The sequence below is a fragment of the Impatiens glandulifera genome, unplaced genomic scaffold, assembly GCF_907164915.1.
Source record: "Impatiens glandulifera unplaced genomic scaffold, dImpGla2.1, whole genome shotgun sequence".
Taxonomy (NCBI): domain Eukaryota; kingdom Viridiplantae; phylum Streptophyta; class Magnoliopsida; order Ericales; family Balsaminaceae; genus Impatiens; species Impatiens glandulifera.
The window spans coordinates 1-56,912 of NW_025918972.1; the positions used below are offsets into that span (position 1 = coordinate 1).

At 31.0% G+C, this 56,912-nt stretch overlaps 3 protein-coding genes across 4 annotated transcripts; all 3 read right to left on the bottom strand.

Moving 5' to 3' along the window:
- Positions 1-929: 929 nt before the first annotated feature.
- Positions 930-20,473, bottom strand: LOC124917238 (DExH-box ATP-dependent RNA helicase DExH14-like). The gene is made up of 33 exons (XM_047457707.1): positions 20,238-20,473; positions 19,982-20,043; positions 19,756-19,912; positions 18,466-18,919; positions 18,332-18,397; positions 17,378-17,482; positions 16,603-16,893; positions 15,884-16,000; positions 15,737-15,796; positions 15,044-15,115; positions 14,860-14,976; positions 14,624-14,785; positions 12,431-12,496; positions 11,718-11,870; positions 11,563-11,646; positions 11,251-11,325; positions 11,024-11,155; positions 10,875-10,940; positions 9,250-9,315; positions 9,006-9,128; positions 8,163-8,312; positions 6,846-7,058; positions 5,865-6,020; positions 5,557-5,781; positions 5,382-5,483; positions 5,211-5,291; positions 5,028-5,108; positions 3,143-3,346; positions 2,913-3,029; positions 2,704-2,826; positions 1,341-1,430; positions 1,141-1,266; positions 930-1,004 (listed from the first exon to the last, which is right to left on the bottom strand). Exons 1-33 carry the CDS (start codon positions 20,342-20,344, stop codon positions 936-938), a joined length of 4,272 nt encoding a protein of 1,423 aa, XP_047313663.1. The 5' UTR covers positions 20,345-20,473; the 3' UTR covers positions 930-935.
- Positions 20,474-28,481: 8,008 nt separating this feature from the next.
- LOC124917240 (nuclear transport factor 2-like) lies at positions 28,482-34,267 on the bottom strand. Of its 2 annotated transcripts, XM_047457710.1 has the most exons (9): positions 34,123-34,267; positions 33,146-33,325; positions 31,308-31,611; positions 30,997-31,217; positions 30,381-30,576; positions 30,126-30,256; positions 29,973-30,038; positions 29,277-29,340; positions 28,482-29,060 (listed from the first exon to the last, which is right to left on the bottom strand). In XM_047457710.1, exons 2-9 carry the CDS (start codon positions 33,323-33,325, stop codon positions 28,786-28,788), a joined length of 1,437 nt encoding a protein of 478 aa, XP_047313666.1. In that variant the 5' UTR covers positions 34,123-34,267; the 3' UTR covers positions 28,482-28,785. The 2 variants fall into 2 exon arrangements, with proteins under 2 accessions (XP_047313666.1, XP_047313667.1); XM_047457711.1 differs by lacking the exons at positions 29,973-30,038; positions 34,123-34,267 and having other exon boundaries at positions 33,146-33,335.
- Positions 34,268-39,503: 5,236 nt separating this feature from the next.
- LOC124917239 (transcription factor TCP13-like) lies at positions 39,504-40,807 on the bottom strand. The gene is made up of 2 exons (XM_047457709.1): positions 40,667-40,807; positions 39,504-40,574 (listed from the first exon to the last, which is right to left on the bottom strand). Exon 2 carries the CDS (start codon positions 40,549-40,551, stop codon positions 39,706-39,708), a length of 846 nt encoding a protein of 281 aa, XP_047313665.1. The 5' UTR covers positions 40,552-40,574; positions 40,667-40,807; the 3' UTR covers positions 39,504-39,705.
- Between the last annotated feature and the right edge of the window lie 16,105 nt (positions 40,808-56,912).

Here is a 56,912-nt window from a genome sequence, read left to right on the forward strand (position 1 = left end):
CTTATATCTGTTTCCACAGAAATTAATGTTTAATTGTGTGTTCAACTTTATTCATGGGTCATGCCTTTTTAAATACACAATAATCCTAGGATAGATATCATTTCCTAGAATAATGGGATATTTACTAATAGGATAATTACTCGATAACTTATAGAATCATGTCTCGTTATGTTGAATAATATTCTCTTAAGGAACAAAACAAGTTGAAATAACCAATCTCATGTCTTAAGTCAATTTAAATCTTGTTTCCACAGGTAGGAACCTAATTGTGTAAAGAAGAGTCTAAATGAATAGAAATGTTTTATGGGAAAAAAATAATAAGAAGGTAACCTCCACCAATGAATGAAGAAAAAGACAATGTACAAGCACCACAACCTAATAGGTGTTGCCTTTTCCCTTTTCTTCTTTTTCCTCACATTCTTTTACTTCCCATCTTTGTGCAACATTTGGGTGACAACTGGGACAGATTTGTGAGTACAATCACTTAGCTACTCGAACAAAAATATATTTCTTTCAAGCACAAGTACTAGAGATCACCAGAGCCCTTGGAGATCATCCAAGCAAGTATATTCAATCTTGAATACAAGTTTCAACTCTGCAGTTTCTTCCACAAGTGTCTTATGCAAGTTGTCCAACTACCGACATGAGGGGAGAGAGACGAGAACCCATTTTAATGAGAGGGAGATATATTAAGTGTAACTAGGTTGATGGAACTTTAACACCGTAAGTTCGATCTTAGATGGAATAATCTATTTGACCCAATTAGATATGTTCATGGGTGAATTGAGACAATTTAGATATCAGAAGTGATTTTAGTTATAAGTTCAAAGGGTTACTCTAAACATTTTCCATAACTAATTTATCCTAAATGAAGATGTCTAACATAAAAGAAAAAAAACTTTTTCTAATATCAAATCAAACAAATATATCTATGATCAAACCTCGAGAATGGGCCCACGATCAGCTCCAAGTAAGTGGATTTCATCCAAAATCATTAGTCCAACCTATATATTTGAACATCAAATCATACCAACAATTACATCAGATAGTTGCAGTAATGTATGTTTCATAATTGGAACAAAACAATATAGTATTCAAAGGTCTCATAACTAAAGAGAAAACATTATATGGATGAAAGACCTTCGTGACATAGCTTCTACTGTGCCAATTCCTGCTAATTCCATCCCATTTTTCAGGTGTTGAAATAATGATATCGGCTGACAAGAGAGCTGCTAAATCTGGAGTATAATCTCCAGTCATCTCAACCTAATAAAAACAATGTTACCACTAATAGCATATCTCAAAATAATGCATACACGTGGAAGTAAAATCTATCAAACCATCTTTTTTCCAAGTTGAGAAACAAGGCGCTTCTTCCAATCATTCATCCTTTCCCTGACAATAGCCTTTAGTGGAGCTATGTAGATAACCTGCAAAAATAAAGTCAAATAACATAAGGAGAGGAAACATTGCCTCAACAAAGACACTATGGACAAGGGAAAAAATAACATTAAACAAAATTGTAACATTTTGTAGCAGAAAACCCACCCACAACTTATACTTTTGGTGACTTCAAGAGTGCTCATAGCAATTATCCTATCATAGATGGGCTAATAAGTCTCAAAATTTCATGTGAACGTTGAAGCAATTAAACATGTAGTTTGGAGTTTCTTTATGTGAGCTTTAGTGGGTCTAATTTAGCTTAAGATTTTAGGTGAATTACTAAACATAGTATTAGAGCACTAGTGCCTATGTCAAATCCACAAACCAAAAAGGGTTAAAATCCAATCTAATTTGCTCAACCCAGCCTAATCCATAGTTAGTACAAAGAAGACTTACAAAACATAACTAGGCTAGATTATCCCTCTTTCTAAGAAAACCATTTAGTACCTTAGAGGTTACTCTAGTGAATTTGTCATGAAAAAGGGGAGTCTGCACAGGATGGGATTATTTAGATCTCATTGGAATCTAATTCCAACTCATTTGTATCTCGCTCCATATTATTATTTCTAATGAAAAGTTGACCTTATTCAAATAATAAAAACTGTAACATTAATATTCAGTAATATCAATATGATGCAAGTAATATTAACAACTTTAACATCAATATTTACTAATATCAATAAATGAATGTAAGTGAACACGTATACAAAATTTCCATCTAGATGATCTGGAATTGAGGTTTAACTTCATTTATTATTTTAGCTCAAGAAGAAAAATCTAGATAAAGGATTGCAGAAAGTAAGAGAGAATAAATTGTGGTGGTTTTATTCCATGGATAAAATACACAATACACATGCAATTCTATGATAGAGTTACTTCCTGGATTAATGGGATAGTTCGTTTAGGATAATTATCTTCTAACCACTTTTTCTTCTTCTGTTCTTTTTGTTTTTGTTTCTCTGCTCCCTTCAATCTGTAATTCTTTAAACGCATCTCGCGTTTTCTTTCTAATGAAAAGTTAGAATTTTTCAAAAATTAAGTAGATAACTATCCTCAACACTTGTCTACCTAAATAATAGTCGAATTATCCATTAATCCCAATATTCTATATCTGAATTTTCTTCTACAGAATTGATTAATTGTTAAGAACCTTATATATGAACAAATAGTAAGTTACAAACGCGACAACATGCCTTATTGTCCAAGGAGATGATTCATGCCCAAAGCTAAATGCAACAGATTTACAGATTCCAGATTTACCTTCATGTCAGGTTGTGTGTTAAATAGATGAAGCATTGCAAGTTCTGCAGATATTGTTTTACCACTTCCAGTTGGAGCACCCAACAGTACATTCTCATTGGTATGATACAGAACATGAAAAGCCTGTGCATCCAGTAAAAATATAGATTCAGAAAGTTCAATAGATTTTGAAACATTAGGACAAGAAACCAAACATTTAAACTGTTTACCTGTGTCTGGATAGGATTGAAATGTGAGAATCTGTACAAGGTTTCATACTTTTCGTTGCCAATTGCAGTTACTGGGAGAGGTTTCAAGTCGAGCAATTCTGTATGACTTGTTCGGCCCTGTATAAAGCAAACCCAGAATTGGGCAAGTACAATAGAGCAGATTGTCAGATGCCAAATGCAAACAATGCAAAAAAAATACACTTTTTGTTTGCAGAGGAAAGAAAGAGGACCTCAGGAAGTGTTAGCTTCTGAAATGATATTGTACATAGAGCCTCTGCATGCAACCAAGAATCAGAAACAGCACGAATGTAATATTGAGGAGGATGTGGTTCAAAAATCGGCACAGTGAATGAAATCTTCTGTGCTTCTCCCTTTGCCATCCGCTTTGTCAATGTGAAGAAATCTGAGTGGTAGATATGGTCGTTCTCAGAATCCTGTATAGGAATCTTCTTTAGAATTGCTTTGATGAATCAGAAAGAGGTATCTGACCAGATATTAGGAAGCTAAAGCTGTGATCAAGGATTGGCGTGTAACAATGAGAAAAGATACATTTTGACACAGAGATTAACTTAGATTCCACAGATATAACAACTTGAAACAGGGGTGCATTGCTGAACCATATTTCATCATCAAGCTTTGTGACCATATATTTTCTCTAAATCTACCATGGTAAGTTGGGAATTGGATTTCATGTTAAAATTCAGGAAGTTGTTAAATTCTATAAAGGGTGATAAATTTTATATTATTCCGTCCATATATTTTATGAGATGACTTAAAACCAATTTAGTGTCCCAATTAATAAGATTACTAAGTGCCATTTCTATACTTTAACACAATAACCTCAAAACTACCTTTCATATTCACAGGCCCATACATTTAATGTTTTAGCTTTTATTGTCTGACAATAATAATTTTAACAGATCCCTAAAACCTCACCCAGAAGACAAAGAGGGCTTATAAATGAGATTATACAATGAGCCTACATACATAGAAACTGGTAGTTTTTCAAAATATATGGCATTTTGACGACTCCATTGGAAAGTCATCGTTAAAATTGAAAGTGATTTTTATTTGGTATAAAAAGTGTGATATCATCCAATCACCTTTTTATGTATAAGAAGTATGATTGAATGAGGTCACACATCATTTGTTAAGGTATTTACTAGCTAGTTTGTGATTCATTTTTATATTCTGAAATTTCTCATCTTACCCTTACTAAATATATGATTTTATTTTGCAATTATAAGTTACAAATAATATTTATTTGTTTGTTAACATATAGTTCAACTTTATACATTATTTTTAGTGGAGGATGCTAGCATGACCCCCACAGCCATGATATTCACTTCAACTTAAGACATTTTAAGTGGGAATCGAACCCGTGATATTTGGTCTCTTAAGAGTCACTCTTGCCACTTCAGTTACCTTTAGTGGGTTATAGTTTAACTTTATACATATAATTCAAAATTAACACATAATTAAATAAAAATTAATACAATTAGTAATAAGCATATATAATTAGCACACGAGTTCTTGCATTTAAAAACCAAAAACATATAATTATGTAGAATGAAATGTCAATCAATTGGAACTCGTTGGTGAGTCTCTCAACTTAGATGTAAAAACATCTCTAATGATATCATTGGATGAAATAGTGAGCAATTAACATTTTTTTTGTTTTTATGTTACAAAATGACATTTTATTTATTTCTATTAACACATAAGTTCACACAATTACAAGTTAACACATAAGGTTATACAATTAAAATAAACAAATGTATTAAATATTATACAATTAACATATGAAAAGACAAAAACATATTATGATGATATAATTGGATGAATTTTCAATGAATTGGAACTCATTGTCTATGTCTCCAAAAAGGTACTACAGGTGATACAACCATGCACTGTGAGCTATTCTTCATACATGGAAGTAGCAGAAGGGGATTCATTGATCTTATTGGTATCTAACATTTTCTTTTGTTCTCTGATTATTAATTTTTTCCCATCCTTCACCCCTCTTCTTCTTTGTAATGTTCAAAACGCTTTTTACATTTTCTTTTGAATAAAAGTTGACCTTTTCAATAAAAAAGGATGAATTAAGCGGCTTACCTCTACTAAAATCCACCAATGAAGTGCACCACCATGAGATCGTTCCTTCCATATGAAATCTGGTGATATAAGCAAGTCCACCTGCATAGAGGTGAATTAAAATCGTGAATCGACTACCCAAAAATGTTTTTAATCTAGAGAAAGTGTACGACGGAAAAGAGAAGCTTTATCTAATGCAATTACCTTCAAGACAGTTCTGGTTATTGGACTAACTGTGGCAGACAACTGGATTGAAGGGAAGTATGCTAAATATTGCTTAACCATCTGCAATTATTCACAAAGTTCTAGATCATCCATAGATCCCAATATACAGAAAGCAACAACCATTAGATAGATCTAGTAGAAATAGCATACTCTTCCTCCAGGTGCATAACGTATCAAAGCTCCAATATCTTTCTCGTCCATGTCCCTAAGATGATCTAAATCTGCATCTCGCTCTTCAAGCTTTCTCAATATCTGGACCATAGAAACATCAGACAAGAACAAAACACAAACCAATAAGAAATGAACAGTAAGCAACTAAACCTACTTCACCAGAAATATCCATATGAAACTGTCTAAGAGGATGTTGGTGGGGCCATATTTGACGATCCACAGCCTTGCAATAATCTAATAGGAAAGAAGTCATCTCACACCATCCTCTGCGCAAGCAAATCTCAAATAATGCCCTCATTATTCTTGCCAAACTTGCACTTATGTATGACGCGTCAGACACCAACGAAAAAGAATCAATAGACCCATGAGAAATATAGACCTGCAAATTGTGTTACAGACAAATTGTGAAATATAATAGCTCCCATCTAAGAAACAACTTCAGATTTGACAAGTCAAGAATACCTGTATGAGAATTGAGATTTTCCCATGTTTATTTGCTGGCCCACCCTTAACTTCCAGAGGACAAAATGATCGGATCAACTTTTCTAGCTCATTTTGTTCTTCTTCTCGAACAACAATATTTTCAAATTCAGAAGAATGAGCAACCATTTCAATTACCTGATGGGAGGAACAAAAGAAGTACAAATGTAAGGGGGATAAGACACAAGGATCAAGGAGAAAAAGGATCCTTCATAAGAATAATGCCACTTTAACTGCAAGGTAAGTATCACGGATCGTCAATGTGTAACAAGCTAAATAAGAAAATATTGAGTACATCACCCGCAACTTTGTAAACCTAGAAAATATTCATTTAAAGTTTTATCACTATTTTCAAAATTCAATAGTCTCAAATCTTTTCACATCAGAAATATGTTCCACCTTCCATCTCGTTTTGTTCCTCATTTACACTTCTTTTCCTTGCCCTATTTTGTAAAACAATTAATGTTATACTATTACGTTTTCACCAAATTAACACTTTTCTATCAAATCAAAACATTTTCCATATAAATTTACAAAAACGTCTTCTCCACATAGTTTTTCACTTAAAAAAGGAGGGCATTTTGGTGAAGAAATATATTACCTATATTTCCATGCAAAAGCATAAATGTCAATCAGAATAGGGCTATGGGTGTAAGAACTATGAAATAGAGAATAAGAGTAGAAAGATAGGGATGTTCTATTAGCACAGTGCAAAGTGACCTAGGTGATTGAATTTCACCTCTTCACCCCTAGCATAAAAAAGGTAGAAAGGTAAACAAGCAGTGCCAAGATAAATATGACAGGGAGCACTACAATCCATTGACAGTCGCTCAAGTGTTGGATTAACATGTAAAATTAATGGGAAATTAGATTTGATTAAAAAAATGTAAAATTATATTAGAGAGTCAAAGTAGAAAAGTAAGCACAGCTCAAGGAATAGATAACAGGGAGCACTATGATCACCTCACTGTCGCTCATGTGACGCCTTAACATGTCATTATAAGTCTCAACACTGGAATACTGAATGTAGAAGTGACTGGCTATCCGACCAAGCTCAGTACAGTAGAAATTCCCGCTCTTCTCATCAAAACGCATCATTTTTGCTTTATCAAGTGCTCGTGCAGCCTCTGCCACAAAGGCTCTTTGTTTTATTGTCAAAGATGGATCTGCAACCACCTAAAAACAAGTATAAATTCTATGTCATATAGCCCTGTTAAGTTACTATGGTTGGCACTGCAAAATTAACTAGGTTTAGTGTAAAAATGCAAGTCAGCATTATAATGTTGTGAACTGATAGTGTTCGGCTATAGAAGTCCCAACACCATTATGCCATTACAGAAGCTCCTCCACTACTCCCACCCCCAAAAATAACACACAAAATTTTCCTTTCAAATTCTTTCCTTTTAAGTTTCAAAAGAAAATTAATATTTTAGACATTTCTGTGGATGGGTTATTCTAAGAAGACACATTTCAGTGAAAAATACCCTCCACCATACACACAGACAAACAGAAAAAAAAATAGCTTAATTTATTGAAATCCTTCAGAGGGGTTCATGAAAGAGTCACTGAAAATAGGAAGTCAATGACCTGTACCAGTGTTAAAGATGCACCACAATCTAGCAGGAAAATCTTACATAATTAGTTGATTTGATTGAACTAAGTAGTAGCATATCCAGTATATATATAGACAAGATATAAAAGAGAGTAAGTTTACCTAATGAATTCTGAATAATAGATTATTTTCAGAACAGGAAATGTCCAGTTATTGTAGTAAAATAGCATATACGAAAAAGAAAGAATTATGTTTATTTCTCTGTTTTTTTATGCTTTGTACAAGGAGGTACCTAGAAAATACATAGATACGTTCCTTGTATATTTATGGAAGGGATTACAATATAATCAAATTAATCACTGTTATAGTTTCATACTTGACAAGAAAAAAGGATATCACTGTTTAAATCCCTTAAACTAAACAAGATTTGAAAAGGTGATGAAAGTTTGTATACAAGTCCTTGATTTTCTCCTTGATACTCCTGAACATTCCCAATGAGAGGAACTCCCAAAAAACAAAATTGTTATGCATGATTGCATATGGCCAACTCCAGTTCAAATTGCAAACTACAATTAGGGTTTGGAAGTTTCTAAATCAAATAAATCAACTTGGAATTTGGACAGTTGGCATGTGTGACAGACAAAAGAAGGAAAGATGCTTTAAGTTGTATTGTGAGTGATTTCTAGGATAGATATCATAGTGCATTGACAGCTGGAAATAAAAAGTACCTCATCCCATCCAATACCATATGCTAAAGGATTTTTTTGCATCCTAATAAAAAGGTAGGTATATCCTAGCCAAGCACAGGCTTCCTTCATATTTGTCACAGTCCCTAGAACCACTTCAGCATTCAAATTGTCCCTCAGCGAACTGATGAACTGCAACAAAAATAAAGAAATTACAGGGACGAATAAACCACAAAAATACAATGGATAAAAATTGGATCCATGGATGACAAGGACCGCTCAAACTACTATTTAAGCAGATTGTACAAGAAACATATTAATTAGGACAGATATCAAACAATAAACTGATTATGAACATCATAATACTAAGACAACAAGCAAGGAATTAAATGAATATAATATTTTCTTCTTACTAAACAAACAAAGAGAGTTATCCTGAGAGGGCAAAGATATTAACAAAAACAAGCAAACAAACAGAATCAGCAAGACAAGCAAACTATCTGGATTCGTCAATAAGAAGAAATGGATAATACCATGGATATTAGGAAATAAACATTTATAAACTTAAGGATATCTAATAACTATAAGAATTTTGCAGATGTCTTGAACTATTTGATTTCTGGAGTTGGATCCTAAAACCATCAATTGGAAATAGAAACAAACCTCAATTATGTCAAATACAATTAACAATTGCAAACAGAAAATGTAAAGATATGTGGAAGATACCAACTTTTACTGATGGAAATATCTTAATATAACTGAAGATAATAAGAACCATGTATATTGACCGCACTAAAGCATATCACTCATTATTCAGTGAGTAGCAAGAAAACATTAGTCTAAGAAAATGAGTAATACTTTTTTTAGGAAATACTTTATAAATACCTGACTTTCAATGGGCAGTTGGCATGTCAAAAGCCGTAGATAGTAAGCTAATTTGTCATGAGTGGTGATTATAATGCCTTCACCACTTTTGTCGAATTGAGGTCTACCAGCACGTCCAAAGATCTGTAACAAATAAGATCACAAGTTTTCATAACTCTAAAAAATAATTTTGGAAAAAAATATTCAGAACCAAGTGGCTTGACACAGAAAATAAAGTAGACTCCAATAAGGTAGTCTTACTTACTTGCATCACATCAAGCATACCAAGATCTCGCCATCCACCAGCTTTTGGGTCATATAATTGAGTTCCCTGAAGTAATAGCATGCAGAAGAATTACAAAAAAAAATACATTCATAAAGCTTTTTTTGTCTCTCAAAAATAATGTTTCAGATAGGGATGTAAGCAATTCGATTGAGTCAGTATTTTCCCCGAAAATTTCATCACAACCATCGGCATCAGTTTCTTTAAAATCAACAACAGCCTTTTGGCGGCTGAACAACAGTTCGGTTTAGGCGGTTATAATGTAGGTTTGTCAGTAAGAACTAAGAACAGAGAAGAAAGATATCAAAAATAAAATTACTGATAATATTTTTCTCAATCTCATTAAATGAAAGTCTATCTCACTTCATTGTGGTTAAAATCATCACCAAAATCAAATGAGCCCGGAATCAATGCTTTCCAAAATCTTCAATTGTCGGTTCGCAGTTGAACGATGGTTCGAGTTCAGTTTGGTAGATTAAAGGCCAGTACGACTTAGTCGGTTGTTTGAGTGGTTCAAACTTTCACTCCAAGTTCCAGCAACCCTAAGTTATTGGTTGATACAATATGGTGCAACAACACTTGCTCTTACTGAGCAATTCGTTGGTGGTTGAATGTTTAACAAAATCCTGGCCAAGCCTTTGGTCATAGAATGGAAGACATGATTTTGAAGTTGTCAGAAAGAGTCTTTCAGATAAGTTGGCTGTCCAAAAAGGTAGAACCAGTGTACTTGTAAGATTGTGAAAATTACAGCAATGGAACCATCATTCATCCAGGATATTGGAAAAGATTTGAACAGACTGAGAACATGTGAGGTGGTTTTCTGAAGATCAATAATTGAATGGTAAGTTTAACGCATTTCTAATGGGTGGGAATCAAAGTGAAGCATTAGATTATTTGAGTCCCTCAAACTCGGCTCCAAATGCCAGAAAGGAGCGAGATATTTGTTTATATGATCTTGTTAGCATAACAGACTCCATCTATTAATTTCTTTGTAAGAGTTCCGAGGAGACAGCCAATCACCTTCTCTTGCATTGCCATATGGCAAAGGAAATGTGACAATCATTCAAAACCTCCATAATTTCCAATGGAAGATGCCATTAACTTTGGGGGAATGTTGGGAAAATTTGAATGAGAGGAGCACCCCTAACAATATTGGCACAAGCTAGAAGCTGATCGTTTTATGTGGTGGTCTATTTGGAAAAAAAGAACTGAAGAATCTTTTAAGGGAAAAAGCATGGCATTGCTATGATCAAAGGCTTCATTCTCCTTACACTCGCATCTATTAAGAAGAAAGGAAAATGCAACGGATGGAACTTCCTTGATTTTATTGGAATCTAATTTTTCTTTGATTATGTATCCTTTCTCTTCAGCTCGTTTTGTACTAATTGAATGCTTCTCGTGTTCATAAAAAATTCTCTTTAATGAAAAGTTTACCCTCTTTTAAAATACACAGACTCAGGTCACATGAGAGGTCTGTTTTTTCTGTTGTAGTGACTCAAAAACACAAAGCTGCTGCTTCTTATCAAAGTAAGGAAGTTAGCAATGTTATTATTCTGTAGCAAACAAAGATGCATATTTAAAACTAAATGGGCCAAGACTTAACATACCTTAATCACAACCGTGTGAGCAGGTAGATTGACTCCCCATGCTAAGGTTGCAGTGCAAACAAGTACCTGCAAATATAAAAGAACTTAAAAAAGGAAAAAAAAAAAAAAAATCAAAATGTCCAAATTATTCTTAAGATGAGAGGAACAACCTTCAACAGTCCATCAGAGAACAAGCGTTCAGTCAACCCTCTATCAGCTCGCAACATTCCAGCATGATGGATGCCAACACCGGACTCAAAAAGCTGAACAAGCTCTTTGTTTCTAGACTTCAAAACATCCCTCTTAAATGGACAAAAATGTAGTAGAAGAAATTATAGCGCATGACTAGGATACCAGAGTAAAAGGAATAGTAAAGTTCAAGGTACATAAATCTTGCCTTGATAAGTCCAAACTGTGGATGTGTTTCAGTGCTAAATAACGCAAAATCGCCATTTAACTTTGCATCATCAACCTAAGCAATGTGTCATGTATAAAATATGACAAAAAATCAAACTTGAATACTCCTCAATGGGCATGCCTGTATCACTCACTATTTCTAAAGGAAAATCAAAATTTACAGAGACAATAATATATGCATTGGCATTGTAAAACTAGATGGATTCATAAAATAAAAAGAATTTAAAAAAAATGATAATAGGATCCATAAACAACAAACAAAGAGCACTTTTAGAAGGACTTAAGTTGTTACCAGCTTATTAGCTGTCTTTCCTGTATCCTTCCTTGAATGAACAAAGACCATAACCTGATGCCCTTGGTGTAATGATTGAACAACCTGTGCCATAGAATCCTACTCAGAAAATTGCTATTGACATAGTTTTACAATAGCTAGTGTGTGAAGAAGACCTTCTTGTAGCATATGTCTGACAACAGAGCATTCCGTGCTTGAAAGTTATGCTCACTGATGCCAATATATTGTTGTGCAAGAGGCACAGGACGGTAGCTGGAATCAAAATAGAAAAGACCAGTGTCTGGGTTCACCCTCAGAAATTCTGCAACCTAAAAATATTTATAAGAATAACCACATAAATATTCCATTATCTTTAACATACAGGTATGGTAAATTGCACATCAACAGTTAATTATGCATATCCCTAGCAACTGTATAAAAGCCATATCACAATGCTTTACACTTTTGAATCCATGAATAGAAAGCATGAGAAGTACAAGTGATTCCTACAAATAATAAAATAAATGTATGACACATCACAAAAGCTTTTTGTTTAACAATATAATATAAGGGTAGGTAATACTTAGTTTCTTAAACTCTAGTTGGAGTTAAAAAACATTCCTTACATCCAGAGTTTTTGTTCTTCTAAATTTGTATTCTTTAACAACTCTTACAAGCATATAAACTTAACATTACTTTTAACTCTTCTATTTTTAACTCTAACGTTCATCTTCTTTCCAAATAAGTGGTAAACTTGGACTGTGTTTTCTATATTTCACTTTGACAACAAGGCTGAAATTTTTTAGCTATTATATTCCAGTTATTAATCCAGACAAACTTATTATAACTATTTCCAGAAAGAACTACATGAATACATGAGATGACTGACCTCCAAATAATTTGGCAGTGTAGCAGAAAGACCCACAATGCGGATCATTGACTGTGTGGATTCCACCTGCAGGAAAAATTAGAGGGGGGAATATTAATTGTTGTAGGCGGTAAAGCAACACCTCTACGATTGCCTAAGCTCAGACAATAACAATTAATTATAGCTAATTAAAACTTGATAACACCCATTAGAAACTATGAGTCTCATGCATCAGAAGAAGGGAACAAGTCATGAGCTGTCGAGATGGTTTCAACTTTCAACCATAAATGGTAATCACAATTTGACCAAAATCTTTGATTACCATTTGACCAAAATCTTCAAAGAAATTATGCACATTAAGGAGACAGCTTTAATGTATAGCAACTATAAATAAAACATATAGATTATTTGGAAATGGACAATTCTGCATTTTTCATCTAGATACGGATCCAAATCACATAACAGTTTGGAATAATTGTATGATATCTTTATCTAGTGAAGAAATCCTTTAGTTGTAAACATAAACTCTCATACCAAAGAGAAATTGTATTATTAAGAATACATTAACTTACTTAAGAGAGACAAAGATCATCTTCTTCTTTTAAAAAGGTCAACTTTTAATTAGAACAAAAAGGAATACAAGGAGCGTTTGAGCATTACAAAACGGGGGTGGGGAAGGGAGAAAAAAAACAAGGGTACAAAGCTAAATGCAAATAAGATCATAAAATTCTCATCCCGTGCAATACTCCTTTTCCAAATAAAAGCGAACGCATGAAGTAAAGTCTTTGATTCTTTCAACTCCAAAACTTTTCCCTTGGAATGTTCTTATGTTCTTTCTTTCCAAATCATCCATTACATGATAAGTGGGATAGGCTTCCAACAGAGATGTTATTCCTTGCTCCCCAACTAATTCATTATCCCAGAAGCCTATGACTTTAAGCGGCACATCCTAATGGAAACTAGGAATGTTCTGCAGCCCACATGTCTATGGCAAGATCACAGTGGAGGAGAGTGCGATCAATAGTTTCTTCACTCCTCTCACAGAGAGCACACCTACTATATAGGTGTGTCCCCTCCCTTTTAAGTTTGACAGTGGTCAATAGACTCAACACTCCCCCGTGAATTACTTCCCATGAGTAAAGAATAATATAATCAAATCCAATTACTTATGATTATCCTCAATCATATCATGGGCATATTATATTTTTAGATTTTTTTTTAAAAAGGTCAACTTTTCATTGAAAGAATAACGCAAGATGCGTTTAGTGAATTACAGATGGGAATGAGAAGAGAAACAAAAAAAAAAACAGAAGGAGAAAAATAAGAATAAATGCCAATAAGATTATATTTTTAGATTTGATTGAACAATACATGATAATAGTAAAATCAAAATGTTCCTTTCATAGGCTACAAGAGAAAATGTGAAGACAAAAACCCTTTAACCTAATAAACCCAGAACAAGAATTTTGTTTTTGTTAAGGTCAACTTTTATTGAAAAAACTTAGAATGCTCAGCACTCACAAAGTCCAAGTCCATGTCAGTAGAGTTAGATTTCATCAAGATTAGACATAAGAAACTCTTGATTGGTAGTGGCAATGGCTGAAGTAAACAAGGTGATACAACAATCGTTGATAATTTTGTCTCTAGGGTTGCTAGTAGGCATGCTAGATAGTCAAAAATCTCTAGCCTAGATTGATATTTCCACACAAACCCCAATCTAGACAGTAGATTTCAACCCAAACGAAGGAGTTCGAAAGAATTTGATTCAACTCAAAATAAATGGCTTAAAGGACAATTGCCGAACAAAGGGTCAATGTCGAGATTCTCGCAGGGAATGTCGTGGAGTGTGGTGGCGACTGCTTGATAGTCGGTGTTAAGAGTGTATGTGGATATGATGTCAAACTTAAGTGAGATGCCCATATCAGGTGTGACACCACTTGTTTTATTTCGGCTATGAATTTGTTACAATTTGGAATTTCCATGAGCTCATTAATAACAATATGTAAAGTACCCTCTTCACTCAAATAAGCTATATAAGTGACAGAAATACACATAAATACAATGTTATAGCTGAAAATTTATAAATGAAGTATGGTAATCATCAAGGCTTTAGGATTTCAATTTTTAAGCATTTAGTGTAATGATTTGGGAAAATATGAAATACTAGTACAGTTGCACATGATTTAATAACAAGTTTCTATATTGATACTTTACCTGTCGAAGAGTCCGAGCTACCAAGGCTTCAATTACAGGACCTCTATCATCATTGAGTAAATGTACTTCATCTATAATTAATAGCTTCACCAGCATCGAGAGTGACATATCGCTGCTTTTACGAGTTATCACATCCCATTTCTCAGGTGTTGTCACAATCATCTGACCACAAAGATTTGATGAAATATATTCTGCTCAAGCAATATGGAAAACAAGAATACAAGACAGGACCCAACCTGAGTTTCTTCAAGTTCACTCCTGGAAAGTTGCATGTCCCCTGTGAGCTCTTTGACTATCATATTCAGTGGGGATAAACGACGGCCAAAAGTAGATGTTACCTCTGCAGCTAATGCCTAGGTTGAAGAGTACAATATATTAGGTTTTCCAAGAGATGCACATATAAGATATAAATTGTCCTACCTTCATTGGAGCAACATAAACTATCTTGAAATCCTTTTTATGCAAGTAACCATCCTTGAAGTGCTGTCCAATCTATAAATTTGTTTCTCAAAAATAAATCAGATATTCATATGCCTTGCCAAACAGTTACGCGCTATAAATTTATAAAAGTGACATAAATGATGATGAAAATGCAAAGGAGACCCAGCATGGCATTATATATGCAACATGGTAAAGTGTAAGACTAAACCCTTTAATCAAACTGTATATACCCTTAAAATTAAACAAAAACTTAATCACACGTGTTCCTTCCAAATTCCCTTTTTTTAGGTTCATGACAAACTGAAAACCGTAATTACACTTCAAAATTTTACAAGCCACAATTAATCAAATTAAAACTAAAATGTGTTGCATAACAAGCTAAACAATAAGAATGTAATCTTTATTAATTAAACAACTTCTCAACTGTAAGAACAGATAAAAAAAACTACACATTCTTTTAAATGATAGTGACACATCAGGTTCTTAATCCAATGCACACCCATCACAGTGTGTGAGAGCTAATTTTTCTGAAAATACTACACATTTCCTACATATTTAAAAGGAGGCCACGAGCAGAAATATGAGTAGATGAGTTTGATTTTGTTTCTTTGTGCAGTAAGAACAGAAAATTCAGCTGAAGAGGTTAATAAGCGCTGAGGATTTTATTTATACCTCATGCAGCACTGCAATCATAGCTATATTTGTTTTACCAGCTCCTGTTGGAGCACAAACCTGCAAATCCAACAGATACACGACAAAACGACTAAAATTGGAATCTCACAGTAGGGAAAAAGCAATCTACAAAATTCAACCACTTACAAGTATATTCTCATTAGTGTGATATGTGGTATGAAATATTCTACTCTGGATACGGTTCAGGGACTTGTATCCCTCAAAAGCAGCTTGAGCAAAGTCATCTAACTCCGTTATCCCAATCTGGCGACATTTATAAGCAAAAGTATGGAAGATTATAACAAACGAAAAGATTGCATTAAACTTCTAACAGGGATTCAGAAGTAAATGATGAGAGTGCTAATTGAGATTGGGTTAGTACTGCATTTTCTGCTTTCAGGTATTTGCAAGAAAGAAAAATGGAAAATTGCAGCATTGCAAATCCTCCATATTACAGTGAGAAATGGATTCAGAAGCTAAACAACTGATGGGAAAATCTTGGAAGAACAGGAAGCATCACAGAAAATTTCTTTAAAACAGGCATGCAGTTTTATTATTTCAGTTCAGTTACAGGTATATCTTTAAAGTAGCATACTCCGATCAAATATATGACAAAATTGCATGTTAATAGAAGTTTTGAGAACAATCCAGGTGTGCACAAACCAAATATTTCATCCACAGTAGGAAGAAGAGCAAAAAACCTAGTTACATGTTGACACTGCATTAAGGAGCCTTCTTCATAGCAGTGACAGCCTTAATGTCTGTTGTTAAAAAATTGTCACCTCAGCTTGAATCTCAAATGTAGCAAACCAAGTTCAAAATAATAGCATTTGAGAGGAACAGATGTAGATAGACACAGGCCTTACCAATTTCTCCCCAGGTTTCATGGGTGCGGTTGGTAATGGAGGGATAATAACTTCTTCATAACCTTTGAAATGATTCCTAACTGTACCTTGTGGAAGGGCAGGTGCAGTCAACGCTTCACCAGCACCCACCAGATCATCAAATACGCCTTTATTATCACTTGCTTGAAGCAAAGAGCTAAAACTTATGGTGGACAAGTCTTCAACTCCATAATCTGTCCCCCGTCTATTACGTTTTTCCTCCTTGCGTCGAAGTTTATCAATTTGGCGTTCAGTTTCTGTTTGTACTGTTACCTAAAGAGCATAAAAAACCAACAGTTGTGTCATTCTCTATCATAATGATGTAGTAGAGCCTATTTGCTATTACATTTTATTATCCGATCATGATCCAGAAAAATCTAAGAATCACAATGATTTTATAATTAATTTGCATCATAATCTTAAGAGATAATTTGGATCTTGATCCAAAAAATAATATTTATACCAAATGATACCAAAAATCACACCATAATATGAATCATGATCCATAAAATTATTTGCATACCAAATGAAATCAAAAACCACATTATAATCTAGATCATGATCCAAAAATTAATCTGGATCATGATAAAAAAAAAACAATAATATACCAAACGGAAAAATAAAATCACTTTCAACTTTGGAGATTTTCCAATGTGATCATGATTGTGACAAAATACAAGTTTTCAAATAGGCTCAATAGATAACAAGAACTTGCATCTATACTTTTACGGATTCAAGTTGTTTCACAACAGCATACCTGAGTTGCATAACTAGGCAGGCGTGGTTGTGTATTTGTGGCAGTCTTATTTGATTTGAGTAATTGCAATCCACGATGTATGGCATCAACAAGTTCCTTTCTGTGCTGTAATAAGCAAGAAAATGGTGAAACTGGTCAGTTGAACTCTTATCATATGATAAATTGTGATAGAACAAGATCCCAATTGCCGATGGGCCACACAAAAGATGCAGTTTCAAAAGGGTGTATGATCTTTAATAGTAGTCTAAACAATAAACTCCCATAAGCTGTTGCAAATCACAGGTGTATATTTCTAAAACTTTGAAGGCTGCAAATCCTAGGATGAATTAAAATCTAGTCGATGACCATTTTCATGGAAGGACTCCAAAGTTAAAGGAATGTTAAGTTAAACATGACAACTAGAAAATGAACTGTGACACGGATAGATAAAAACTTATATAAGCCTTTTTGGTATGTTATCAGATTTTCAACTACAAAAGAATATGTTCGGAAAAAATCAACTAAAATTTGTTTGTACCTGAATCAAAAAGGTTTTGCAAAACAACACTTTTTACCTACATGTTTTCACCTAATAAAGTTTCATCTAACTCAATCACAGTTTTCATACCAAATGCAATCAAAATCACTTTCACCTTTTACTTTGACAATTTTCAGAAGTGAATGTGATTTTGATGGAAAATAGACATGCCGAAAAGGTCAGTCTTTATGGATGTAACTATGCCGATATATGTAAATACTATTATCTATATTATGTAAAGTAAGTCACATCCCAAAAATAAGGTTAAAAGGTCAAAGAATATAACATTAAAAAAATAAGCAACTTATGAACAATGATAATAACATATTTGTATAAAATAGGAACTGAGTTCATGTATCTTTTTTCCCAAGACATAACATTTAACCATCAAAATAAACCAGACATATAATGAGGATATAGTTCTTCATTTGTCTCACTGATATTAGGTCTTGAACTGTTTCAAAGGCACTATCCCCAACAAGATCCAATAAGTCACCAGCTATCTGCAAAACAGAAGTTTAAATGTAATGCATACTGATTAATTGTGTAAAGTAGACATAGACAGGATTACCTCATCACCAGGTTTCTCTGAATCGAGAACCCTACAAATGGCCATTGCTAGTTCATCTTGAGAAAGTTGGGATGTACTTTGTCTCACCATTTTGGCACAAGCATCTCTCAACCACCAGAGATCAAATTGCATACCTTTAGCACTTAATTCTTTCCCAGTTAAGTCACCATTATCACCCCATCCTTGTTGAAGGAGATATAAAGATGGCATGATTTCCTCTCCCACTAAGTCCACATCCTCAAAAGATGTGTCAACCACAAACCGACTAGGGGGTTGAAATGCAAGGTTAGCACCAAATTCTACATCCACATCAGCCCCAATTATCTTTTTCTCTGGACCAAGGAAGTCAAAACTAGCTGTAGGCTGCAAGTGATAAAGGCTCTGTGCTAGGGTGGCAATTTTAGTAATGACTGCATCTGAGGCAGCATACCCAAGCAGATTTTGCAATTCCAGCCTATATTAAAATGCAAAAACAGCAAATGTGGACTTAAGATTAGTGCTACACATAAATAACAAAATTGTCACTAATTAGTTATTCATAACACAAAATCTTTCAATCAAGGTAATATCTTTAAGTATCTCCAATAAGGCCTTATTTGAATTTGGGTTATTTAAATAACCCCATGGGTGATTCAATATTTAAATTTGGTTTATGAAAAAGTGGGTTATTTGGGTAAAAAGACTAAAAGGGTATTAATATATAAGTTATTTTTTTAAGAAATATAAGGTATTTTGGTGGATGATTTGATTGATGATTGGATGGATGAAAAGATGGTGGGTTATCGAGAGATTGATTATTCAAATAACCCAATCTGAACAAGGCCTAAGGTGCAAGAAAGAAGATAGCACGGATTTGAGCAATTTTAGCACAGACCAAACTCACCCGGACACAAAACAATCTCCTTAACCCACTAATGACTGGGGCATATTGTTTTGATTATTTGGGGGTAAGGGCATGCTTAATGTTTCTATCTTCAGAACTAAAAGTAATAATATTGCAACAAGATCAAGTACGGATTTTTTGCAAATGAAACCTGCCTACTGTAAATTTGTTAAGGAGGATTTATGTGCAAAAGGGATTAAAAATTTACCCATTTTATAGCTTAAACCTGAATACAAATTTTTCAGAAGTCTAGATTTAAGATTTTATAACATAAGAAAGGACTAGTTCAGTTAAGTTGTGCTTAAGCTGGATCCTGCTTTCTATTACAGAATTAAACTTACTGAACCTGACCATGAATTGCACAAAACTTGGTTACTAGAATGATTTACAAATAGCTTAATACTTACTTCTTCTCAACATACGTGATGTTACCCTCTGGCCTGGCGAAAAGACGGTAAGCTGTCAAAGCCAACTCATAGAACTCCTCAGACTCCACTTCTCCACCCATCAATTCAACGACAGCCCCAATAAACTGTCTGTAAGCTTGTCGCACTTCAATTGGCGCTGCGTACACAAAGATTAACAATGAGTATATCCAATTTTGATATATGCAAGCTTTAGCACTTCCTTTACCTTCATCCCATAGATGAACTATTCTTCGTGCCAATTTTGATCCATCATGAGAGTTTCCATTCCTAAACCCATAAACAGTAAAGATGAAATTAATGATTGAATTGATTTGATCATGTTTGGTTGCTTCTCCACAATGATTTTCTATGCTTTAAGAATTGCACCTATCAAAGATGATCAATTTTCTACCCACTAAACAAATTTTAATTCTCCTATATGGGTTGCAGTGTCTATAACTATTGGAGTAACATAGAAATACCTGGGGGGTTTGAGATTTTGGAAGATGGTTTTACGCTGGAGATAAGCCTGGTCGACATCGAATGGGTCTCTGAGGGAGTGTGCCAACCGAGGGAGCTGAAGTAACATCGCCAAAACCTCTGTAAACTTATCTGAAGAAAGAGTAATGGCGCCAAGTAGACGGGTCCTGTGTAAAAGAGGAGTCTTTATTTGGATCCCTGATTGAAGACGATCAGCAGAGGTGGGTTTCTCATTCCATATATATATATACTGTGGAATACTGAATGACTTGTTTCTGGGTTCTTGATTTTGATGTTAGAGAAAATAATAAATTATAGGCTCATAGTCTCTGAAGTATTTCAATTTAAGTCTTATACTTTTTCCTTGAACAAATTGAGACTTGATTTATTTATTTTTTATGGTAATAAGTATTTGGTTTGAAATATCTTCTTATAAATTATATTTTATTTGAAATATTTCCATGTATATTAACTTGTTTCATAAAGCTTATTGTATATTTAATTTTACTCCATGGTTGATTTTTTTATAACTAGATAGACGGTGTAATTACGTGTAATTATAAAAAAAAAAATTATAATTACAATAAAAATATTATTAAAAAAATATTTTGATTTCTTTTTATATTATTATTATTAGTAGTTATAATATTGAGTTTTTTAACTTAAATATAAATATTAAAAAATAAAAAATTATTTTAAAATAAATTATATAAATTAATTAGTTTCTACAAGTTGTAATTAGAATAAAAAATATGAAAAAGATATCCTTATTAACAAAAATAATATACCTAATAATAGATAGTTGATATTGATTTTTTAAAGTTTAGTTTCATATAAATATTATATTATTTTAAAAATATTATATTATTTTAATAATATTACGAATTTGTTTGATCTTGGTATTTTGTGGAAGCTTTTTCTGATTTTGTCGAGGTTTTTTTTTTTAAGGTTATTTAGATTTTTAAAGTTTAATTAGTTAATGATTAAATAAATTATATCAAAAAATAGATTAAAAAAATGAAAAAAAAATTATAAAAATAAAAGTTTTTAATAATATTTTGTTTGTAACTAAAAAAATGCAATAATATGTAGCAAAGTCACGTAAAAAAAGTAAAATTAACGGTGTCAATGATAAAGAGTAAAAATCAAATAAAAATAAATGTTTGTAGAGGTTTATTAAACAAATTCATTTATAAGAAAATATTTCAAACAAAATATAATAAGAAATTTATGGAATAAATTAGTATAAAGTGAAACATTTCTAACAAAATATAATATAATGTAAATAGAGTAGAATACTAAAATACCTATTATCAATGTAGGGAATTTCCCTCCTAATCAATCAAAGAACTAAGAAATATAACAGCAAGAAACCAATAAAACAACACAAGATTTGATATCGGAGTTCGACCCAAAAAAGATGGTCTACGTCTCCGTCGAGCTCTGTTACGAACTCGATTCCACTATCACAATTCAACGTTTAAGTTACACCTCGTTCTTTATATATATCACTCACACCTCTAAAATCTCTTACATTCTTGTGTGAATTACTCATATATATATAAACAACTTGTCCTAACTAACTTAACAAACTTAACAAACTTAAGCCTTTGACACTCTAGTTAATTGGGCCTATTTAATTTGGGCCTGACCCATCAACTCAATTTCAACAATCTCCACCTTGAGTTGAAGGGTCCTCTCTTGTTCTAGTGAAATCGAATATGTTCATCACTTCATTGCTCGAAGCCTTCATTGCACTAAATCTCTTGAACTCTAAGCAAATCCAAACAATGTCTGAATTTACTTAGAGGTAGTACCTTGGTTCCAACATCAGCTGGGTTATCTTCTGTTCCAACCTTGTTGATTGAAACCACCCCTTGTGCTATCTTCTCTCGAATGAAATGGTGCTTGATATCCACGTGTTTTGTTCTGTCATGGAACACGGGATTCTTGCACAAGTGTAGTGCACTTTGGCTATCTGTGAACACCGTCGCAGGTCCTTCGAATACCTTCAATTCTTGCAGCAGACCCTGAATCCACATTGCTTCCTTTACAGCTTCAGTTGCTGCGATATATTCGGCTTCTGTTGTTGATAAGGCCACTACTGATTGCAACTGGCTCTTCCAACTGATACAGTTACCGTTCACCAAAAAATAGAAAGCTGAAGTTGATTTCCTTGAGTCTTTATCTCCTGCATAGTCTGAGTCCACGTAACCAATTACACTAACCTCTGCTCCACTTCTTTTCTTGTAACATATCCCCACATTAGTAGTCGAGGCTATGTATCTTAGTAACCACTTCATTGCGAGCCAATGTTCACGGCCTGGACTCGCCATAAACCTGCTCAAGACACTAATCGCATGTGCCAAGTCTGGCCTGGTACAGACCATTGAGTACATCACAGACCCAACTGCACTTGAATACGGAATCTTTTCCATGTAAGTCTGATCTGACCTGGTTTTTGCCGAGTTCACAGACGACATCAGATACTGATTCGTGATCGGCAACTTTGCTGGCTTGGCTCCTCGAATTTCGAACTTGTCAATCACCTTCTCGAGATAGCCTTGCTGGCTGAGAGTCATTACACCATTCTTCCTGTCTCTCTTAATCCTTATCCCAAGAATCCTAGCAGCTTTGCCTAAATCCTTCATATCGAACTCGGAACTTAGAACAATTTTCAACTTCTTCACACTTGAAGCTTCTTTGCTGATTAGTAGCATATCATCTACATATAGCAGAAGATAATCAGCTTCAAGTATATTTTTCCCTCTAAAGTATAAACAAGTATCATAACTACTCCTCATAAAGCCTTGTTGAGTAATAAACGCATCAAACCGTAAGTACCACTGCCTTGGTGATTGTTTGAGTCCATACAAAGACTTCCTAAGCAAACACACCATGTTCTTCTCTTGCTGAACTTTGAAACCTTCTAGCTGCTCCATGTAGATGGTTTCCTCTAAATTTCCATGAAGAAACGCAGTCTTAACATCCATCTGTTCTAACTCAAGATCGAACTGAGTTACCAGCGAGAGCATTATCCGAATGGTTTTGTACTTAACAACTGGTGAGAAGATCTCATTATAGTCCACTCCTTCCTTTTGAGAGAACCCTTTAGCAACTAATCTTGCTTTGTACTTGACCCCCTCTTGAATCGAAATACCTTCCTTGATCTTATAGATCCACCTGCACTTGATTACAGATTGTTTGACAGGCCTTGGAACAATCTCCCAAGTTGAATTCTTATAAAGTGAATTTATTTCTTCCTTCATAGCTTTCATCCACTTGGATCTATCACTAGAACTCAAAGCCTCTTTGAAATCTTCCGGCTCAGTTTTGTCTAACTCAACTGCTGTCATAAACGCATATGCCAACATATCGGTATAAGCTGAGAACCCATACCTCTGGATGGGTTTTGGTTGCCTCCTTTCCCTGTCCCTTGCGAGTTGATAACTAGCTTCCGACTGAGCTGTAATTTCCTCGTCTTGTGCCACAACAGGTTCAACATCTGTACCAGTAAATTCCTCCTGATTATCAGCAACCATTTCAGTGTTTTGATCTGAAATCAATGGCTCCACCTGACCATGATCCCCTGCATTAATCTCCACTTGACCAGTCCCCTGCTCGCTTTTACCCAAGTCACCTTGATTAGATTGATTCTGAGAAAGACACACAAACTCTTCTTCATTGAATACAACGTCCCTGCTGTTTATGATTTTAAAACCACCAGACTGTTTTAACCACAGCCTATAACCTTTCACTCCTTGAGGATACCCAAGAAACACACACTTCACACTTCTTGGCTCTAACTTGCCTTCTTTTTGATGAGCGAAGGCTGTACATCCAAATGGTCTAAGATGAGACAAATTTGGAGGCTTACCAGTCCACATTTCTTCAGGAGTTTTGAACTCAATTGCTGTCGACGGACATCGATTCACCAAATATGCTGCTGTCATTACAGCTTCTCCCCAGAAAGACTTGGACAAACCTGCCCCGAAAAGCATGCATCGAGACTTATCTAACAAAGTCCGATTCATTCGCTCAGCAACTCCGTTTTGCTGGGGTGTGGATCGAACTGTTCTATGTCTTTGAACCCCTAGCTCACGACAATGACTATCAAACACTTCGTTGCAAAACTCTAACCCATTATCTGTTCTTAGAATCTTTAATTTTCTACCTGTCAGATTCTCAACCAAAATCTGCCATGTTTTGAACTTCTCAAAAGCATCACTTTTGTGTTTCAGAATATAAACCCATACTTTACGAGAATAATCATCTACGATTGACAAGAAGTACGAGTTACCTCCATGCGTCGATGTTTTCTCAGGACCCCATAAGTCTGAATGGACATACTCCAACACGCCCTTGGACTTGTGAACCCCGATCTTAAATTTTTGCCGATGCTGTTTGCCTAACACGCAATGCTCGCAAAAGCTTAGACCCTTGACTCTATCTGAGCCTAATATATTCTTGTCGCTGAGAATCTGCAAACCCTTCTCACTGATGTGACCGAGCCTCCGATGCCATATCGTGGCCTTCTTGTCTTCATCTGAAACTACAAGTGCAGACTGTCTCGACACAGTTTCACCAATCAGCTGATACAAACCTTCTTGCTTGATACCTTGCATCATTAACCTGTTTTCCTTCATTATCTTCATCTTCCCCGACACTATGTGATTTGTGTATCCTAAGTCATCAAGAATCCCGAGAGATACGAGGTTTCGTGACAGCTGAGGCACAAACCTGACTTGTTTCAGAACCCTTACAACACCATCGAACATTTTTATGCTGACATCTCCAATACCTTCTACTTGACATGCATTGCTATTTCCCATCAGCACCTTGCAACCACTCAGTTTCTGGAAATTAGAGATCCAATCTTTTCTGTACGTCATGTGGAAAGTACAACCGGAATCAAGAACCCAGTCCCTCCTAATATCTTTCATTGACGCCATTAAGACCTCTCCACTATCATAGCCATCACCATAATTAGCTGATTCTTTAGTCTCCACTTGCTTTTTCTTGTTATCTTTTAGCCAGCTATAACAGTGGTTTCGAAGATGACCAACCTTTCCACAATGATAGCATTTTCTTGTTTCCGTAGATTCTGATTGTGATGTTTTGCTTTTCTTGTCTTTCGATTTGTTATTGGTGCGAGGTTGCCCTTTGAAGAAGTTTTTCCCTTTGGCCATATAATTCTCACCATTCGAACTCGCTTTCTTTTCTGTCCTTAATTCCAACTCTCTCGACTTCAATGCCGAAATCACCTCTTCAAGAGTGATACTTGTTCGTCCATATTTGATCGCATTACGGACTTCTTTGTAGGATTCGGGAAGAGAGTTGAGGATGATTATTGCCTGGTTTTCATTGCTCATTGCTTCGTTCTCGCCTGAGTTTGCCAACTCGATATTGAGTTTCAAGAACTCATCAAGATTTTGAGTAAGAGTCTTTTCTTGCATCATCTTGTAACTGAACAACCTTTCCTTCAAGTAAATCTTGTTAATCAAAGATTTGGATTGGAACAGCTCGTCTAGGCGCCTCCACATCGATGCCGGAGTCTTCTCATTGTCTATCAACCGAATTACAGAATCTGAGAGATGGAAAATGATTGTACCAATCGCTGTCTCTGTCATCTCGATCTTTTGATCTTTATTCATCTCCATTGGCCACGAGACTGGTTCTTCTAGAGTTCGCAGAAGATGCTGCTGTGCCAAGAGAGCCCTGATTTTCCGCTGCCAAATGCGAAAATCTCCATTGCCATCAAACTTGTCAATGTCAGTCTTCATGCTTGAGATGGACTGCCACTGGAATTCCCAAGGTGTCGTTTTCTGTGTTGATCTCTTTCTTGTATAATATTGAACCTTGTCCACTTTGTCTCTTTCTGCGCCTGAGCCGGAATCTTCCTTATCCGTATCACTAGCCAGCATTAAAGACCTTTCCAAGATTCTTCAAGATTCTTCAAGATTGATTCTAATCTTGCCCAAACCGAGCTCTGATACCACTGTAGGGAATTTCCCTCCTAATCAATCAAAGAACTAAGAAATATAACAGCAAGAAACCAATAAAACAACACAAGATTTGATATCGGAGTTCGACCCAAAAAAGATGGTCTACGTCTCCGTCGAGCTCTGTTACGAACTCGATTCCACTATCACAATTCAACGTTTAAGTTACACCTCGTTCTTTACATATATCACTCACACCTCTAAAATCTCTTACATTCTTGTGTGAATTACTCATATATATATAAACAACTTGTCCTAACTAACTTAACAAACTTAACAAACTTAAGCCTTTGACACTCTAGTTAATTGGGCCTATTTAATTTGGGCCTGACCCATTAACTCAATTTCAACAATCAATTTTATTTATTTTTGTCATTTTACCCCTGAAGAAATTAAATATTTGGGTTCCTCTTCATGGATTTGGATTGTACTAATGGTCCAAAATGATTAGTTACAAATTGCATATATTTGTATTGAATACTTCATCTAAGAATAAATTCATCATCTTAATTTATAGGTTGATGATATGATCATCACAAGAGATTATAAGATACCTCACTAAGAGAATTAAAACATTCATAAAAACTAATGATATTCTAATACCTATGACTTCTAGGTAATCTTCTCTACTTTCTCAAAAAATATAATTAGAATTGGGTTATTAATGAGTGTATAATAAGTTACTTAAAAATTCAACAATATAATAAATGATTTACAAAATTCATACATAATGTTCAACATTTTGTGAAAACTCTGAAAAAGACTTATATATATGTTGATTATTTAAGAAACTCGTATCTACGGAATTCAAGTCAGAAAACTCTTTCATTTGGTACGTGGCATTCAAATTGCATCGAATATTTTAAATTATTTTCATACAAAAATAATAGAATAATTTATATATTATAATACAGAACAATAAGATCCTCAGTTCTCACAATTATTTTCTTTTTGTTATAAAAAAAATTATACAAACAAAATTCTTTGTCAATAAGTTATCAGAATGATAAATGAAGAATCGAGTAAGGGAATCCAAATATCTGAAAAAATACTAATGTGAGTCATCCTCACTCTGAAGCAAAGTTCATGAATGATTGAATTTTTAACTTTGATGAGATCTTTCAAAAAAGATGTTATGTTTTGCCTGAGTTTCTATACAAAATTGAATTTTCTTTTTTATTTGAAAAGGAGGTGTGGTCAAGATCATGAGCAATTTTTCCCACGAGTTTTACAAAGAGACTCATATTATAATGTTTTTCTTTTTAAGAACTCAATCTTCATTCTTTAATAAATTTACATCGTCTTTTATTTGAAACACATTTTTTATAAGAAGTGAGCAAGCGAAGAATGAGAGAATAGCTGATTTCCAACTTTGGATTTTATTTTTTTTCCTTTGATCAACAATGAAATCTCCTTCCTTTGCTTAATTTTTTGAAACCAAAATTTGGAGGCCAAGATATTGACCAAATTTTGATCCCTTTTCAATAATAATGGTATTGATTGCTGCTTTGATGCTTAGACTTTTGGTACAATTGATATCATCGACAAAAAGAGGTGATAACATGATAGGCCTTCTTTTGAAATAGCAATACCCATGATAAGTTTGTCATGTCCAGAGTCAAGGATTCTAGTAAGGAATTTCATTGTTAAGAAAAAAAGATAAGGGAATAGTGGATCCCATTGCCTTATACCACACCTTGGTTTAGAAGGTTTTGTTAGAACTCCATGAACCAAAATTTGTATGGATGTTATCCAGATACATTCATGAATAATATCTATCAAATGTATGTAAAATCCAAATTTTATCATTATATTTTCAAGAATGTTCCATTAACACAGATCAAAACCTTTTGTCAGATCAATTTTTGCAATGAAAAGTAATTTTGATGATTTCAAGCATTTAGTTTGAAAAGAAAATTCTTTTGAAAGAATAATATTATTCAAAATTCAGCTGCCTTTGAGAAAAGTTGTTTGGATTGGTGAAGATTTCATTTCAACTAGTTGAAAGAATAATTTTGGAATTGCATGACCAAAGTTAAACTACTTGTTTCCTCTTCAAAATAAAGATTCACAGGTTGGTCGAGAGAGTGATCAATAATAGGTTTGGTCCATTAAATGCTTCGAAATTTGCCGGTCTTTGTGGAGAAAAACATTAAGTCATTTCCAAAGTTAAGAAAGCTAAACTAGTGCAATATAATCGAACTTTTAATACAAGTTTGAGAAAATAAAATAAACTTCTTTCCTATATTGTTGACTCACAAACTTAAGAAACTGAATTGTGAGTTAAAACTACACATTCAAAAGGTATAAAATTGTGAAAAAAAAATCTGAAATATCATGCTAACAACAATTCCTAGCTAAAATAAAATTGATTTATGGCAATGCACCCAGCATGAAAATTGTGTAGAATACTTCATGCTTTTACAGGCTTTGCCATCATAAATTAGAGTGTTAACCTAGTAGAGAAATTAGTAGTAAAGAAAATAAGTGACAAAAACCAAAAAGGTAATTTTAACCATTAGAAATTATCTGACTACCCAAACAATATTCACCCAGAAACAGCAGCAGCAGCAGAAGCATTCCTATTCACCCCATTCTGTCCACCACCAGTTCCATTCGAGACTCGCTCAACTCGTTGATAAGCTTCTACGTTTCTTCCTGCAGGACCGCCCCTAGATCGACCCGAAAACTCTCCTTGGTTTCGAAAATCACCACGACCTCCATATCCCCTGCCTCCACCATAAGCACCACGACCTCTAAAACCATCGTTTCTAAATCCAGCTCTCCCAGAATTATTGTACTTTCCTCTTCCCCCGCTACTGACTGCGCAAAACAATTAAAAAAATCACCCATTAAGAATATTCTATGGGATTTTCTTTCTTGATTAGACAATTTTTTGCGAAAAGAATTTAAATTTTGTTGATAATGAAAAGGATTTACTAAATTTTTTTAATGAGAAGCTGAGCATATGCCAAGATCTCATTTTCAAACACAAAACTATACATCATAAGTTTCATTCGTTAAAATTTTAGGACTTGCCTCGTGTTGTGGTTTTCTTTTCCTCGACAACTGCTTGACGGTTCCCAATTGGCAGAGGCGATGCCTGTGACAAATGAAATTATGTTATTGAAGTTCATTAATATGAGGAAATCAAAGAAGAAAACAAAACAAAATGTCTCAATTCAAATAAGATCAATACAGAACAGTATGATGAAGGCATTCTTTATCGATGAACTCCCTTTATCCCCATTTTATATCATGTGTCTTTTGCAATACCCATTTATATGACAAAAATATCATTCATTCTTAATAAGTAAAAGTTCACATAAGGTAACTACAATACACATTGTCACAGGGACTCTGTTAAAATAAATCTCTACTTAAAAGCAATCAAGGAAAGACACCTTTTCTGTCAGAATACGCGTCAGAATTTGGATTCATTTACAAAATCATTTGGAGATTGAACTAAGTCTAAATATATTTTGTTGTTCTCATCTGAATCTAAAAAGATACACAAACATGAAGTGTTTCCAAATGGTTCCATTTGGAAACACTTTTTATTTCTCTTTCTATATCCAGATAATCCATAAACATAAATAAATTTATGTATTTTTTCTGACTTGTACAAATATATATATTCTGCTTCCAAATGGGGCAATAAATTACATCACAACAACAAAATAACCTGTTACATATAAATTTAAATACAAAATATGAAATGGATGATATGCTTACGTCGATTGCATTTTTCATAGAAACCATTGATTCAAATTCAACAAAGCCAAAGCAGAATCCTTGAAGCTGGACAAAGCATATATACAAAGATCTGAATAGGAATGGCAAGAAAATGCTTAAAAAAATTGAAGTTGACTACAAGCTAAAACAGACCTTGTTGCTTCTGACTTGAATACCATCATGCTTAATTAGACCAAACCTTTTGAACTCCTCCTCAAGCATGAAGAGAGTCGCATTTAGAGGTAAATTCCTTACGTATATGGAGTGCCCTTCAACTTCAACACCTAAGATATCAACAATATAATCATGATTTGTAAATAATTATAGATAATGATAATCATCTCCAGCAAAACAACAGTATTGACAAGTCAAATCTATGTTTTCATTCCATTGAATGATGATAGATACCTTCTTCTTGGACATTATTGCTGTTGCCAGCGTTGTCAATTGTGGGCACCGTCGCTTCTGGTACAGGAGAAGGTTTCGCGGGAGAAGGTTTTACAGGAGTAGGTGATTCCTTAGTAGTATTTGAAGGAACCGAATACACTTTATTTGTTGCAACACGAGCTGGGGTCACATTTTTAGTAACTCTCGATACCTTAACCTACATAAGGATAAGTCAAATCAAGGTTAGAAGCTGAAATCACATTTCACTATATTTCATGGAGCCTATTTGTAAAATAGTATTTGGTCACAATCTCATGACTATATTATATTACGGGATCCAGATTATATTGTGTTTTTTTTTGCTTCATTTAGTATACACACCCAAATTACAGTGTCATTTTTTGTTTCATTTAGTATGAAAATGTTTTTTTCTCGATTAGTTTTTTATCATGGTCAGATTATTTTCTAGATCATTGTATTTTTTTTTTTTGCAAACATAACAAATGTAGATTTTTCAGATCATGAGCAGCATGATTTTTCTTTATAACAAAACAGCTTAATTCAAACATTAACTATTCAACAAAACAAAACAAAACAAAAAGCCTTTAAAGGATACTACTATGTAGGTTTAACTCACAATTGATGCATATGACTTTTTCTCTTCTTGAGCTGCAGAGAGGTCTGAATCAATTGCTAAATCACTTTCATTCTGACTTAAATGTGTTTGAGGTTCCTCTTCAATAACAGATCCAGCATCATCATGATCAGAAGGATCATAAACCTCTGCCTCACTAATTCTATCATCATTCACAAGTCCATCAGGTTCTACACCTGGATGGTCTTCCACAGGAATGGGGTCTAACAAAATTAAAGAATAAAAGGAAAAAGAATTAAAACAGATGGAAAAGAAGTTTAATTATGCGTGAAGGGAAAAGGAAATGAAAGAACCTTGATTTGGGGTCAAAGGAACTTTGATAGCATTGTCATCCATACTGCTAACAGGCATAGGATAAGTTTCGATCTGTTCATCATCCTCAACATACCTAAAGATATCATTAAGAACAAAATAGCCTTTCTCCTGTGGAGCGAGGAAGAAACTCTGGGCAAATTTCCTACTAACATTATCCTTTCCCGTCAAGGAACCTGTAACCTGAACAAACACACCATTGTTGTAGGAATCTTGAGCATCAGCATTGTTTATCTCTGCCCTATAGTTGTTACAGTTCAAGGAAATGATCTTCTCATTAATGGCCTGTCCATGGAAAAAGAAAAGGTAAGAATGTATTCATAAGATAATTATGAGCTTAAGTCAGATATTTTGTATTTTAGTAGATCACAACAGATTCAGATAAAAAAATTCCATGGCAAGATGTTTATTGATTTTTGTGGAGCAACAGACTCATGCTACTCCTACTTCCTTTAACAGGTATTTTTGTTTTGGCTAAAATTTTAACAGGTAATTAAGGATAAGGGGAATTTAAATCTTCAGTCAAGTCAAAACCACTGAAAAGAAATACAAATAAAAAAAGCAACAAAGAAAAGGAGAAATAGGGAACAAGAAGAACAGATATTTGTAATCTCTTTGACCCATTTTATACAAGAGATACCCTCTCGTTTGTATCCCAATTTTATAAAAGAATTTTATTCATATAACATTTTTCCAAACAAATCATATTACTTTTTTCAAATAACCTTATAACCTCCAAACTTACCTTTTCAATACAAAGTTGAAGGTCTTTTGGTACACTAATATTTTTACCCACTTCAATTAGTCCTTGTCATAGGTTTATTTGGATTAATTTAATCCAAATAACCCTTTAGTTCATCATTAATCAAATTATTCAAATCGTCAACCAAATTACACTAACTTTATTTTTTATAACATTTTAAATATTAAATTAAAAAGGATATTTAGCCATTAAACCCAAATAATCCACTCTTTCATCAATCACGTTTTTTTTTTAAAATCGGTTTATATAATAAATAAAAAAAGTAATCAAACTCTTAATCAGTAGGCAAAACGAAAAGGAAAAAAAATTATAAATAGCCCACTTGTTGATTCTATAACATGCTTTGCAATATGTTCCAACTCCAATCATCCTACATCTTTCATTTAGTTTACACTAATTTGACCTTACAAACAGTCCTAGATACAAAGGAAGTTAGGCTCGGATAGTTATCGGCCTCCAACAAAGAGGCAGAGTCACAACAGAAACATTATGCATCACCCACATCAATCCATCTGATCAAATGTTGATTCTAAGGCCACACAAAGCAACATGCATGGAATTGATGTATCACTAGTGGGAAAATGTGTGTACCTTCAAATGGTTTCTATTTAGTTAGCCAAAGCTAAAATGAAATAAATAGTCGTGTGGAGAAAGTACCATTGATCTAAATAGTTTCTACCCAGCTTTACGTTGTTAATATTAACTAAAAAGCATACATAGCAACGATTAAGGAAATGGAGAGAGTTCTTTTGAGTGATGTGCCCTGTTCTTAAAAAAAATCAAAAGATTTTTAAAAGTTCGAGGGAAAAAATGCAACGAATTTGAGCTTGAGGTGCAAATCAAAATCGGAATAAAGTTCTAGAAAAATAAATAAATTAAAAGAAGAGCAGAAAAGCCTACAGACAAAATATAGATTTTGTATCATCCTTTCATAAGTAACACTTGTACATAAAGGTAGTTTGCATGATGAACAAAGGACAAACTCAAAGTGGTGTAAAACAATACTCAGCCTAACATGCACGGTCAAAAAATAAACCAGACATAAAATCAACTCACTTGAAGGTTTGTTACTGTAGTCATCACACCATTTACATCTGGCCTACTCAAAATACTCGCCTCTTGATAAAAATTAAAAACAAGTTCCGGAGATTGGTGAAGAATATGATAGTACTGATCGACAAAGGCATTTCCAACGACTTGGGCACTCGGAAGAGCAGCAGCAGCTTGTGTTGCCATCTGTTTAAAAGACAATATTCAAGCACCCAAAAAATAACCTCAACTATACCATAGACTAAACTAAAGGAGCAGAATAAGAAACATGTTAGAAGTATAGCTTATAGTGATCAGCAAATTTGTCATTGTCAGCAGTGTCTAGAAAGCCAAGAGAACTTCTTCTTAAACAACCATATGGAAATTAGACAAAGACAGCTTATATTTAAAAGATGAAATATTTATATAAAATAAGCACATTTTTGTTGTGCATACAGAAAAGAGTAATAAACATTTACTTCCTATAGAAACTACAACTTCCATTTGATTTCTCTGTTCAAAACATGATATTGGTAACATTATCTTCATATGAACTAAACCCTAAACAAAAGGTAAAGAATTCATTACAAATTACAACAAACCACTAAAATCAAATATAGAAAACCCTGAAATCAAAAAACAGATATATCTCAAAGTGACTCATCAGTTGCAATATTAGCTAGCTTTCAACTGATGAAACAAAGGTTAACTAACATGGGTATATGTCTTTCAACTCATCTACCATTCTCAAAGATTGCAGATTTTAAACATGGGTGTAATAGGTCTTTCAGGATAAACATCCATCAATAATCACAAAGGAATTATCTGTTCCATCACAATTCACATGTATATATACATGAAGCACAAACCAAGGTTCGGATTGCGAATCAATCAATCAATGTAGAAGGAAGGAAAAAGAAGAGACTAACAATGGCCGAAACTAACAATGGTTGATCAATATAGCGAAAAGAAGAGCCGATACGATAAGAAGAAAAAAAGGGTACCTGTGATCAAGTGATTGCAGGGTTCTACAGAAGAAACAAATGGGTATATGTATAAAGAAAGAATGCGATCTGTGATCTTCACAAAATCGCAACAATGGACAGGGCAGAGCACCAGAGAGAGCGAGAAGAAGAGAACACAAAGCTCAGTACCGCAAAAGGTGACTCCTTTTTATTTCTTTTTTGCTTATAAAATCAATATTATGAAGACTCGGCAACTAAACGGGTTCACGAACTTTAAGGGGTAAAACTCGAATCTTTACTGAACTAGCTAAGATTAAGGCTGTGATTTGAAATTCAATTTTAATTAGGGTTCTAATTAATTTGTTATATTGTGTATTACCATGATAAATATTTAATTTTATTTAAATTATTATTTTCTTAATTAAGGAGAACTAACCCAACAACTGCAATAGTCCGCTCCAACTCAAAAAGTGTTCGATTTCTCTCCAACTCAAAACGTTTTAGATCAAATCGAAATTGAACTCGTGATCTATTTAATTAGATTATTTATTTTGTATAGAATAAACAAACGGTTAAAACTAACTTTTAAAATTTGACAATTTGATGATTATGAAATAATTTAAATTATTAAATTAATTAAAATATTATATTATATTTTAAATTAGGATTATATTATTTATGATTTTAAAATTTTACTAATTTATAAATAATTTTAATTTTACGTTATTATATAAAGAAAATAAAATTTTATATTTATATATTTTAAAAGAAAATTTTTATTTATTCAAGTAAAATATATAATTAATTTTATACCTATAATATATTTTAATTAATTAAATATATATAAATTAATAATATATAATTAATATTTTTTTAAATAAAGTCTTACTATTTTATATTTTAGATAGGTAAAGTCTGAAATTTAAATATTTATAATGGATTAATTTTTATATAAACTCTTAAATTTATGAACTGTTTTAAAAAAATATATATTTTAACTGTTTTGATTTAAAATAAAATAATATTTTTTTGTTAAAATTTAAAAAAAAATAATAATAATTTAATCACATCACAAATTTTGAATTAGTTTGAAAATTTTAACAAATTAATTAGGTCTATCATAAATATTTTTATAAATAAATATTATTTTTATAAATTTGATAAGCAAAATTTATTTTTCATTTAAATAAATAAAAAATGGATAATTTAAATGTTATTCTTAATGCAAATGAAATATACTTTTAAATAAGGGATAAAATAGGAAAATTAGGTAAAAAGATATATATATATATATATATATATATATATATATATATATATATATATATATATATATATGAATGAATTTCTCTCTAAAAATTCATCATTTTCGTTTGAAAAATTTAGGGGTCATTTGATACGATGAATTTCTCGTAAAAGTTATTTAAATATTTTTTATAAAATTAAATATTTTTTTAATATTTTTTATTAATTAAACTAATTAATTTATTAAATAAAATATTAAAATATTTTTTATTTTATTTTATTAAATATTAATACCCTTAAATATTTCTCTCAATAATTCAGCAATTTATAGTATAAAATTAAACAAGATTATTTAAATAATTCAGTTTTATAGTATAAAATCAAATAAGATTATTTTATTAAATAACTCAATAGATTATTTAAATAAGTTAATTCGAACCAATATTAGATTATTGATAATATTTTTTTTAAAATAATATTGTTTGTGAGAAGTATAATATTTTCATATTTGTAAAATGTTATTGAATTTTTTTTTTATATTTTACATATTATTTGATATTTCAATTGATGAGAAAATAATTGGTTGATGCAAGCTTAAAATATTTAAATAAATGAATTGAATTAAAATAACTCACACCAAACAAGTTATAACTATAATCCATAATATGTGGATAAATAAATTATTTGGATTAAATAATAAAATACCTTTCATAATTTTATATATATTCTAAATAAAAAGAAGAGTTAGTTTAATATTTTAACAATAAATTACTTCATAATTACTATTAAAATAACATCAAATTACTATTTAAAATTAGTAATAGTCTCATTCATAACTAGTGGTTATGGATAAGATCTCTGATTTCATCCTATCCTATGATTGTTTTATGATTGCCTTTTTTTTATTTTTTTTTTTTATTTTGTAGACATTTTTGTTAGAGAGTCACTATCTCACCTATAGTACTAGCTAGTTTTTTCTTTCTCTTTTTTTTTAAGATTTTTTTATTTATTTAGTTTCATCTCAAATAAATGTGAAACCTTATTAAAAAGCTCAAAACAACCTATAATCATTATCGAGTAATACAAAATAATAAACATCATATCCAACAAAAAAAAAAAATAACAAGGAATTATGTCATATCCAACTAAAAAATAACAAGGAATTATGCATTAATATTTTGTTTAATAGTTTCAGTTCTTTTTATCATAATTAACTTCGCTACAAATTTTATATGTTTCTCTTTCAGTATATGATTTTTTTTTATTTAAACCTCAACTTGTGTTTTTGGAGCGTTCAGATTGAATGTAATAATCAAATTACTCAGAGTAACAAACTTAATTTCATCAATCTTTGCAAGTTCCTCGATAATTTGAGTTTTTAATTAATTGAATTATTTTAATATATATCTTTTTAATTTAAAATTAAAATTTTATAAAAATAAATTAAATGATTAAATAAAAATTTTGATAGGAAGAAATTAAATAAAAACCCAAAAAGTGGGTCTCATCTTTTGCCTTATTGTGTTGTCTTTTAGTTTCCTTAATAGTTAGTATTGGTTGTCTTATACCTTCTCTTAGGGCTGGTTTGAGTAATTGAGTTTTCTTTGATTTTTTTTGTATTTTTCTCCAAAAACTCATGTTTGATGAATTTAAAAGAAAAATCAGTTTAAAAATTTAATCAAAATATTCCAATCAAATATGCCTAATTAATATTAACTTTTATTAATATAAAATAAAATATTTAAGTAAAGAATAATTTTTATATTTAAATTGATAAAATGATTGATGAGATATCTATATATATCTAATAACGCTTAATTTAAAATGTTGGAGGTGTAATTTCTCTTTCCTAATAATTATTTATCTTAATTATTTTCTCTCTCCAAATAATTATATATATATATATATATATAAATTTCTTTTCTAATATATATATATATATATTTCTCTCCCTTAATTTAATTATTTAGTATTTTTTACTCTCTCTTACCATATAAATATTTATATTTTTTTCGCATTAATAATATAAAATATTTTTTTATCAATAATTTTATATTAAAATATATAATATTACATAACATATTTATTTTTATATTTAATAATAACAATATATATATATAGAGTAATGATAGGGAACGCGAATATGGGGCCGCGAATGTCCGCAAAAATAGAATATTCCTTTAAATACCGAATATTATTTCTCCTTTTACTAATTATTTTTTTCTACTTCTACCGATTAATTTATCCTATTATCACGATTAATTATTTCACTAATTTTTTTTATATTTATTATCTCTCATTTAACTGGTAAAATAACACCTTACAACTTCTATTTATTAATTAATTTCTTTTTCACTAAACTCTAATCTCTAAATTTTTAATTTTAAACCATAAATTTTAAACCCTAAATCATAAACCCTAATTAATATCATTATTTAGTTGAATTATGAATTTATCTCTTTTATTTTTTATATTTTTATGACTTTTCAATTTCTTTATTTATCAAATATTTTTTAATGACTTATTAATATTTTTTTTAGTTTTATTATTTATAAATGTTTATCTAATATTTTTATTCTCACGCTAATTATTAATAAATTTTTAGGATTTAGAGTTTAGGGTTTACAGTTTAGGGGTTTAAATAAATTAATTAGTGAGATAAATTAATTGATTATTAAGAGAGAAAAAAATATAAATTAATTAATTCGTAGAAGGGAGAAATTAATTAATATAAGGAAAGAGAATATTCCGTTTTTAAATAGAATATTCTATTTTCGCGGACATTCGCGGTCCCAAATTCGGCGTTCCCTATCATTACTCATTATATATATTTGTTATTAAAAATAAAAATATTATATCACTCTATATACATTAAAAATGTGCATAATGAACAAATTCACATAAATAACAGAATTATAAAACTATTATTTTAACTATTTCTGATGTTTGTTTTGAGATGTTTATGAAGTCAATTAAAAACCTGTTTCCCTTTCTTAAGACATTTCATAAATCTATGGGGTCCTATATTCTTTTTTGTTTTATTTTTAATAAAAAAATTATGTTAGGTTGCTATGTTTATATTATTCTCAATTTTATAATATTAATTGATTAGAATTTAATATATATATATATATATATATATATTAATTTGATTTTTTTTCATTGATCTATATTTCTAAAAAATTATAGTTGGAATAATCAAAATTATTTCAGTTTAACTATGAAAACATTCTCATAAATTAATAAAAACAACTTAATGAAAGGACAACAAAACATAATTGCATAACAATATAATACACTTGAGCATTTTCCCCTCCCCTTGGTATGGGATACAAAAACAAATTTTGAATCTTCTTGGATTTGGAAAATCATTGTAGAACTTTTAATTGCCATTGACAACTTAATAATGGACAAATTAACAATTTCTTTCTGGTATATATGATCCATTAATGGTTAAAAAAATGATTCCACCTATGGGTTATGTTCTTCTTCTAATTAATATAATTATACATCTATCAATAATATTGCTTAATAAAATAACTATACATATAATTCATTATTTATATAAAACTATTGGTGGTTCACCTGTGTAATAAGGTCTGAAGATTAATTTCTTTCTGGTATCATCATTAATGAGCTTATATTTAAAAGCATAAAAATAAAACAAAATGTATAATCATTTTAATGTCATAGAGATAGATCTACACATATCAAATAACACTAATTATATATTTCTTTTAAAAGCACTATTTTATAACCAAATCTATCTCTTTATTCTCCCAATGAATCATTTGGTGTATATTTAGTTGCATGAATTGAGAATGAGTGAGTAATGAGTATGTCCTATATTTTATGCACAATTTTCTTTTAAAGTGTTAAAAATTATATTAATAACTAAAATAATATGAAACTCATACTATCTCATTGAAAATATACAAAAAAAAAAAAAAAAAAAAAAAATGTGTTAACGCGAAAAAAGTGAGAAAATAAAATAAAATAAAGATTAGAAAAACATAAAAAAAAAACCTCCAAACTTTCAAACTAGGTCTAAATCTTCAACAAATCAAACTCATACACAGGGAAATAATTTCAAAAGGATTTCGAGATAAAGTCATAAAGTCGATATTGAACCAACATTTCATGCCATAACATTCCTAATATTTTGTAGATCAAGCCTCATTATATTTATAGAATGACAAATATAAAGCTTTTATATATATATAGTACATTTAATTGTATATAATCAATATTAAGCACACTTACTTCAATGCATCTATGTATAAACACATATTCCAAGGCACACACAAATGAAAGCATATATATATAAGCACACTTACTAATTCAAGAATCAGTACTGCTTGTGCTTCCATGGCTGATCTATTGCATTTGTGGGCGAAGATTGAACATTGAAGAAAGTGGATTCATCGAAGAGAGGCTCGTCACAACTTGAAGATTGTTCTGAATCATCTGTTTGTGTTTTCTATTTTCATTCTCTGGCCGAGGTCCAATGGTGGAAGAATATTGGTTCTGAGCCAATACCTGTTGGCCAGCATAGGCGGCGCCTTCTGCTTGCGAAACAACTCCATGTCTCACAAATGGGAAGAACTCCCAATTCAAATAAGGATTGCTTGGAATTATGACATTGTTTGGAAAGATAGGAATGGCGAAATTGATGTTATTAGTGTAATTTTCATTAACACCTCCTCCTTGTTGGTTTAGAATTGTGTACTCATTCTTTTCGCTCGACATGTGACTATCTTGTTCAAGATTTGGTCTCTTAGATGTGTCTTGATTTGTGTGTGTTTGGTTCAAATCGAATGAGGAATGATAAGATGGAGGATGATATACATTCAACTCATGAGAAATCGAGTTCGAAGAAAAAGGTGGGAAATGAAGTGGTGGAAGATTGTCGATTTCGTGTTTAGTTTCTTCAAGCAACCAATCTATAACTTTGCTAGGCTGATTAAGGTTTAGCCTCTCTTGAAGATTGTATAATTGAAGAGCTGTGGGCACAGATAACCTAATTCTCCTATCTCTTAAACCTCTTATTGTACTTACCTTGCTATGTCTATCTTTTGATCCAGATAAGGGTGAAGCATGAACAATCCTTGGATTCCTACAAGAAGACCATCGTCTTGAACTCGATGAACGTTTGTTGGATTGACCATTCATTTGATCTTCAAGTTTCGGATGAAGACCATTTTCTTTTGAAGACATATTCATCTCTTCAAAAGTGAATTGTAGAGCTGTGGAAACAACAAAATAATTCTTTCTAAAGCATAGAGAAACATGTTTCAACTATTACATATTTGTGAATTTCAAGAACATATGAACTCACCAATAAGTGGGCAATTAGAAGATGTGATATGAAGCCTTCAAAGTCCCTTTTAGTTCATTCTTGGTGAACTTCTTTAGATCATACCGACATCTTTTACTATCAAAACCTTATTCATTTCCTCGAACTACCATGTTGAGTTAGTTCCGATAATGGAAAAGATGCAAGAATTTGTCTCTCATAATGTCTCATATAGAAACACAATTCAAGAAGAAGATAAGGTGTGGTATCAGCCACGTGTCAATTTTATGTGATATTTTTCACAATTTCATATTATTTAGAGCACTTATAGTTTGCACATGATCATAGTACTATAGAGTGAAAATATGGAGTTCTTTGGTCATATCATATATAAATTCTCAACTTTAGTTTACATTTACAGAAGTTTGACTTAAAATTATTGGTGTGGGACCAATCACCAACTCATCAAACAATTAGAAAATTGCAACAAATTACTCAAAGATGAATACTAATGACTATTTATGGGATCAAATTATGTTTTCATACAATTTAATTACTATATGTTTAATAGAACTGTCAATGTGATTACAATCACAAAAATAAATATATGATCTTTATTTTTTTTTGGTACCTAAGAAGTCCATAACACTAAAGAAAAAGTACCAAAATAAATAACAATGGAATTAATTTTTTTTTAAAAAAGATACCAACTAATAAGACATGACTTAGTGTCGACTCCTTTTCGTTAGATCAGGAATAAACTTATGCCGATTTGAACCCTTAATTGAGATTTTCATAAGATTATCTGAAAATAACTCTAAATAAATTTATAGACGTGGTTGAGTATCTTTAAAAAGTAGTCAATTTATTTTAAACAAAGTTAAAAACATTATATTTCAATATCAATTTAAGAAAAATATACATTTTCACACTTCCATAATATATATATATATATATATATATATTATTATTTGAATTTAGAAAACTAACATGATCTTATGATCATGATCCATGATCATCACTGTAACTTAAAAAGTTCTTAACAAAAATCGAACTCTTATCCTTATTGAAAAAAATATTTGAATATAATATTTTCCAAAACATAAATAGCACACCGAAACAAATAAAAACATCATTATGTTAGTTTTTTAGATAAATCACATTATCATAATCACCATTTGATTAAACTAGATTCAAACGCGATTTAGTGGCATAACCCTTTTCAATCTCATTAATAAGAGGCAAATTAATCTATTTATAATATTTTTTTACGAAATCTCACTTATCTAATTACATCGTGTCTTCTCCGCAAATATTTCAAATTAATCTCTATTAGATAAGTACAATATAGAAAGAATGTATAGGGTTAGTTGATTTATCTCATGAATAGTATATGGTACATATAATCGAGTATAGCATTATAAGATATATGTTTAATATATATTTTTTCCAAAGTAGATATATAAACCGACAAAAAAAGGTAAAAAGGAAGGTGTGATAATAGGTAATTAAAGTATCGATCTGATAATGATCAGAGATGTATATGTAGGGAGGACAGCTGCATGTTCATAGATGAGGGACCAAACAAACAGGTCCTTAAAAGCTTCATTTATCTCCTGCAATGGTCCTCAGATCAGGACCACTTGTTGTCAGTAGGATTTGCATGGCTTCATCATCATCGTCCAACTTCAACTTTCAGTCTTCGATCTCTACTGTTTTACCCACGCAACCAAACAAAACCTAACATGTTAACGGTAAAAATTAACAAACCCCCCAAAAAAGAAGTATTTTTTGAGCAAATTACAACCATGATTATCATAAGAATCGATAAGAAGAACATCATGATAGAAGCATCACAATCAAACCTCAAAAAGACTAAACAAATTGACATTACATTTACTCATAAGTGAAGATCGGATGATTGATCACATAATTCACATATTAGAGGCAATACTAGAAACTGAGTTTGAAAAATGTCCCAATAAAGAAGTAACTAGGGCATGACAGATTCGGATGATACAAACCAAAGAACTCAACATTGATTATGACTTTCAATTTGGATGCTTATGAGAATCATGTTCACAGTCAAATTTAGCGAATTGAAAGTGTAGTGAATAACGTAGAGAATATTAAGAAAAGTGGCTGGAAAGGAAAACGTACAAATTTATAGCGTCGTTAATCATGTTAAGAGAGGAGCAACGATATAACCTTATAAAGTAGCTTATGCAGAATCTTCGGGGTTTATTTTGGTGCATAGATTTTTTGGTTCACATCTCAAAGATATATATAGATGTTTGGTGATTAAGTGAGTTTGTTTAGTTAGTCTTATTGTACAAATCAGTACTTTTGTTGGTGATGGTTTTATGTATTTTGAATTGTATCTTAATCATTTATGTTGAATTAGATTATAACTTCTATTGATATTTACCCTTTTTTTTTGTAAGGTAGATGTAGTGATCAACTATTTGTTTATTTTTTTAATTTGATTAATACTTTTCACAAAACAACAACATAACTGTGAAATGTACCAAACCCGAGATTTAATGAAAAACGTCTCATCATAAAAAGAAAAAAAACACAAATTACTTCACCTTAATTAACCCTAAATTTTCTCATAATAAAGAAATTGTCATTCCATCACCAAGTTCTTCAATTCCAACAGCCTCGAATTAACTTCAACCCTTATAGATCCATTTTTGGTTGTCCACCCAAAATTTGGACACATCACAATCAGTCAAAAAAGACTCACTTTCCCAGCAAACCTTCACAGCCACTTTCCTACAGAACCACCACTATATGCAACAGGTTTTTCTACTTTGTCCCAACCCACAAGACAAAACCTAACATCATTATTTCAAATAACCTAATTTTTCATCTAACAAAGTTTTTAACTAAAAACCCATTAATAAAAACCCAAATAAAACAAGCTCAAAAGAGGATATCTTGGTTTCAATTTCTTCTAATTATTAATTTGTTCATTGTCAAGTATTAATTTGATTTAAATTATAATAAACATGGCCTATTTGAATTTTTTGAAAAGGTATGTAGAATAATTGGGTGGTGTCAATTTGATGATCAAAAGGGTGAGGCCAGAAAATGACCCATAAAGTGCCTCTCCAGTCTGCACCCAATAATGCATTTTTACTGCATCCCAGTGTACGTACGTAATATATAGTGAACTACAGTAATCATTTTTTTATATTTATAAATATATATAATGCATGCATTATGCATGGTCCCCTAGCTATCTGATCTCTAGGTCTGTCAGATTTCAGAAACAGACCTTTAGAATGAATTACAATATAAAGTTGTAGGTTTCTCCATTATTATAAGTTTATAACAAAAGAAGATCGTCGAACTACATACTTACATATATGAATATGATCGTACATTAATTTTATGTTCAATGACTGTAAATAATCATGAATTCATAATCATCATGTTCTTAATTCACATTCGGAGCTTGTTTCGTTGAGGATTATTTAAATAAACTTTAATTTGTTTAAGAAATATTGAGGTGATTTAATTTGAAGATGTGTGTTTTTTTTTAAAAAAAAAACTTAAAAAGAAAATAAAAAATATTTTAATTAATAAATTAAGTAATTTGGTAAATAAGAGTTAATCATTTTGCTGATATTCGATAAAAAAAAGATCAGTTATAAATCATATATGATTTGTGCTGTGAAAATTATATGATTCAAAACCCTTGATATAAACATTTTAGTAATAAAGTTGTACATTTTACCATCGGTCACGAGTTTGATTTTCATTTAGAATATCTTAAGTTGAAAAGGATATTATACTTCATTAAAAAAATAAGAGTGGTATAATCATTTTTTAAGTGATTTTTAAAAATTGATCACTATAATATAACATCAAGTTTCATAAGTTAGTCTGCACATAAAAATAATGGAGATCTCAAAAAAAATTATTGTTAAAGTCACATATTAAGAAGTAAAAAACTTTATTTCAAGATTGTCGAAAGAGCTGAAATCATGGAGCTAAATGCGCTTTTAGTGGTCGAATTTGGCTCTTTTCTATATACTTTTCTCATAGTTTATACCAATACATAGTTTCTATTCTTCTATGTGGATATTAAATCTTGTTATTCTTGATCTCATTTTGAAACATCTTGGTGATTTTATGAGTGTCAATTTCTCCATGAAATACATAAACTTATCCATGACTAGAGTGAATTTTTCCTCTTTCATATCGTAATATATATAATTTTTTGCCTTAAACCTAATCCATTTTAAAATATTAAGAGTTAAAAGGGGTTTTAACGTCTAATTCAACATTTTGTAAGTAGTCACTTATTTTTTCAGTTCTAATCTTAAAACTAAGAAAATGAAGAGTTTCTAGATAAGTGTCAAGTTACAATGAGGGAATGACTCCGACTACGTACATAGTTCTTTGTCTAATCTTAAAACTAAGAAAATGAAGAGTTTCTAGATAAGTGTCAAGTTACAATGAGGGAATGACTCCGACTACGTACATAGTTCGTACGTATACGTGATCACCATAGTCGTCCGTCCTAAGACGCTCTCTACTAATACGTTTACTTGGCATAAAATTTGTAATTTCTTTTTCTTATAATAAAAGTTTCGAGCATACTAATTATTACTTTTTTTTATATATTTTATTGATAAGGAGTCGAAGTAAAAGAGAAAAATAAGGTGAGAAAGAAAATTGAAAAAAATAATTTAGTGCTTTTTATATGTATTAAATACGCATTGACCTCTAATAAGGTTTTCTATATACCTCAATTTTAGTTGGGTGGAGTAATTATGATATTATTTAAGTGTTTTTAAATAAACTAATTAACTACATTACTGTTTTATTCATTTATGGGTTTTGGTAACCCTATGACCTGATAGTAATAGAACTAGGACACAATTGTCTAATGTGAATTTGGGGTATGCAATGGGATGAATATGTTAAAATAATTTTGTATTATTTAAATGAAAATATTAATTAAAAATATTCAAATAGATATGATATGACCTAAGGATGACAATGGGTATCCGTATACCCGATAGTCGTGAGTACCCGATGGTCGAGTTCGAGTATTTAAAATCGAGGTCGGAAATGGGGAGTGAAAATGATTACCCGATCGGATTCGGAGTCAGGATAGAGAGTGTGTGAAACCCAAACCCAATACCCGATATATATATATATATATATATATATATATTTGTTAAAGTTTAAAATGTATTTTCAAATTTCACATTATTATAATTATTATAAATTACAGTAATATATTATTTATTATCCATACCTACATTTCACGCCATCATCATTTCAATTTAGCATACCTCTAACTCTTAATCTTTAATTTATTTATTAACAAAATATTTTATTACTCTACTCACTATTCATTTTTTCTTTTCAAATTTAACATTCATTCATTTTTTTTTCTGACTTCTCTCTAGTTTTTGTTTTCAAATTTAATATTCATTCAACTTTCTTCACATTTTTTTTTGTTGAACTTCAAGTAATAATAACAACAAAGTTGTTATATTTTGTTGAACTTCTACAATATAATGATGCAAGTAAGTAATATTTTTTTGTGTTTTTAATATTTACAAAACAATAATATAAATTTATATTTTCATCGGGTAATTGGGGCACCCGTTGGGAATCGGGTACCCGACGAATCGGGGATAGAGATATAACTAGAGATACCCGTCAGATTCGGGTTCGGGTAATAAAATAAAAATCGAGTTTAGGAATGAGTACTTCACTAACCGGCGGGTAGAATACCCGTTGCCATCCCTAGACGTGAGAGACAAAATCAATATTTTTTAAGGATTAAGACTAATTAATTTTTAAGGATTAATTATTAATTTGTTAGTAAATCAAGTTTAAGTAAATCTCATAATCGTGTTTATAGCAAAATATATTGTTTTAATGAATTAACTTGTGTTTAATTTTATGAAATATAAAACTAATGTTGAAAATAAGTTCAGCTCAAAGTTTGGGGTCAACATTTGTACGAAAATAAGTTCTAGATTAATTTGTTAGGCCCAGGGGTTTAAATTCGAAAAACTAAACACCTAGAGGACTAATACAAATTTTCTTCGGCAGAAAAAATTAAAAAAAGAAGCTTACGGTTACTTTTTTAGAAAAATTGACGGACTTCGGGACCTTCACTATATATATATATATGCCCGGATCTCAAACAAGAATGATAGACTTATAGTCGGCTCTTCAAAATGTTAGAATTATCCTAATTAGATCATAATATAATGTATGAGAAATTAAAATCTAAATGTTGCGGAAGCGTACTTTAATTCAATCATGAATATTCTATTTCTTTAGAATGAAAATAGTTTTTAATCTCTCTTTTATAGACTTATTTTATGGAATGGTTCTTCCAATTTGTTGAGTACGACACTGATTTTCCCTCTCTGTTGATGGGAATGCAAATGAGAGTTGTTCGTACTTCAAATGAGGACCATTACGGTTACATATAACCAACATTAAGTTTGTTATTATAGTTAGGTCATTTCTAATTTAGTCCATTCATAAAATTAGAAATGTTACTTAGGTATCCTCACTTTATATTCATGACAAATACACTCATAAGTCATAAACTTAATTTCACATTAGATCACATTATTTTGACTAATATGACATTTGCACAATTATTTATTATACTAGAGACCCTAAAAATTTCAACAATCTCTCATGGGGTCACGTATGTACAAAAATAAATGTATCAACCATAATGCGCCTGAAGTTTTATGTCATCTCTATCATATGTTGTATACACAATTTTATCAATTAAACATATCAATATAGGACCAAAGAGCTCGTCGTTGTATTTAAGCACAACTAGACCAAGCAATGATCACATAAATTAATACAATTAATTGACAAATCATATCATGAATGTGAGAATGAAAATTCTATGCAAGGTGATCTTTTCATGTCAATTTTCAACTGGTCCTACTTGACTTTAATGAGATCATACTTTAAAAAGAATTATACAAAGTGTAACGAACTGAATAATACTTAATTTATGATCAGAATAAAAAACTTTATAAATATCTATAAAATAATTAAACTAAAAGACGTCAAAATTACAAACTCCCACTGAAGTTAGAGATCTACAACACTCATACGAGCAATATTCTCATGAAAGACATTAGATGATAAACCTATTACCAAGAGGTTCATAACCATGGAGTTTGTACATAAATATTTTATAAAAAGTTATCCACTTTGTATCATTTCTTTCATAAAATAAACTTGATGTCAAAGTCACTTAATTTGATGCATAGTAACATGTCATAAATTTCGCTACAATAGTGGATGACGCCATAAGTGTTTGTTTGACACTTCTTCAAGAAACGACAAAACTAGCTAGTGAAAAATATAACTCGAAGTGGATGTCATATTGTTTTGGCATCCCGTAAGATCGAAGTCATAATACTCAATGATCTCAAGACTTTCCGACTTTACATATATGAGCATTTAATTCTTAGTTCTTTTCAAATATCTCATAACTTTTGGCTACTTGACGTGAAACAAAATTTGTGATAAACAAAATATCACCCATATATAAAACTATAAATAGACGTTTACTCCCACTGAACTTGTGATACCTAAATGATCAATTAAATTCACCTCAAAACCAAAAAAGAGAATTGTTATTTTGTGAAATTTATGGTATCACAAACGAGACACTTTTTAAGTCTATAGATGAATTTCTTTAATTCGCAAACAATATTAATCTGGTCTCTTGACACAAAATTTTCTCATTGCACCAAATTGTTTTTCAATGACTCTATTGAAAAACCCCTTAACATCTATTTTGGTGAAACTCCATATCAAAATATGCAACGAGTATCATAAATTGTCCTTATAGAGTAATTCAATTAAACTAGATTGTCATAAAGACACTTGATTTTGAGGTTGTTGAGTTTGTACTTAATGAATTTGATCAATATTGTCTTGTTATTCTTGATTTTTGAACATTATTATCAATATCAATAAAATCTTTATTAATGTCAAAAACACTTGAGATATAAATCAAATCTTTCACAATAAAATTATAAATCTAAATTATTTTTAAAAATAAAATCATTTCTCCCCTCAAACTCAATATTCTCAAAAAATATTGCAGTCTCGTCTAATAAAAACTATCTTTAACCTGACAAAATAAAAAATTATATCCCTTAATCACTTAGAATATTCAATAAAGTAGTTCCTCACATTTATAAACTTAAGTAATAACTAAATTTTAAATAATGATTTATCCCATCTCAAAATACTTAATACAACATTAATATCAACTCTGAACAGTAATATTAATTGCTAATAGTATTTTAATGTAATGATCAAACATTAATAACAAGACATGTCGAATAATCAATTTATCTTTTGATTGATTAATTATTTACATAAATAATACTTTATAATTATTACATATTTAATATCATTACAAATTACAAGTATTTATGCAATTCTGTCAATTAATTATCAGTTTTTGAGCCAAATAATATAATTACATAAATTACACAATACTACCGTTCAAAATTGATTTTAACAAACATTGTCACTTTGGTGATTATTTATATTAATCAATACCATCCAAATAATGAACAATAATATCATGAATTTAAATTTAAATATCATATTATTGTATATAACCCAAATTAATAATATATAATTTACCAAAAGAAACATGTAATTTATTTTATTATATAAAATAAAATTATACCATAAACTAAATCTTAATTCTTGAATTTGAATTTGAATTTTTGTAATGTCTTAAAGTAATCTTCAAAACTTACTTAAAAAAATTTCAAAAAATTGATACATAATAATTTAAATTTCTCTTTTACTAATTCTAATTACTTAATTACAGAAGATTCTTATATTTTCATAATGATAACAATATAGAAGTCTTCAACCAAAACCAACTAGGAGAGAATCTAAATATTCATAAATATATCTAAATATTCATAAATATATAATGATAACAAGATGTTATCAAAAATCAATATATATATATATATATATATATATATATATATATATATATATATATATATATATATATATATATATATATATATATATATATATATATATATATATATATATATATATTCCAAAAAAACATGCTTTTACAATTATCTAAATTTATTCGTATATATTTCATGAAAGAGAAATTTCAAATATTCAAAATAAATTTAGGGATCTTACAGAAAATTTAAATATACATATATGAATTTAATAATATATGAATTTTAAAGAAAGATATATTTTTCCGATTAATTTTTTTATAATCTAATATATATATATATATATATATATATATATATATATATATATATATATATATATATATATATATATATATATATATATATATATATATATTATTCATCAAATTGATTATCAAAATAAATATATATTTATAATATTATGGTTTGAAATTATCAATATCAATATATATATAATCCAAAAACATCATTTGAAATTATCATTACTGAGAATCTAAATATCCTTAAATCTAGGAATCTTTTCGCATCAATCTTCATGATAACTTTATACAATCTAATCAGAGTCGGCCCCGAGTTTTGGGATGCCCCAGCCCCCGTTAGAAAAAAACTCGATATTTTTTGTTGCCCTAAGTCGAGTTAAAAATTTTAATAAAAAAATGATTTTTGGTGAGGTTTGAACCCATAACCAAATTAAAAGTGTAAGTTCTTATCTAGAACCACTAGGCTACATACAATTTATTATGTTTAAACTTTACAATATATTTTATTAAAACCTTACTATCTTTAATAAATGGGCTAGGGCATGCTGTGCTTACCCCAGAGTCGACCCTGAATCTAATATAAAGATATATCAATCTTAATGAAAGATAAATATATATTCTTAATAATATTATCAAAATCAATATTGTTAGGATCTAGGTCGCCGCTGAAGGACCGGGGTTGGGCCGGTTAACGGGTTTCACTCAAATGGTGGTGATTAATCCGGTTAGAGATTAACACCGGGGTTTCAATACTACACAAACTGTCACAAACCCTTGAACCAGGTTCAAGCGCGGAAGAGGTTTGTTTCAGGTTGAAGCAGCACACTCACAAGATAGGCAGAACCGGTTTTGAATAGGACAGGTTTGGAAATTGATGGGTCGGTTTTTGTAACTTGGTGATTCGGTTTAGGTGGTGTAAAGTCGGTTAAAGCGGTGTAGGTAGGTTAGTACAGGTCGGTTAGAATGTAGAACCAGCATAAAGTAAATAACAAGACAAGTTTTTATGGATGTTCGGAGATAAAACTCCTACGTCACCCCTTCCTCTCGAAACCGCGAGAAGGATATTCACTAAGAAATATAAATACAATCCGATCGAGACTTATTTCCTGCTCGATAACCCCCGTACAATTTACACCGAAATTGTAAATACACACTTCAACTTAGCACTTAAGCTTTTCTAGAGAGAGAACACACTCTTATCACTTGTAGATTAATTGTTCACTGTGTTCCCTTGAAATTTCTCTTGTCTCACGTATCCCACTTGTCCCGCGTTTACTCTTCTTTAGCTGCTCCTTTTATAGGTGAAATATGCCAACGGTCATATTTCGCTTCCTTGAATTTGATTGGCTGAGCAGAGGTTCAGTGATTCAGACCTGGCGGTCAACTGTTCAGACCTGGCGGTCAACTTTACAGACTTGGCAGTCTGTTCTTCCAGTGTGTAGGACAAAACTGCTAGGTTTGTCTTTTACTCAATATGGTGACTGTTGGTTAGACAGTTGTCTGTACTTGGAAGATTTCCTTTCTGATTTATCCTGAAGTGGAAAGATCTTGTAGGACTGTCTTCTGCAGCTTGCAGACTTTCGTCAGACTTGTATGAATATGGCAATGTTCAGTCTATTCCTTAGGTATCGTTCTCAACAGATACCCACGGTATCTTCTTATACTGGTCGGTCATTTGACTTAGCCTGATGACTTCCGGTTATTGACCGGCTGTCTGGTGTTTCCGGCCTTCTTTTGAGCGGTCATGTTTCAGGTCGGTTAAATAACTTGACCGGTGGAGCTTCTTAACCGGTTCATTGGTCTGACCGGTTGGTTTTCTCAAACCGGTTGGGTACTTTGACTGGTCCGGTTCTTTGTTCCTGCATGGAAGATTTATTTGTGTTAAGTTCTGTGAACCGGTCTAATTTTATCTAACAAATATATTTATTTTTAATAATATTATTGATATGATTTGAAATTGTCAATATATATATATTATTTGAAATTATCATAAATTCATACATATATATCTTTAAGCATCCTAATATAATGTATGAGAAATTAAAATCTAAATAATGAGGAAGCATACTTTAATTCAATCATGAATCCTCTTTTTCTTTAGAATGGAAATGGTCTTTCATCCCTCTTTTTTAGATTTTTTTTTATGAAATTGTTCCTCCAATTTGATGAGTACATTTAATCTCTCTTTTTTAGAATTATTTATGGAATGATTCTTCCAATTTGATGAGTACGACAATGATTTTCTTTCTTTGTTGATGGGGACGCAAAAAAGAATTGTCCGTACTTCAAATGGGGCCCAAAAAAGAATTACGGTTACATATAACCAACATTAAGTTAGTTATTATAGTTAGGTCATTTCTAATTTAGTCCTTTTATAAAATTATAAAATTAGAAATATCACTTAGGTATCCTCACTTTATATTCATGACAAATACATTCATAAGCTATAAACTTAATTTCACATTAGATCACATTATTTTGGCTTATATTAAATATGACATTTGCACAATTATTATTCATTATATTAGTGACCCTAAAATTTCCAAAAAAAAATCCTTTAGATTCGTGTTAAATGGTGGAGTATCGCTCGAGATATCAACTTATAAAACTATATGATCTTCGAAAACTTTAGAGGTTGATTGGAACGGTTTCAGTGTGGACCCACGATCAAAAGGATGTTTTTAAATGTTTCCAGCTAGAACAAAAGTTTAGCAAAAACATTTGAAACAATTTGAGAAGTTTAAAACATTTGAAATTTTCATATTTAAAGAGTTGAAACAATTGAAAGGGGAGAATGATGTTGGACTTGAGTAATTATACTAAAAATCATATTTAAATACTTGAAATTTGGGGGTATATGAGATAGTAATCCCAAAAATTTATTGTCCCGGAAAAGTTCGAAGTTCGAAATTTTTTAACTTCGCACGGTTTACATTTTGAAAATATTTTAATAAAATATTATTTAAAAGATTTATACAAAAATGTATTTTGATGTTTTAAAATTAATTATAATAATAATTAATTTGTATGATCAATTTTAAACCATCATTTAATTTTAAAATAATCAAATCACAATTTGATTAAAAGAAATTTGTATTTTAAATTAGTTAAAATAATTAATTTAAAAAATTATTTATTTAATAAAAAGAATCGCCAATTGATTTAAAATTTAAAATCAATAAAAGATTTATATACGTGTACAAACGTAATTTTATTAGATGTTCTGTTGAGTTCAAAGTTTGGTGATACTCTAGAAAGAGATTTGTGTTATATTCTCCGTACCTGATAAAAAACGGTCTTTACATCATAAAATTTTGGCTTTTGAGTTTGAAATTTTGGTTTTATTACGTTTTATTTAATTAATTCTTTTTCAATTTCTAAATATGTATATGTTTTTCTTACATTTAAAATTGTATAACAATATTTAAATGTTAGTACATGCGATTGATGTCGATAATTATTGAGGAAATCACTTGAAAATATTAGTTTAAGGCATTATAATTAAAAAATAATATTCCAACAGATCTTTATCAAAATATTTTTTATAAATATATTTTTAAATTGTTTTTTATTTTTTCGGATTTTGAAAAAATAGTTTGGGGCTTTTAATTGTTTAAAAAATTAAAATGAAAATCCCAAACAAACAGGCCCTTAAGTAGGTGCCCGGTGCCCGGTGCCCGGTGCCCAGTTCGCGAACTAGTTCAGATACACGGGTTTGGAGCGGGTTTGGCCCGAAATCAACACATCGAGCACACGGTCAACGTGGAGATCGGTCTCCTCAGTCACACATATTGTTCCCTCGGTTGGATGTTGGAATTCGTTGGTCGCGCGCGTTGGTCCCTTAGTCGGATCTAGATATTCTCTGTTGAAAACCATGTTGGGCTGGTTTTCTCGGTCTAAAATCATGCTATGCTGAAAATCCTCGATCGGGGTTAAAAATTCTCGGTTAGATTCAAGGAAGGTTTGATATTTTCGTTCGAAAATCAAGCCTAGGCGAAATCCTTGGTTGGACGCCATGAACGACACTACAAGTTTTTGAGATTTCAATTGGAGCCTCCATTATCCGATCTGAAAGGATGGAGGACTTCGTCTAACCTCAATGATCATTTATAACATCATCTCGATACTTTATTTGATCGGAAATACGATCCATTCGATCTGAACAGTTCTTTAGCAAAAATCGAGATTTTAGTTTTGAAGGTTTAATTGGGTATAAGGAGCTTACATATAGCTTCCTTATACACATTAAGATCGGGTATAACCAAAACATGAACACTAAATGTTCGTCTTAACCAATTCAAGAACTGAAATTTTCATTTTTATTTTTAGTTTTTTAATCAAACGTGATCGGGATTGCTTGAAATTGATATGAATATCATGACACCTTTAGAAATATGTTAGGAAGGTGTTTAGGTCGCTATTCTTGAGTTATAACTCAAGAACAGAAACCTGATTTTGAAAAAATTTAAAAACAAATTTGGGTATTTTCAATTCAGATCGTTTTCCAACAAAAAACTCAAGATCATTTTCCAACAAAAAATTGAACGGTTGAACGGTTTGTAAAGTTGGTCGAACTGGAATATAAAAATTTCAAGTTGAAAATTACAACATGTATTGAAGTTTATAATGAGTTGGATAACACTTTTGAATTCTTTTGGAAACTTTTTGATGATCTAGAACCGAACTTTAAAGTTTTACACATGATCTCAAAATTTTCAAGAAAAACTTGCAAATTTTAATGACGATTTCCTTAAAGGTGGATTGAGACCTTGTGATTGGGATCTTTGACTTCGTCTTTACTGAGGAGGGCTATTTATAACCTCCCTAAGTCGGTTGAATGACCAAGTGGCTCAAATTTCAGAAAAAAATACCATTAATGACTTTTGTCTGGTCTTCATCTAGTTGATCTTCTAGGGTATGCTTGCTCCTATGATCGTAGGTGAAATGATCACCAAGTTAGGGTGATATTTTAGCCTTCGAATCAACGAATATGATGAACTAGCGTTGGAGTTTCATCTTTGAATAATCAAAGAATTAGACGGATCATCATTTCATTCTCCGTGAGGAAGAAGACAAACTAGAGCCGAAAACAACGTTGTTTTCTTCTTCTGCGTTTGAGCACTAAGGGAGTCTTGAAACGATATCGTTTCTTTTCTAAGCGTAGACGCTTAAGCGTTCCGTCAACGGTAAGTTCTCCGCGTGCATTTTGACTTACGACGTTGAGGCGCGCGTTAGTTGATCAGTTGTTGCGTGTAAGCGCTTTCCTTCTTTTACAGCGACGACACGACTGGCTATGGTGCATTGGGTGAGGCATGGGAGCTCATTCGATGGTTGTGTGGTCTGCTGTAGTCGTTTCTCTTGTATTCCATTTCACTGAATCACGACCCTTTTCTAGCCTTAGAGTTTTTTAAATCAATTTTTTTCAACTCATTTTAGCTTTATTTTTAAGCTACAAAATACACAAAGTACTTTTAATAGACATATCATTTATTTATTTAGAAAAATGATTGGGGGAGGGAATGAGGAATGAATGACGTGGCGCAATCTGAATGATAAAAAAACAACAAAATTTCTTTTTCTTCTATCTCCTCACTTTTTATCCATTTTTTTCAAACAGAGTGATATAGTGACACATCAATTTCTCTCCCAAATTCTCTCATGTATCACTCTTTATTTATTTATTTTCATATTTTAGAGTTTTATAAATAATTAATTTGAGATAAAATGGATACAACATATCTCAAATTATTTATTATAATTTTTTTTAACTCTAAAAATTAATTTGGGATAAAATAAATACAATATTTATCTCAAATTATTTTATTTTATTTTTTTGTCTCTATTTTAATTAATTGGGGTTTAATTAATACAATAATTATTACAACTAATTATTTAATTATGATTTGGTAATTATTTTAAATTTATTTATTTTAAATTAAAAAATTGGGTATTTGAGATTTTAGTGTTTACCGTGATTATTTGATTTTGAAATTTTCAGGATCAAACATTACCTTTATTCCTTGAATTTAGCTGTTCGAAGAATCTAAAATACGGTAGAATAATTGAGAATCATTCATGTTAGTTAATTGTTTGTTAATAGGATTATTTGAGATGTTGGACTGTAGTAATTTTACTAAAATTCAAATTTCAATATTTGAAATTTTAGGGGGTATATCAATGAGATTATTTGATTTCGAAATTTTCATGGTCAAACATTACTTTTATTCCTTGAATTCTAGCCGTACTTAGAATATCTTCAAAGAATCTAAAATACCGTAAAATATTTCATAATTATTAGTGTCACTTAATTAGGTACTAATGTTAGTTTATTTGTTGTTATTGAGATTATTAGAGATGTTGGACTTTAGTAGTTATATTAAAAATCAAATTACAATATTTGAAATTTGGGGTATATGAGATTATTTGATTTAAAATTTTCAGGGTCAAGCATTACCTTTATTCCTTGATCAATTCTAGTCGTATTCAAGAATATTTTCAAAGAATCTAAAATAAGGTAAAAAAATAAAGAATTATTAATGTGAAATAATTATGTACTAATATTAGTTAATTGTTTCTTAATAAGAGTTATAATCATAGGTGGGTTACTCAGAATTTATGAAATGATAGACCTTAGAGTCAAGAGAACCAATTCAAATTCAAATTGAGTGGTTCACAAATTAAAATAAATATAATAATTATAAAATTTAATTAAAATAAAATATATATAGATAATTAAACATTATATAATATGAAAGGAATAAAAAAAGTGTTAGTATATATTATATATAATAGAAAAAATAATAGAAAATTAATACTAATATATATATATTTAGAAATAGTCATAGAAAGTGAGGGTACATGCAATATAATATTGTTGTGTTAGTTAAATTTAAATAAAGAGTATTTATTTAAAAAGTTGTTGTGTATTAAGATTTTATTTTGGATTACAATTACATGAGTTTTAAATTTATAAATAAAATAAGGATAATTAAAAATCAAAATATATAAAGA

Excerpts from the sequence above, each read along its gene's own strand:
- LOC124917238 (XM_047457707.1), bottom strand. The coding sequence starts at position 20,344 with ATGTTACTTCAGCTCCCTCGGTTGGCACACTCCCTCAGAGACCCATTC. Across the intron at positions 15,797-15,883 it reads ACACTAATGAGAATATACTT|GTTTGTGCTCCAACAGGAGC; the intron begins GTAAGTGGTTGA and ends TTGGATTTGCAG. Across the intron at positions 8,313-9,005 it reads AACTGCCCATTGAAAGTCAG|TTCATCAGTTCGCTGAGGGA; the intron begins GTATTTATAAAG and ends TTTTTGTTGCAG.
- LOC124917240 (XM_047457710.1), bottom strand. The coding sequence starts at position 33,325 with ATGGCAACACAAGCTGCTGCTGCTCTTCCGAGTGCCCAAGTCGTTGGA. Across the intron at positions 31,612-33,145 it reads CTACAGTAACAAACCTTCAA|GCCATTAATGAGAAGATCAT; the intron begins GTGAGTTGATTT and ends TTCCATGGACAG. Across the intron at positions 30,257-30,380 it reads CAATAATGTCCAAGAAGAAG|GTGTTGAAGTTGAAGGGCAC; the intron begins GTATCTATCATC and ends TTGATATCTTAG.
- LOC124917239 (XM_047457709.1), bottom strand. The coding sequence starts at position 40,551 with ATGAATATGTCTTCAAAAGAAAATGGTCTTCATCCGAAACTTGAAGAT.